This window comes from Pleurodeles waltl, chromosome 1_2 (assembly GCF_031143425.1).
Source record: "Pleurodeles waltl isolate 20211129_DDA chromosome 1_2, aPleWal1.hap1.20221129, whole genome shotgun sequence".
NCBI lineage: Eukaryota > Metazoa > Chordata > Amphibia > Caudata > Salamandridae > Pleurodeles > Pleurodeles waltl.
Genome location: NC_090437.1, coordinates 228321346 through 228393434, shown reverse-complemented (window position 1 = coordinate 228393434; position 72089 = coordinate 228321346).

Sequence of the window (72089 nt, the reverse complement as noted above, 5' to 3'; positions counted from 1 at the left end):
CTATAATGCCTCCTCAGAAAGAAGAAGTAGTGTGATGGGAGTAGGGGGAGAGTGGACTCGGCAAGGAAGATACTCAACCTGATATCTCTTGAATGGGGACGTCACTCTCCTGGGCCTGCTAGAGCAAGGAGAGTGGCGGTGAAGATGGCAGCACCAGAGGAAGATGCTGTATTGTAACCACAAGAGCCTGGCCAGGTTCATGTGAGTCATCCTCAGACTTAATGTTGGACTCTGACCTTGAGATGACTTCAATGACAGCCTCTCACCCAACTGTGCTATTGCACCTCCCACTTACTCCAGTGGCTGCTCTGATGCTTCCCCAATTGATGAAATATTTTCTTTCAAACTGAGTGCAGGATACATAAATAATAAAGAATAACATCAAATTATAACAATAGAAGTTACTGCTACATGCAAGAGAAATGTTCTGTTTAGCAATGATTTGACAAACGTGGGCTAAAAAACACATCAATCTCGGATAACATCATGTTTCTTCCAAAACCAGTATCCAACATCCAATCTATCCAACTGTTCTCCGATATTAAATATAAATTATGAACAATATAATACTTAAATAATTAATACTTAACGACTTTGTGTAAAAGCTTTTTATATACTCAATAAAATAGGGGTTAGTTAGAGGTTGGCAAACAGGGACTCATACACTATGAGAAAGTAGCCTCTTTCTAGCCTGGTTACCCCCATTTTTGCCCTGTTTGTTAGTGTGTTTCTACAGTCTCACTGGGATCCTGCTAGCCAGGACCCCAGTGCTCATAGTTTGAAACCTATTTGTAAGCATGTTTTTACTGTCTCACTGGGATCTTGCTAGCCAGGACCACAGTGTTCATAGTTTGTGGCCTATATGTGTTTCCAGTATGCTTGATGGTCACACTGGAGTTCTGCTAACCAGAACTCCAGTGCTTATGCTCTCGCTGTTACCAAATTTTTCACTATTGTTTAGTGACTCCATATGTCAATTCTATGTGGCACAATGGACCCCCTTATAAGTCCCTAGTATATGGTACTGAGGTACCCAGGGCATTGGGGTTCCAGGAGATCCTTATGGGCTGCAGCATTTCTTTTGCCACCCATAAGGAGCTCATGCAAACACTCCTTCAGGACTGCCATTGCAGCCTGAGTGAAATAGTGCACACCCTATTTCACAGCCATTTTCACTGCACCAGGTAACTTATGAGTCACCTATAGGTCTAACCTTCAGTTACTGAAGACTAGGTGCAAAGTTACTAAGTGTGAGGACACCCTTGCACTAGCAAAGGTGCCCCCACATTGTCCAGGGCCAGTTCCCTGGATTTCATGAGTGCGGGGACACTATTATAAAGGTGCACTACATATATGTCAACACAAATATGTAGCTTCACAATAGTAACTCCGAATATGGCCATGTGAGGTGTCTAAGATTGTGAAATTGAACCCCCAATCCAAATCTGGTATTGGGGGGGGGCAATTCCATGCACCCTAGGGCTCCACCATGGACACCAAGTACTGCCAAACCAGCTCTCTGAGGTTTCCACTGCAGCCCCAGCTGCTGCCACCTCACAGACAGGTTTCTGCCCTCCTGGGGATTGAGCAGCTCAATCCCAGGAAGGCAGAACAATACATTTCCTTTAGGAGAGGGGTGTTACACACTCTTCCATTGGAAATAGGTGTTACAGGCAAAGGAGGGGTATGCTCCCAGAGCATCAGGATATGCTTTGAAGGGCACAAATGGTGCCCTCCTTGCAAAATCCAGTCTACACCGGTTCAGAGACCCCCAGTCCCTGCTCTGGCACAAAACTGGACAAAGGAAAGGGGAGTGACCACTCCCCTGCACAGCCCCACCCCAGGGGTGGTGCCCAGAGCTCCTCCAGAGTGTCCCTGGCATTAGCCATCTTATATTCCAAATTGTGGGAACCCTCTGGGAACATCTGAGGGGCCAGTGCCAGCATGAGACGTCAGAGACCCCTCCTGATAGGTGCATACGTGGGTAGGTAGCCAATTCCCCTCTCAAGGCTATTTAGCGTCTCTCCTCTGGGTGTTTCCTCAGATTCAGTTTGCAGGACTCCACAAGGACTCCTCTACATCCTCTGCTTCAGCTTGTGACCATCAGATCAACCGCAGACTGCTCCAGGAACCACTGTAACTGCAACAAAGTATCCAGGAAGGCTACTGTGACCTGCAGCTTCAGCTCCAGCCAGCAACTGCAACAGTTTCCATGTTGTGCACGCTCTGAGGACTGTCTGTCTTCACTCTGCACCAGAAGAACCGGGAGTCATTTCCCTGCTTCAGCAGGCACCTCTCTGCGATGATGACCGGTACTCTTAGACTCCTCTCCTGTCCATGAGCATGATGTGGTAGACCGAAGTGACCCTGACTGTCCAAGGTCAAGCTGTCCAAATTTGGTGGTGGTAAGGGCATGCCTCCCCGTGCCAGACAGTACCCCTGTGCATTTCGTTCTCTGCAGCTCCTTGGGATTCTGTGCACGTCTTCCAAAAGTTCTTCGTGCACAGCATAGCCCAGGTCCCCAGCAATTGATCCTGCAATGCTCAGCTCCCTGAGTTGTTCTCTGGCGGCGTGGGATCCCTCTGTGTAGTGCTGCAACTACCGCACTGTGTAACTCCTCTGTCCCCATGACCTGGGACTCCCGTGGGTGCTGCCTGGTCTTCTGAGGGCTCTCTGAAGTGCTGAGAGCCTCCTCCGTCTCCTCAGTTCAAGTTGAGACCCCCAGGTCCCTCCAGGGTCCGGGCAGCTCCTCTTCGACGCAAAACACGTTCTTGCAAGGACCAAGGCTTGTTGGTGGAATCCAGCAACGCAAACAGCCTGCATCCAACGACTCGATGTGGACATCTCTTGCACCAAACAGGAACCTGCAGCTATCTTCTTTGGTGCATTTCTGTACTTTTCTTCCAACCGAAGAATCCACGTTTGCACCTTCTTTCAGGTTGGCAGGAGCTCCTGTTCTTTCTGGACTCTTCATCGACTTCTGGACTTTGTCTCCTCTCTCCACAGGTCTTCAGGTCCAGGAATCCAGCATTGGTTTCTTGCAGTCTTGCTTGGTTCTTGCATAATCCTTCACCACGACTCCTAGTGTGTTCTGAGGAAACTTGCTGTACTTTACTCCTGTTTTCATGGGATCAGGGGTTGGGTAATTTACTTACCGTAGTGCTCCTCTACACACTACACTTGCCTAGGGGGGAATCCGACTTTCGCATTCCACTATTTTAGTATATGGTTTGTGTTGCCCATAGGCCCATTGCAATCTATTATGTTTTTCACTGTTTGCACTATTCTATGACTGTTTACTTACCTGATTTTGGTTACTAGTGTGTATATTGTGTAGAATACTTACCTCCAGAAGGAGTATTGCCTCTAACATATTTTTGACCTTGTGTCACTAAAATAAAGTACCTTTTTTGGGGTAATACTGACTATTGTCTTTTATTGTGTATAAGTACTGTGTGACTTTAGTGGTAATGCAAGAGCTTTGCATGTCTCCTAGGTCAGCCTTGACTGCTCTGCTTCAGGTACCCTTAGACAGCTTTAGCTGCTAGACACTGCCTTCGTTTCACTAATAAGGGATAACTGACCTGGTATAAGGTGTAAGTACCTTAGGTACCCACTACAAACCAGGCCAGCCTCCTACACACACGCGGTGGAGATCCCATCTAGCATTTTACAAGTACTGTTAATTAAAATCCACCTGTAATATGGACATCTAGCATGTTTTTGGTTGAGTCTCCTAGTGGCCAAACTCAAAATAAGATCCTATATGTATTTTATCTGAATGGTAATTTTGAAATGAATAAAATGTTGCACAATGTGTCCAAAGTTTGCCATGATGTACAAACACATTGAACATGGGTGATTTTTTTAATAGATATGTCAGTGTCACTTGTTTGTAGCAAATAAGAAAAGTATAGGACCTGTTTTCCCTTGGAGGACGGCCCATCATCCTGCCATGGACGTGCATGTGTTGCCCTCCACCATCCTTATGAAGGACTGTCCATCATATTTATAGATCTCTGCCTTCTTGGTCGGTATCTGAGTGCTGTAGGTGGAGCCACACTTAAAGCATCTCCTTCACCACAGGAAAGATTTCTATGTGCGTGCTAGTTGAAAGTGACATCTTTTATTGAAAGAAACAAACTCCTAAAGTGGCAGAATTTTATGGAAAATGATCTACAAGCACAGGGAGCATTTCCATTGTGTTTGGGGAATATAAATAATTGTCTTTGCCACGGTCCACAATGCACTGCAAGGCAGACACAAGCAGTGAAAATGAGAGATGATCATCTTGTTCTAAATACGGTGAGTAAACTTCTGGTTTGCCAGGGTGGGAGAAGAACTGTTTGATGGCATTTCTCTTTTTCTGCCTAAAACATTTAGGGGGTTATTCCAACTTTGGAGGAAGTGGTAATCCGTCCCAAAAGTGACGGTAAAGTGACGGATATACCACCAGCCGTATTACGAGTCCATTATATCCTATGGAACTCGTAATACGGCTGGTGGTAAATCCGTCACATTTGGGACGGATTACCACCTCCTCCAAAGTTGGAATAACCCCCTTAGCTCCTATGAGTTCATCACTAATGGTAAGTAATAACTTATTAACAATATAGATTATCTATTAAAGTAAGGCAATAGGATTTAGTCAATCAAAGAATAGGAAATTCTAAAATCATTTTCTATAGACTTCAACAGAACAACACAATTTCCAAGACCAAAAGTTTTACTAAAACCACATACTGTATTACATTTTTTACCACACAATGTCAGCCAATCTTTTGCAGTAGTCAAGAGTCATATCATTTGTTATATTCATAAGTGCAGCTTCAGACACTGAAAGATGTCTCATTGCTCTCTCCGTAAGGATTATTTATGGTGAGAGTTCACTGTAATGATCAGGAGTGCTTTAGAAGCCCTTCAAAAACAGAGGAAAGGCATCAGGGCATTCCAGGGAAGTAGATGTACACATGTTGGCTAATTGAAATTATGGTGTCCCGATGACCTGCTTCACCATTTTGAACGCTTCAGGCTTGTAACTACAGTGGAATCTCTGCTCTTACTGTAGTGCTACACACAATAGATTCATAATCCCAATCTTAAAATATGTCCTACGACTTGACTCCAATGATACCTACAGGCCAAAATGAGGGATCCTTTCCTTCAGTAATGCTGTGGACACCGTGAAACTGCCACACCTTCTGACATGGACGTGATTTAGGGGGTCACCCGGGGCTGCAGCTGGATTCTCCTTTGTGAACCCTGGCACTGCCTTTTTGACCCTTGTCCACAGAGGTAGCATAATCAGTGCCAAGACCATAGTGGCGGATCTTCATTCTTTATTTTCTGCATGTTTTGTTTATTATACTAATATTCTATTATCCAGCATTGGTGCAAAAAAATAAAATGGAGCACACTTAGCGGGAATGGGACTTTTGCTGACCGTTGTGTAAGTAAAATGATTTTTAATGTATACTTGGTGCATGCTTGTAGGTGACAGTGTGTTTAAATGAGAGAGAATGTGTGTGCTTGGGCAACTGTAGCGGTATGTTTAGGCATGTGTATGTGAGTGAAAGTACGGGAGAGTCAGTGACAGGTAGTGAGTGAGACTGTGTGAGACTGAGGCCCAGGTTTACTATTCTTAGACACAAGACAACACTGCACCAAAGTTGTTGCACTGTCTTTTGTCAAAAGAAGAGAGAAAAAATCAAACCATGCTGACTAAAATATAGGGGGTCATTCTGACCCCGGCGGTCAGAGACCGCCAGGGCCAGGGTCGGCGGGAGCACCGCTGACAGACCGGCGGTGCCCCGCAGGGCATTCTGACCGCGGCGGTTCGGCCGTGGTCAGATGCGGGAAACCGGCGGTCTCCCGCCGGTTTCCCGCTGCCCTGCAGAATCCTCCATGGCGGCGGAGCGCGCTCCGCCGCCATGGGGATTCTGACACCCCCTACCGCCATCCTGTTCCTGGCGGGTCTCCCACCAGGAACAGGATGGCGGTAGGGGGTGCCACGGGGCCCCTGGGGGACCCTGCAGTGCCCATGCCAATGGCATGGGCACTGCAGGGGCCCCCGTAAGAGGGCCCCACAAAGTATTTCAGTGTCTGCTATGCAGACACTGAAATACGCGACGGGTGCCACTGCACCCGTCGCACCTTCCCACTACGCCGGCTCAATTCTGAGCCGGCATCCTCGTGGGAAGGTTGATTTGCCCTGGGCTGGCGGGCGGCCTTTTGGCGGCCGCTCGCCAGCCCAGGGCAAATCCCAAAATGCCCTCAGCGGTCTTTCGACCGCGGAGCGGTATTTTGGTGGGGGAACTTTGGCGGGCGGCCTCCGCCACCCGCCGAAGTTAGAATCACCCCCATAGTGTGTTTGTTCTCTCCCCATGCAGTGGGGCACTTATGGCAACCATGAGCCAACATACACTCCCTTATACCATATTCCAAGGGTATGTGCTTTCTCTAATGCATAGGTTGTGTACTGGAAAAGGTGCCTTTCAGTATAAAACTATGCTTTATAGGTTTTCCCCCACTTTAAATGTGTGCTAATCTATGCAGCACACATGGCAAAACAAGGAGAAGTGAAACGTTTTCTCCTCCCTATGCCTGCCTGGAGGAGAGTTAGACCTGAAAGCCTTAGGGTAGTCACCCCTAACTTTTTGCCTGCCTCCCTCCACTGAGCACTCTACCACTGCTAACCAGTGCTAAAGTGCATATGCTCTTTCCCTTTAAACATGATGACATTGGATCCAACCCAATTGGCTTATTTAATTTACTTATATGTCCCTAGTAAAGTGCACTATATATGCCCAGGGTCTGTAGATTAAATCCTTCTGTGCCTTAAAATCTACGTCTGACTATACTCAGTTGACAGCTCCCTTGTGCATTCACTCAGACAAACCACAAACACAGGATGCTCAGCCTCACTTGCATACATCTGCATATTGAATGGGTCTTCCTGGGCTGGGAGTGTGGAGGGCTTGACATTTACATGTCAAAGGACAGTAGCCTGACCTCACACAAAGGACTGCCACACCCCCTACTGGGACCCTGGCAGACAAGATGGAACTGAAAGGGGACCTTGTGCACTTCTAAGCCACTCTTTGAAGTCTCCCCCACTTCAAAGGCACATTTGGGTATTTAAACAGGGCCGCTGCCCCTACCAACTCAGACACTTCCTGGAGAAGAAAACCTGAACCAGAACCTGCAACCTGCCAAGAAGAACTGCTTGGCTGCCCAAAGGACTCACCTGACTGCTTTCTGAGAAGGACTGCTGCCTTGCTGTTGCCCTGCTGCTTTGCTGCTCTCTGGCTATGCTGAGAAGTGCTCTCCAATGGCTTGGATAGAGCTTGTATCCTGTTCCCTGAAGTCTCAGGTTTAAAAAGACTTCATTCCTGCAAGAAGAACTCCCTGTACGGTGGAAATCAATGTCCAGCCGGCAGCAAACGACACCCAGCCTGCAACGCGGTGAAAAATTCACTGCACAGCAAACTGGAATGACGCAGCCCAACTTTGCAAGGAGAAGATCGACGCAGCACCAGCGTAGCGATGGGAAATTGGACGCACGGCCCACTGGATCAACGCAAAGCCGAGCCGTAACAACGCAGCCTACTTCCTGACAGAAATAGACTCAGTGCCTGCCGTGCAGTAGAAATTTCCATGCAACGCCCACCGGATCGACGCAGCCCCTGTGACTGCATCCTGTCAGCGCCAGATTTCAACGCATTGTCCCCGGGGTGTCCGAAAAAAACTGCAACCCAAAGAGGATCCAAGACCAAGCGCCGGAAATCGACGCAAAGCCTTCCCTGTGTGAAAAATAAATGACGCATCGCCGTGTGCGGCCTGAGAAATCAATGCACACGTTCCTGTTTTCCACAGATCCCCTCCTCTTTGGTGCTTTGCGGAGATTTTGAACTCAAACCAGGTACTTTGTGCTTGCAAGAAACATTTGTTGCTTTTAAGAGACTAAAGACACTTTAAATCTTCTTTACAGTGGTATCTCAACATATACTTATTGCATCTTAATTGTTTTCACCAGCATTTATCCCAATGAATATTATATATTTTTCTAAACACTGTGTGGTGTATTTTTGTGATGTTCTACTCTTTTATTGCATGATTTATTGCACAAATACTTTACACATTGCCTTCTAAGTTAATCCTGACTGCTCAGTGGCAAGCTACCAGAGGGTGGGCACAGGATAATTTAGATTGTGTGTGACTTACCCAGACTAGAGTGAGGGTCCTTGCATGGAAAGGGGGTAACCTGATTGCCAACCAAAGACCCCATTTCTAACAAGGAGGTAGAAGATTTTAGTGCAAAGTCACGTCTGCGAATGTTTGTAGATAGGGATTTGTGTCAAAACCCAAGGGTACTTGCATGGGAACACCTCTGCCTACCCACTGAACGCCCCCTTGGTGCACAATAATGCAAAGCAGAGCATAGTGCAACTTTACATTACTTTGAGATACTATGTAATACAATTCCTGGGTTGGGTAAGATAGTAAATACCACCATAACACTTTGCTCTGACTTTGCATCACAAAAGTGATGAAAGCCTGGTACAAAGCATGAGTACACCTGGACCTGAGTGTCAGTACAAATGAAGAAGAATGAATGAAATTAAGAGTGAGAGCAAGTGAGTGAGAATGAATGAGAATGAAAGTAAGGTGGTGTAAGAGAGTGTGATTGAGAATGAATGATTGTAAGTGTGAGAGAATGAGTGTGAGTGAATGAATGTGAGTGTGAGTGAGAATGTGATATGATGGGTGTAAGTTTGTTGTAGGCTCTGGCATATTGAAGTTAATTATTGTCTGATAGCGATATCCAGGGAACTATTGATGCTGGCAGAAATGTAGCAGTTTTTAGGATGACAAACACATCGGACAAAATACTGGCACTGGCATACTGGGCGTAGTTCTTGGCATAAAGGGCACCAATTTTAAAATACTGATATTGGCTTACTAGAGATAATTCATGGCATATAGGGCACCCATGGAAAAATATTGGCACGCTTCAGAAAATGCTTGGCATATATACACCAGTGGCAGAATGCTAGTACTAGGATAATGCAGCTATTTATTGACATACACCTGGCATTTAGGTGGGTGGCAACCATGGCAAAAAGCTGACCTTGACACACTACAGCCATTTTTGACATTAAGGTCACCAAATTCAAAATTTCTGGTAGTAGCATATTTTCAGTCATTGCAATATAATTTGCACCCAGCCCTGGCAATTTTTGAGGCCATCCATGACACATTTTTCATTTTCTTAGCAACCACACTATGAAATAATTTGAATATTTTATGATTATCCTTTCAGCAACTATACAAAAATGTAAAATTTCACCCTGTTCTTTTTAAAATTTTCTTGTTAGAGAATCCACCTAAAAGAGGTCTGGCTTACCCACGTTGCTCTCTCACTGCAATTCAGAGATATTTTGCAACAATTCTAAGGTTTGTAACTTTTAAAGATCAAATCAGCATCACAATGCAGGTGGCATCTAAAATATAAATGTGTTTGTGTAATACTGTAATACTGACCATGCTGTTATTATAGAACTTTAGTGGTGTCAATTGTTGTGAAATTAGGGACATGTGACATACCTTCCTCGAAAATCATCAGAGTCCAGGGTCAAATGATGTTACTTTCTGTGATGTCATGAAAATCATGGGATTGTGATGTAACAGCAACTAACCCTGGCATTTTGTTGAATTGACACCCATACCTTCTGGTCAGGTATGATTCAACCTGACAAGAAAAATTACAGACCACACCCAAGAAATAGTGGACTCCATTGCAGATGAGCTTTTCTATAAAACCCAATTACACATGGTTAGAGGGACCAGCTGATCTTCCTATGTGACTAATGGTCATGACTGTCCTCCTGCCTGCATTTAACTGCTGACAAGTAACACACCTGTGACACAGACTCTCTGTAATGACACAGAAATTGGGGATTGTACCAGAAAGTATTACAGAGATTGATCATAGCATCTCCCCCTATGTGGGTGGGACCGTGAAAATACCTGGCCAAGTGTGAAAGCTGGCTAAATCAGGTCTCCCACCTGTCAAAATCCAAACCTCATCCTGATTCCTTACACATCCAGCACCCACCTACTTTGCTTTCTCTGTCTCTTGGGTTTCATCAGCCCTTAACTCCACCCCAGTATCAACTGTACTCAGCAACATGTTTGGAACAGCATGATTGTCAAATTCACATGGGTCTTCTTGATTGAATTTGGAAAAGTATCACTGCAGGATGCTGTTTCATGAGACAACTTGGGACAGCAATTTGATTTACCTTTCCCAGGTCCTCAACTATCCTCCACTTTTTATTTGGTTTCTGGAATCCCACCACAAGTGAGTTGCAAGGACTCCATAACGCTTATTTGAAAATGCCCTGCTCTAGCATAACTTAAATAACAGGTGTAATTCCAGCCATTACTTAATGTGTGAGGTTGTAATGGGGAATTGGTTCAGGGATACTCTGTGTTAAACTTCGCTGTGATTCTCACTGGTTTGACATTCTTAATCAGACTTTGCATATATGGGCCCAGACTTCTCTTTCATCGCACATCTTAAGTCAGGAGGTAACTTCTTCTTTTGTTAGGAATTTGAACAACTGAAATGCTGCTCCTCACGATCTTAATTTATAGTCTACATCTTTATCATGTGTTTGGAGTTCCACACCATTGTGTGTGAAGTAGATCACCCAGTTTAATTTTGCCCAACAGATTAATTGGACTTGAGTCACATATTACAAACTGGTGGTCTTCCTTGAGAGGTCCTGTTTTTAGAGGGACTTTATCTGAAACTTGAGTCCTGGTGTATCACTGGATTATGTTGACACTGCATCGTGCATGGTGTTGCAAGGGCAAAGGAATCCTTCAGTCAGGTTTACCAAGCAACACAAGGCCACCTTGCATGGCCCTGCATTGCTTGGTAAATATGTATCAAAGCAAAGCAGTGCAAGTCTCTGCCTTGCGTAACTCTGACCTAGGAAAGCATTCCATGGGTGGAGTGTGGGTGTGCCCATGAATCTACCCATGTACTTCAGTGCATTTCCAGATTTACCGAGAATGATAAACCTGTGAATGCTTCAAAATACTATGCCTTCCCAATAGAGACACAATGAGGAGAAATATCCTTACTTCTCCTTGCTCTTTCCTCTTTCTAAGTGTGCTGCATTCTGAAGCACACTTACAAATAGGAAAAAGCCTCCATGGATTGTTTTTGTGAAGGAAGGTGTCCCTTCCTGCACAAATGAAAATCTGCTTTTAAATTAGACACAATGGCACCATGCATTGGTGCTAAACTGAACTGAGTGCACTAGTGCAAGGAGAGATTCAGGATGCACTATATCTTGAGTGATTTGGTGCATTCCTTTCATCTCTATTTGATGCAGCACAGCACCTCTGCGTTGCACTGCGTCGAAGTGTGATAACACTGGCCCTGGGATGGTACTTTGCTGTTATGAAATGATTAGAACTTGGACTTGATGCTCTCAAGTGGGGTAGGCTTGGGACCTAAATTCTTTACTCTTCCTCAGTGCCCAGGGTCACTCTAGGACAGAGGTCCTCAAACTAGGAGGGGCCCTCGGGGGAGCTCAAGTGATCTCAGGGGGAGCGCCAGGCTCTGGCCAATGGAAGCACAATACTGATAGCAGTATTTTGTTTTAGTGAGCGGCAGTAAGCAGCTCTGTAACCGACCATCAGTAACCTCCTTTGTCTTTTAAAATCTGGCTGGGAAAAGGTGTCAAAATGGATGGGATTTCAAATATTCTTCAAACCCCTCACATTATTAAAGCCCACCTGACCAGAAAAATATGTTTGTCAATCATGCATTTGATTGCAATTTTAAATCGGTAATGGAACCCAACTGCAATGTTTAAATAAGTCTAGACCTATTGAAACATTGCCAGTTTAATAAAATAATTGTGAAAAATGTAGGGGGGGGGGTGATTTTTTTCCCATGGGGTGCGTTGCAATAAATAGTTTGAAGACCACTGCTCCAGAAACACACAGGCTTCCACAGAATAAGGGAATCGCCCACCTCACTGTGCTGATCAGCCGTCTTTTTACACGCGCTCTTTTAAAAAGACACAGCTTTTCAACAGAGTGTTTTCTTTTCTTTGTGCAACCTCTGAATGAGATTTTAAGGCTTCCTTTCCTTCAGGCAGTTTAGTCTCTTTCTTTTGAAAAGCATGTCTGCTGAAGGCAGTTCTTAATCTTCTGTGAGGGAGGATGCAAAACATGACCACTGACCTCTATGGTGACAAACAGGCATGCAGTCATCCAATGGTGTCACTTTAGTGATATTTTAAAATACTAACAAAAAACTGGTAATTTCAATAGTGCACATCTTGGAGATTATGGGCCATATTTATACTTTTTGACGCACAACTGCGCCAACGCAGTTGTGCGTCAAAAATGTTAACGCCATTCCAAAGTGCCATGCGGACGCCTTATTTATGGAATGACGTTAGCCGGCGCAGCTGACTGGTGTGCGTCAAAAAAAATGACTCACACCAGGCAGCGCCGGCGTAGGGGAAAATGGAGCTTGGGCGTCAAAAAATGAGGCAAGTCAGGTCTGAGGCAAAATTTTGGCCTCAACCCGATTTGCGCCATTTTTTTTTTCTCCCAACCCCCATTGAAATGACTCCTGTCTTAGCACAGACAGGAGTCATGCCCCCTTGCCCAATGGCCATGCCCAGGGGACTTATGTCCCCTGGGCATGGTCATTGGGCATAGTGGCATGTAGGGGGACACAAATCAGGCCCCCCTATGCCACAAAAAAAACAAAAAAAATACTTACCTGCACTTACCTTAGGTTCCCTGGGATGGGTCCCTCCATCCTTGGGCGTCCTCCTGGGGTGGGCAATGGTGGCAGGGGGTGTCCCTGGGGGCATGGGAGGGCACCTCTGGGCTCCTTCCGAGTCCACAGGTCCCTTAACGCCTGCCCTGACCAGGCGTTAAAAAATGATGCAAAAGCGGCTGGATGTCATTTTTTAAGGCCCGCCCACTCCCGTGCGTCATTTTTGCACAGGAGTTTAAATAAGGCGCACATGCCTTGGAGTCATTTTTTAGAAGGGAACGCCTACCTTGCATATCATTAACGCAAGGTAGGTGTCCACGCTAAAAAATGACGCAAACTCCAAGATCTTTGGCACTAGACGGGTCTAACGCCAAATTATAAATATGGAGTTAGCTTTACGTCGGATTTGCGTTAAAAAAAACGACGCAAATCCGGCGCAAACAGAGTATAAATATGCCCCTATGTATTTTAAGGTTCTCTTCAATGTGCTGAAGGAAAATGAGACACAATGAAAAAGTAATTGCCTAAGATCACATAGCTTGGTCAAGCGGGGGAGCTCTGTTGATCACAGGTTTCTTGGTTTAATTTTTTGCAATTCAGACGCTAGATAGCAATTATTTCTCTCTCCCATTTTACCTCAGAAGTAAAGCTTTGTGTTTATTTTTAACAGTTCACTTTGTTCAATTACACATATGACATGTTACATCAAGTTGCCACAAGAAAACATTTTTGGAAAATTATCAGAGGGAAGTGATCTTTTAACAGCAAACACACTGGCTATGAGCACACACACACAAGCACCAGCACCCCCACTACATTGCTTGTGCACTTTATCCATGACAGTGAAAGCAGTAGCACGAGACAGGAAAAGACTGAAGGAAACCGGGAGTGCCTTTTTGTTGCATCGTCCTAAAGAAAGGCATGTGCCACCACCTGCACTTGTGGTGTGATTTGTAAGGTTTGCTGAAGATCACAAAAACCAAAACGTTACAGGCACACACCTTCAACTAGTACCTGCTCTCTGAAGTTACCTCTGCATGCAACCTCCAGGCGAACTGTGTACATTGCCGGTGGTACACAAATGCACGTAAAACGATGCTACATGCACACTAATTACACTCGTTACGAGGAAGCAACCCTAACACGGACAGAGCACGGATATGGCCTCATGAATGTGCCCACATGCCAGAAGGTGTAAACACAAGCCACAGATTTTAAGAGAGACTCAGCACAAGAGTGAGGTCAATTACGCGTATTAGAAGAGATCAGTAGGTTCCAACCATTCAACGATTACACGTTTCCACTTCCACATAAGCAACATGCAGAGCTGGGGGTGCAGCAGCCTTTGACAAAGGGATCCCATCACAGGTCTTTTGAATATGGAGACAGCAGTACAAGTGGGCTGAGTGACAGTATCCCTAGAGCACTATGAACTTGCTTAGAGAGGGACTGTTTGAAAAGTCATTTGGATAACGTCCCTCTCCAAGCACTTTCATAGCACTTTCACAGTTGTTCACTACTGCCCCTCTGCAAAGCACAGCGAAGGTCAGCACCTCTGCTGCACTTCTGCTACATAAGAAGAGATGGAGGGGGACCTGGGAGCATGAGGCAAAAGTATGGAAGGCAGTCAGAAGTCACATGAAGCCTTGTTTCATTTTGGGCTTGAGTGTCGAAGACGACTTAGAGCTGAGCCAGAGACAGCTTCAAAAGCTCACTCACCTCTAACTGTGAATGCTAAGTTTAGACTCAGTCTGTGCCACAGTTTTAGCTACTAGTGCTCTTCCGTATCTGAAGAGCTGGAGTAGTGCTATTTTACCACATTAGTCAGCCACATCTTTGATCTTGTTAGCTCATGCACTGCATTTGCTTGCACAGTGAGGTGTTGGAAGTTTTGGCTGCAGTGCCAGTGCCAGTGCACAGAGATACTTTGATGTCTCACAAAGAGAAAAATAATTATAGGGAACACTGCTTGGCACCTCTATTGTTCTAACAGTAGAGCAATGAGCCCCAGTATATATGAAGAATGATATGAGGTGGTCTTTCACCTCTCCAGCTACAAATGGCCCATTCTGGTCCAGCTCTAGAACTGCATCAAGCAAACAATCCTCCCTTCCTCTCAGGCACAGTCATTGTGATTGATCAGGGGCCATTCCAATGGGATTGTCAAAAATTGGGGACTGTAGGATTTGGATTTGAATTGTTCCTTTTATTAGGCATGTTTTGGTACATCATTAGGGCTTGGGTCATAAGGCAATATGTGAGCTTTGAAAGTGCATGTTCTCGATTAGCATCACATTCATATTTGGCATTTGACCATCATTTTGCATTCAATTTGGGTTCAATCTACATTCTTGTTTTCACTGTCCACCTTATTACAAACAGGAAAAGCAGGAGTCTTCTTCAATATATTTATGCCCATTCCTGTATTTTGATCAACAGACATCCTTTGGTCTCTGCTTTGCAAACTAAAATTCCATACCAGGAATGTCCGACCACCTCCTTAAATGCCATTTCCCTTCATTTTTATACCAAGAGCCAAGCCAGAATGGTATCAATCTTTGCCTGTAGGGGTGCCACCTGGCCACTCCCCACCTGGTGTCCCAAGTACACCACAGAACCCTGCCTTATTTGGCGCTTACTTGCCTTAATAGTGAGGCCTGCCTTCTGCAGGGCCTCCAACACTTTAAAGATGTGTTGTAAGTCCTCCTCCCAAGTGGAGTTAAACACAACAATTTCATCCAGGTAAGCTACACTAAAGTCATCCAGCCCAGCCAACACCTGGTTGACTAACCTCTGAAAGGTGGCAGGGGCATTCTTCATCCCAAATGACATCACCCTAAACAGGTAGTGCCCATCTGTTGTGGAGAATGCCGACCTCTCCTTAGCCTCCTCAGTCAGGGCAATCTGCCAATTCCTAGAGGTCAAATCGAATGTACTTAGATATTTGGCAGCCCCTAACTGGTCAATGAGCTTATCAGCTTGGGGGATGGGGTACACGTCAGTCTTAGTGACCACATTGAGTCCCCGGTAGTCCACACAGAACCTGAGTTCTGAGGTGTCACCCTGAGCAGCAGCCTTTGGGACCAAGACCACAGGGCTGGTCCAAGGGCTACTGGAAAATTTAAATAACCCCGAAAGTTAACATCTTAGATACCTCATCTTTAATGCTAGCTCTGACCTTGTCAGTCACTCTGTAAATTGTATGTTTCACAGGAGGACTGTCCCCAGTGTCCACTTCATGTGTACACAAATGTGTGACCCCTGGAGTCAAGGAAAACAAGGAGGCAAACTGTCCCAACATCAGGCGACAGTCCTTCTGTTGCTCTGGGGTCAGTGAGGGGGAGAGGTTCACACACTCCACCAACCCATCTTTCTCCTTGGCAGACAGGAGGTCTGGAAGAGTCTAACTCTCTTATTCACCCCATCATCTGTTTCCAGGAGCATGGTAACTTCAGACTGTTCAAAGTGAGGCTTAAGGCGGTTCACATGCAGGGCCTGCAAGGGGATCCTGGGAGTCCGCAAGTTCACCTGATAGGTGACGTAGCCCTTGCGCTCCACCTCCTCAAAAGGCCCAGTCCACTTATCCTGGAGTGCCCTAAGATCCACTGGGGCCATCACCCAAACCTTTTGCCCCAGCTGGAACTCAATCAGAGTGGCATTCTGGTCATACCGGCACTTCATGTCTTCCTGGCTTGCCTCCAGGTTCTCCTGAGCAAACCCCCGGAAGTGGGCTGTCTGGTTTCTGGAAGCCAGTAGGTAATTACAAACATCCTGGGGAGGCTTACTGGGGTCTTTCTCCAAGCCCTCCTTCACCAGACTCAAAGGTCTCCTGACAAGGGGGCCATACAGTAACTCAAAGGGACTAAATCCAAGACCCTTTTGAGGCTCCTCCCTGTAGGCGAACATAAGACAGGCCCATAATCATGCCTTTCAAGGTGGGTTGAAACTTTCAACCAGACCGTTACTTTGAGGGTGGTAAGGAGTGGTGAATTTATATGTTACCCCACACTCCTTCCACAGAGACTTCATATAAGTAGATAAGTTGGAACCCCATCATATACCACTTCCTTGGGGAACCCCATGCAGGTAAAAACAGCCATCAACGCATGTCCCACCACAGGGGCAGTGATTGAGCTTAACGGAATGGCTTCTGGGTACCGGGTGGCATGGTCCACCAAGAGCAGGATAAACCTGTTGGCCAAGGCTGTCTTGGGGTCCAGAGGACCCACAATGTCAACACTCACCCTCTCAAAGGGGGTGCTGACAACTGGAAAAGGTTGGAGGGGAGCCTTACATTTCCCCCCACTCTTGCCACTGGCCTGTCAGGTTTTGCAAGACCTACAGTAAGCATCTGAGTGGGTAACAAGCCTATCAAAGGTTGTGCCCTGCCCCAAATGTCCCACCAAAGGCAAATCATGAGCCAGACACAGTAGGAAGGCTCTGAAGCACTGGGGTACCACCAGCACCTGGGCTGACCCTGGCTCAGAAACCTTAGGCTCACTATACAGGAAGCCGTTCTCCCAGTAGATCAAATGTGATCCAGGCTCCTTGCCAGACACCTGGTCTGCAGCCTGCTGCCGCAGAACCCTCTAGAGAAGGGCACGTTTTCTGTGCTTCACGGAATGCCTTCCTTGAAGGTCCCCCTTCCTACTACCAGTGAGTCAGCTCAGGGACCTCCTGCAATTCAGCCAGCTGCTTCCCTGTAGGCTGCAGGGCCTCCCCCTTAGGTTCAGCCTCCTCCTGGACTGTGAGAACTTTTAGAGTGGGTTTCCAGTGCCCCCTTGCCATTCCTCTTTCCGGCAGACACCTGGGCCATCCATTCAGGCTCCAGGGTCTCCTGATCACCCTGATGGGCTGCAATGGACTGGGTGGACACACACACCCACCCAGGCAGACTCAACATCTTCAAGTAAGACCTGCGTTCCACTTCCTTCTAAGGGGAAATCCTCCAGCTCATTGCCAAGCAGACAATCTACAGGCATGGTTGGACTCACAGCTACCCTGAAGTAACCTGAGATACCCCCACATTCAAAGGGAACCTGCGCCACTCTGCATAGGCACTCTGAATTGTCCACTGTAACTCCTTGGTGAAGTGCATAATGAACTACCTGCTCTTCAGACACATGTGACTTCTCACTGTAGACTCACTGGCTCCTGAGTCTCTTAGAGCCTCCACCCTCTGTCCATTAATGGTCACCCACTGTCTGTATTTCTTAGTGTTCTTAGGCACGAGGGTCCTTTGGACCATCTCACTGTTCCCTAGTGAGACAAGGGTCATCTCAGCTGGCTCCCACCCACCTGGAACCAACTCCTCCCCAAGAGCTACACTAGCCAACCCCTGTGACTGAGAACCAGTGGGTACCTGTGTAACCTTTGGACGTTTGGGGTCCCCCCTTATGTGACCTACCTGATCAGATGCAAAGCACTTGCGGGGACCCTTCGCTGCAGGTTTCCCTGTAGAGATCCATGGTTTCTTTTCTACTGAGCGCTGGGAACCCTTACCCTGAGAACTAGGTTGGTGCCCTTTAGAGAACTGTTTACCCTTACCTCCCCCACTTCTTCTGATAGGGACCCTACCCATCCTTGGCATGGTCTTTCCCATACCTCTTCTGGACACTGGTGCTCTCCCACCGGTCTGCTTCCTGCCCAAGCTTTCTGGGGTCAGTCAGCTCACTATCAATTAGATGCTGGGGCAGCTCTAAAAAACAAAGACTGGACAAATGCTCCCAAGCAATAAAATTGTACAGCCCCTCATACGTTGTTACCTTGCTGCCCTTCACCCAAGCATCTAGTGACCTGCAAAAAGAGTCAACGCATTCCAACCAAGTTTGTGATTTCTGTTTTTCTGTAGGACCTAAACTTATCCCTGTACTGCTCAGGAGTGAGACCATATCTTGTGAGTAGGGCATCCTTCATGATAGAGTAGGTGAGCCACTGAGGATCCTCTAAGGATGTCAGAGTGTCCCTCCGCTCTACCATAAAGTGCTTCCACAGACCCACCCCTCCAATGTACTTCAGGGACCATGTTCATGTGGAGAGCTGACTCATACAACTTAAACCACAGATATGTGTCACCCTCCCTCTTGTAATCTTTCACTAAGTCATTTGGAATGTGTACCTTCCTTTAAGGCTGCACTGAGGTACTGCTGCCCCCAACTCTACTAGACTTGCTCCACTGATCTACTTCCCTCAAACTAAGCTCATGAGCCAGGAACAGTTTCTTCTCTTCTATGGCCAGCCTCCTCTCCTCCATTTCCCTCTCCATTTTCATCCTCAACTTTTCTAACTCCAAGTGGTGAGTCCTCTTTGCCTGCCTGTCCTGCAACTCTTCAGGAGTCAGACCCTTGGATGACACACTGCTTCCTGCCCTGGAGACCCTCGCCCCAGGCATAAGAGGCACATCCACTACACCACTGCGAACACTCTGCACCTCCTCACCCTCATCCTCCTCCTCTGTGTGCCCCTCAGCCTCATTGGCTGTCACCAAGGCCCTCAGTGTTTTACGCAGCTCCTCCTTCCTGGTGGAGCTCTTAATGGGACAAGCAAGATCCTTCTGAAACTGCTTCAGTTGAGCCACTGTGTACCCCTCCAGTTTCTCCAACTCAAAAACAGCCTTTGCAAACAAAGCTGGTGCATCCTCAGATAGATACATGATGGCAAGGTTCACTCATAGATGCAAAGTTCCAAGGCAGTAAAGAGTTCCCAATGAGAAGTTAAAAAATAAACAAAAAGATCACCAAATAAATTGAGGCAGGAAAAAAAGTCCAAAAAGATAAAAAGCAAAAATCACCAAGACAAGTAGTATGTGGTCACATAATGGTCTGTGCTGAAAACAGTAGTGTACACTTAATCACTGCATGTCAAGTACGAATACAAGTCCAATCCCAAATATGCCACCAATGTTAGAAATGGGGTCTCTGGTTGGCAGTCAGTTTGCACTCTGTCCAAGCAGGGACCCTCACTCTAGTCAGAGAAAAGGAGTATCACACCTGGTTAACCCCCGATCATCCCCTTGGTAGTCACAGAATGGTTTAAGCAAGAAAATGCCCACTTTGTATAAGTGGAATTTTCAATCTGACAATTTAAAAAACAACTTTACCAAAAGATGTATTTTTAAATTGTGAGTTCAGAGACACCAAACTCCACATCTCCATCGGCTCCTAAAGTCAATTTGCACTGAAATGTTATTTAAAGGCAGCCCCCATGTTAACCTATGAGAGAGATAGGCCTTGCAACAGTGAAAGCTGAGTTTAGCAGTATTTCACATGTAAAACACACTAGTAAATGTCCCACCTTTAACATACACTAGACCCTGCCCATGGGGCTACCTAAGGCCTACCTTAGGGGTGCCTTACATGTAGAAAAAGAGAAGATTTGGGCCTGGCAAGTGGGTGCACTTACAAGGTCGAATTGGCAGTTTAAAATTACATACTCAGACACTGCAGTGGCAGGTCTGAGCCATGTTTACAAGGCTACTCATGTGGGTGTCACAACCAGTGCTGCAGGCCCAGTAGTAGCATTTGATTTGCACGCCCTGGGCACCTCTAGTGCATTTTACTAGGGACTTACAAGTAAATAAAATATACCAACCTGGGATATGGCAATTACACATATGATTTACACAGGAGCACTTGCACTTTTGCACTGGTCAGCAGGGGTCAAGTGCCCAGAGTACCAAAAACAGCAAAAACAGAATCTAGCACACAGTCAAAACATGGGAAGCAGAGGCAACAAAGACAGGGGAGACCACACCAAGGACGCCAGGTCTGACACATACCATTAATTAAGCTGAGCTCACCCTCTGGTAGCTTGGTACAGAGCATCCAGGCTTAACTTAAGAGGCAGTGTCAAACAGTAGCACAGTGAAAACACCACAAAAAGACTCCACACCAGTTCTAGAAAAATAGATTATATTTTTAAGAACAAAATTCTAATAAGTAGAACTCGAGAAATGAATTGTCAAAGAATAAATGAAACTGTAGTGCTTAAAAAAATAAAGTACTAACCGGGGATAACTGGCGGGGCTAGACTGTGTCAAATCTGAAAAGTCAGGCCAACCGCGATGGACTGCGGGTCATATACAGAGACCAGCCTTGGCCTGCTCAAAACAGTACCTTTCGGAGTTGCTTTGATGTCGAGAACAAGAGTCGAGGAGCAAAGGAGGAGATGCATTGGCGTTGTTCCTGAAGATGTAGGCAATGCTTCAGCTCTGAGCCACGTAAACTTGAAGATGTGTCGAGAATGGAGATGATGCTTTGTGCAGGTAGCAATGTAGTGCTTCTGATCCTCGCAGCAGTGGTGGTGCATCGACCTAAATGCGGTGTCCTTGCAGCAGCGTCAATGCGTCAGCGTCACCGGAAATGGGCCAGTTCTGAGTGACACATCTGCATCAATGCATGGATTTTGGATTGGAGGTGCACTTTAGAACAACTTCCAATGGCCCAGAACTGGATTGGGGTCACTTGCTGGCTAAGACTTGCAGCAACCAAAGTATATGTGATGTAGGTGATGAGTTGAAAGCCTTTCGTGTCCCTGAGACTTCAGAAGAACAAAAGGCAAGCCAGCAAGCCCTTCAAGTCACTCCGGGTTCAAGTGAAAGGGGTCTAGTCTTTCTTCAGCAGGGCAGAAAAGATTTACTAAAGCTGCAGTCCAGAGTGGCAGTCCGTGTAGGAGCACAGCAGGCTTTCGTCCTGGCAGAGTTCTTCACAGGTCCAGCAGTTTTCTGAGTTGGTTGGGTCAGAGGTCCATTTCTTATACCCAGTTGTGGCTTTGAAGTGGGGGTGACTTCAAAGAAGGGTCTTTGAAGTGTACAGAGGCCCCTTCATCCTACCCTGGCTCCAGCCTCACTAAAGGAGGTATGCAGCCCTTTGTGTTGAAGCAGGGCACTGCCTAGTCAGGTGTAAGTGTCAGCTCCGTCTTCTCATCCTGTCCAGGATGGCACATTAGGATGTTGATGGTCCATCAGTTACACCAAAGAGTCCTTTGTGGGTGACTGTCTAGAGGGAATGCAAAATCCCAGCTGTCAACCTGGCCCAGAAGTGTTTTAGAGACAGACTGCAGGCACACAGGGCTTATAAGCAGGAACATGCCAACTTTCTAAAAGTGTTATTTCCAAAGTTGTGATAAAAAATCCAACTTTACCCTTAAAGATGATTTATTATTACAATTCCACAGGTTCTAAACATGACATACTCAGTTAGGACGTACAGCTTATTAAATGTAATAAGGAATCCCAAATGTTAACCTATGAGAGGGGTAAACCTCACTGTAATAAAAAACTAATTTGGGGGAGGGGGTTTACTACCATGTCCTGTAAAACTTAAAAGTACATATCCTACCTTTTAGTTACATAGCGCCCTGCCATATGGGTTACCTAGGGCCTACCATAGGGATGAGCTATATTTAATAAAAGGGCAGTTTAAGATTTGGCAAGAGGGTTTAAATGCCAAGTCGACATGGCAGTGTAAACTGCACACTCAGGCTCTATAATGACAGTCCAAACACATGTTTAAGGGCTACTTGAGTGCATGGCACAATCAGTGCTGCAGTCCCAACAGTACCATTTAATTTACAGGGACTGGGTACATGTAGTGCATTTTACTAGGGACTTATACGTAAATTAAATATGTCAATTATGGATGTACCAATCCACCCATGTTTAGCACTGGTCATCAGTGGTAAAGTGTTCAGAGTTCTAAGGCCAACAAAAAGAAATCAGCAAAAATGTGAGACAAACAGCAAACAGGAAAAAATTGGGGGGAAGACCCCCCTAAGGCCATCAGGTCTAACACACTTGCACTAAAGTTTGTCTTTACTCACCCAGCTACCATGTCGGGCTGCTGAATCCCTGCAGCCTGAAGAACAACATTGTATGGAGGTGGTTGGGAATTTAGCAAATCATCTAAAAAATCATCATCTATATCACTGTAACTCTCATCTATCTCCTTCAATCCCCACTTCCCTGTCATGATTTATTTCCTTTCCTTCAATTCTTTTCTAACATAAGATGCCTTTACCTCAATCACATTCTCTCTCCACTCCTGCTTCTTCTCATTCCACCTTGCCTCCATTGAACCACTGCCTTGTTCGTTGTTTGGTTTTTATATTTCTCCCACTCACATGCGCTGCATTTTCCCATGCATTCACAGCTTCAAGTCAAGGAGATTTTTGGAGGAAATTAATTTTGTACAACTCTTGTATAAAGTTTTCAGTTTTCATCACATGTGTCATATGAGGGAAACTTCAAGCACCCTTCATTCACTGTGATCCTGACAAGTGCGTAAAGTTACCTTAGTAGTCACATAACCCGCAGATGTGTCCTCTGGAGGAGCCCCATCACTCTCACAAACAGGCATGCTCACATCATTTCTCAACATAGCTCTTATTTTCTTGAGGAATATTATCTTTGCTTCTTACATAAAGCAACACAGAATTTTTAAAATCCAAATTGAAATAGCTGGCAGTTCCCAACAAAGCACTATCAAATACTCAATGACACAAACATCCAATCCTACTACAATCCTACTGAACTAACCTCTCAGCATGACACCCAAGGATGTCATACCCAGTTTCAGCACATTACCCAATTATGTCATAACCAATCCCAGTGCCATATATGGGAAAGCTCTCACTTCACTCTAATCAACTTTGCATAAGCTAGAATATTAAAATGGAACAGTATCTCCTGTCTGTTTACCTTAAGAAATATAGAACTGACAATTGCTGTGAGGGAATAGGACACAGTGCCCTCCTGGAACTAGCAAACACACTAAGCAAGTCCTCGAACAGCAGGACTCACTCAGACTAGTGCGGTCAACTCTTGCACATGAAGGATCAGCCCAACACCAATCTCCATTAGTACAATTTAACAACAGAATTTGAAATTAAATAAGTGCTATCATGCCTCACGTACAACACCTCAACTTTAACAGGCAAGTCAAAATGGCACTTAATACACTTATGTATCTATCCCGGCATCTTGAACTACGATGAATCCATTGACCAAACTTCAACTCTTAGCAATAAGTGCATCATACTCCATAAGCACAAGCCCTAAGCGCAAACAATACACTTACATTCTCAAAATCAACAGAACATAACCTACTTGTACTTACTCCTGGGATACCACAACCACTTTCAGGAATATTGGAACACTCTCAATAATCTGAATCGGACCATTGGGAAATAGGGAACACAGATTGAGTTGGGGCAAAGTTTTACTTTCAGGGAAATTGTAAATCATCCTCGCCTCGATGGGATTCAACCTCTTCTATCAATTTTGTTAGAGCTTTTATGCATGTCAATCTGGCGCCCATAAAGCTCTATCTGATGAATAGTAATCCACAACCGAAGCTAGTTGTCAAATTAATACACTTAATTAACAAGAAGCAACTTGGGCTCCACAAGGAAGATAGAGAAAGATTACATTTCAAACAATAACGTTTTATCAAAAGGTTAATATGTACACTGATTTAAAATCATCAGATTAATATCTATCAATAAACAATACATGAAAGCATTACTAAATATGAAGTTCAAAGCAATCAAAGTTATAGAAGCAAGAGGATGAATAAACATAAAGTTGCCTCAAAGGGGACAAATAAGTAAAATCAGTTCTCTACTCAGTTCAGTCAGTTTTATTTATCATTCATGACTACTTAAAACCATTGCAAAAGAAATAAAAAAAAACAATAAGAAATAATATTATCTTGGTAAAAAGTGCTACTGGCTCCAATTAGATCTTAGCCGTAAAAGCTACAAAAAAAGTGCATTTGTGATCCATAAAATGTTATTACGTCTTACTTCTTACAGGGAAGCCTTTGCATGAGACAGAACAAGTCTATCCACTTCTACTTAGAAGGGCACAGGTTGCCCATTTAGCTCTCGGAAGATTTAAACAGTAGTATTGTTAGCCAGACTAGACACTGGGAAGACATTACCAGCTGCTTAGGGATTAGCAGGTGAGTAAGTACGAAGCATATAGTCTGTAATTAGTTTTTGAGTGTGGTTCAGTGGCTTGGTTACTGTGTGTCATGGGCCGTGGTGGACCATGAGTTCACTGATGTAGTTGGCACATATTGCCAAGGTTCTTATGGCTGTTTGTGCAAAGCAGGTAGCAGAAGCCTCCTTGCAGGTGCGAGCGCCTTTAAATAAAAATGTTGGATCCAATAATGACACCCCAGCGGCCTCTAAAAGGGGGCAGCAGCATAGTAGGTGGAGCCACAACTCTTTCCTAAGGTCACAGAGCCTGCAGGCCCCCCTTTTGCCCAGCTGGGGCCAGGCCAGGTAGAAGTTCTTCACAAGTATGGCTAGCAAGCATAGACACATTATGTTTTTGCATGTGTGGGGTTTGATAACCACCAAAAGGTAGAGCTGAGGTCTTCCCATCCAGAATGACACGTTCTGGTGGCGTAAGATGTCATATTCTTGCAGGGATGCCGTATCTTGCTGAAATGATGCAAGGCGCACCTGTTTGTTGTTGGCCCTTTTCCATGATGACAAATCCACTGAGTCGAGTGCCAAGGCTGCTGTATCTATTTGAAGAAAATGAATTTATTTCTGCAATTGTCTCTGCCATGGAGACCCTGGTCTTTCAAACAGGCTTTCAGGGAATTGGTTGGAGCGCTTAGTATCCAGATCTAGGGGCATATTTCTACTCTGTTTGCGCTGAATGTGCATCAAAACTTTTGACGCACAACCAGCGCAAACCCTGCCCCATATTTATACTTTGACGTCCGACCCCGCGGGCGTCAAAATTCCACCATGTGCGTCATTTTTTGAGAAGGGGGAACCAGCCTTGCGTTAATTATATGCAAGGTAGGCGTTCCCTTCCAAAAAATTACTTTAAGGCCCGTGCCCCATATTTATACTCTGACGTCATTTTGACGCACAGGAGGGGGCAGGCCTTAAAAAACGGCGCACAGCCTGATGGGCGCCGTTTTTTAACACCTGGGTCAGGGCAGGCGTTAAGGGACCTGTGGGCTCAGAAGGAGCCCAGAGGTGCCCTCCCATGCCCCCAGGGACACCCCCTGCCACCCCTTGCCCACCCCAGGAGGACACACAAGGATGGAGGGACCCATCCCAGGGAAGTTGAGGTAAGTTGGGGTAAGTAGGTTTTTTCATTTGTTTTGTGGCATAGGGGGGCCTGATTTGGGCCCCCCTACATGCCACTATGCCCAATGACCATGCCCAGGGGACATAAGTCCCGTGGGCATGGCCATTGGGCAAGGGGGCATGACTCCTGTCTTTGCTAAGACAGGAGTCATGTCAATGGAGGTTGGGCGTCAAAAAAAATGGCGCAAATCCGGTTTGAGGCCTGAATTTAGCCTCAGACCTGACTTGCCCCATTTTTTGACGCACAACCCCCATTTTCCCATACGCCGGCGCTGCCTGGTGTGAGTCATTTTTTTTTACGCACACCAGTCGGCAGCGCCGGCTAACGTCATTCCATAAATAAGGCGCCCGCATGGCACGTTGGAATGGCGTTAGCCGGCGGTAACATTTTTGACGCACAACTGCGTTGGCGCAGTTGTGCGTCAAAAAGTATAAATATGGGCCCTAGTATTTCAGAATGTCTAATGCACATACTAATTGTTGGCTAATAGAGGAATTCTGGATCTTTTCCCATATCTAGGAAGTTGGAAAACATTATTATATCCTAGTGTGGGAAGGTGATCCAAGGTGGTAGCACAGTCCTTTGGCAATGCCTGGTGCCCGTAATGGAGTGCTGGTAAGAGGCAGGCCTTAATGACTTTCAGCATTGAGGCTCCCGATGCACTTCTTCAGATTTCCACGCCTGTGCGTTATTGCTGTTGCTTTCCTTCTTAATGAGGCTTTATGTGCTGCGGGTTTCGATGTATCTGAAAACCAGACCCCCAAGTAATTATAGTTTTTTGTTGTTTCGATTATATTGTGCCCTATTCTCCATGTTAATGTTTGCTTTATCTTATGGCGCCCAAATACTATAACCTTGATCTCATCTTGGTTAAGCTTGAACAAGTTTGTCTTGTGGTATATGAGAAGGCTATTTAATGCACGCTGCAGACCCATTTTCGTGTGGTCCATTAGAACAGTGTTGTCAGGGTATTTGGGCCCATATTTATGGGAAAATGATGGAGCGTGACACTGCGCTAAAACTGTCAGCGCCGCGCTCCATCATTTTCACAACGCAGACATGGGGATGCACCGTATTTAAGTAAATATGGTGCATCCCTGTGTTGTCCCCTGTGCTGGCGCTAAATTTAGCTGCTAGCGCCAATGCAGGCATCCTTGCACCATTGTGCAAGAATGTCTGCATTGAGGAGTGTGATTGTTTATGTGCGGGAAGGTGTCCCTTCCGGTACATAAACAATCACTTATGGCGCGTTGCCACTTCTCTGTGTGATGCAAAATGCCAAAGCGTCATTTTCAAATGATTGTTTATGTGCAGGAAGGGACATCTTCCTGCACATAAACAATAATTTCTGGATTTTTGCTCTTTCAATGCGTGCTGCAGCATGCAGCACACAAAGAAAAAGAAAAAACAAGGAGGAATAAAAGTATTCCTCCTCATTGTGCCTTGCTAACGCCACCCCTGGGGGTGGCGTTAGATTTTGGTGCTGCCTCAGGTTTACGAAGTCTTGAAAAGATGAGGCAGCGTCAAAATTCAATGGGTGTTGCTATGGCACACCCACCACAACACACATTGCACGCCCTATATAAGTTGAAGAGGAGCAGAGCAAGAACGCCCTGTTTGAAGCCACCCAAGGTATAGATTCTGGAAGTGATTGTGTGGGGGCCTGTTTTGACTCGAACCCACGCCTGGGTGTAAAGATGAACTATAGCCCACAGGAGGACAAGCTTAATGTTCTCCATAGCATTGGTCAGTGGACTTCTCTGTGTGATGCAAAATGCCAAAGCGTCATTTTCAAATGATTGTTTATGTGCAGGAAGGGACATCTTCCTGCACATAAACAATAATTTCTGGATTTTTGCTCTTTCAATGCGTGCTGCAGCATGCAGCACACAAAGAAAAAGAAAAAACAAGGAGGAATAAAAGTATTCCTCCTCATTGTGCCTTGCTAACGCCACCCCTAGGGGTGGCGTTAGATTTTGGTGCTGCCTCAGGTTTACAAAATCTTGAAAAGATGAGGCAGTGTCAAAATTCAATGGGTGTTGCTATGGCACACCCACCACAACACACATTGCACGCCCTATATAAGTTGAAGAGGAGCAGAGCAAGAACGCCCTGTTTGAAGCCACCCAAGGTATAGATTCTGGAAGTGATTGTGTGGGGGCCTGTTTTGACCCGAACCCACGCCTGGGTGTAAAGAGGAACTATAGCCCACAGGAGGACAAGCTTAATGTTCTCCATTGCATTGGTCAGTGGATTTTATCAAAAGCGGAGCTATAGTCAATAAAACAAGAGAAGAGGGGGAGCCATCCCCTTTGGGCAGCTCAATGACTTTCTGCAGCAAGAGCTATGATGTTATTCATAATTGATGCCACTGCCCAGAAACCTGTTTGAACATGTTGTTGTCCTGTACCTAGACTTCTAGCTCCTTAACCAGTAGCCATGCATAGGCCTTCACATCTAGTTCTAACAAAGCTATTAATCTACAGTTAGATGTCACTGGAGGATCTCCCTTCTTGAAGATTGGGCACAGACTCAAGCTCTTCCACTCCTCCAGAATATGTGCAGTCTGGAAGGCATGGTTATAGTGGGGTGTTAGCAGTGTGGCCAAATCCACCACTGCACATTTGAAGATTGCAGCGGGGAGCCCCTTTGGTCCAGGAGATCCATTGATTTTCATTTCTTTGATGAGATAGCATACCTGAGTCGTGTTTGCAAGAGGTGGCAAGTTGTACATCAACTGGATTTCCCTTCCCAAACTTCAGTAGTGTCTCAACGCTGTATTATTGCTCAAGAATAAAACTGTTACAAGGATCACCCAGTCTTCTTCTGAAATTCCATGTTCTCTAGTTCGGTATGGAGATTTTAAATTGCTCACATAGTTCCAGAAGCGTGTTAGCCCTCTTTCCCTCATACAGTGGACTTTTACCAATTCCTTCTCTGCCTTATAGTTCTTCAGTTCCCATACTGCCTTTTTGTGTGACTTGTGGGCTTCGCTTAGTAGCCTTGTGGTTGTTGCTGTGCAGTAGGATGTATGAATGCGCCATGCTCTTTGTAACTGAATTTGTGCGTTTACAATGATGGGGTAATGCTGCGCTGCATCCTGTAGCTTCCTTGCTCTCTTTTGGGGGTAGTTTGCTAGAATCCAATGCTTGAAGAGTTCCTGTCAGTTCTCTGTTAGAAAGGCACTCCATCCAATGACTGGTTCATATAGCAGGTTTCTAGGGCCCATTATGACCTTACGGAGCTATTCAGTCACAGGTATAGTGCCTTCTGATTAGTTTGGATACTTCAATGCCCCTGGATGATCCCACTGCCAGATGTTTCTCCTATTTCTACAGTTAGTGGCAATGGATTATGGTCACCTTCTGTCCTATTATGTATCTCAAAGTTCATAAGTTGCCAGCCATATTTTCTGATAGGAACATGTAGTCGAATGTTGAGATACATCTGACTGACTGGGAGAGAAATGTTTCAGCAGATGCAAGTTTTAACACTTAAACTGCCTAAACTAATTGAATGTGTTCAGTAGACAATTCATTTCATCATGTGCCTTGCTGCTTCTGCCAGTGCATACCTTGGATACCAGGCCTCTCAGGTTAAAGTCGCCTGTCGGAAGGACCTTGTGTGAGGTGTATTCCATGAGGAGAGATTCCAAGATGTTGCAGAGTACTTCTGTTGCATGTTTTTTTGATATTTTTGTTATGTTACGATAGCAGTTGATGAGCAGAAGAGGCACTGTGACTGTTGCCACTTGGAGGGCCAGGAGATGGATTCGATAGGCACAACTTTAATCCAGCCATTTTGTCTGATGAAAATTGAGTGACCTCCCAAGGGTCATAAGTTCTCTAAATCTTCTATTCTGCTCTGCTCAGTAAGGCCCATATTTATACTTTTTGATGCTGAACTGTGCTAACGCAGTTCAGCGTCAAAATGTTTACCGCCAGCTAGCACCACACCAAGACACCAGCCGGGCATCTTATTTATGGTATGACGCTACCCTGCGGTAAGGCCCGGCTAGCATCATGGAAAAGGACGCTAGCCAGGTGGGGGAGGCGTAGGGGGAACAGGAGTCTTAGCATCAGAGGATGACGCTAGTACGGGCATTGGCAAAAACAAAATGCCTCTGCCCAGACGTGCGTCATTTTCTGATGTTAGAACCCCATGGATGACTCCTGTCTCAGCTAAGACAGGTGTCATGCCCTCCAGCCCAATGGCCTGCTCAGGGGACCTATGTCCTCGGGGGCATGGCCATTGGGCATAGTGTCATGTAGGGGGGCCCATGTTAGGCCCCCCTGTGGCACTTCAAGAAAAAAAAACTCACTGCTACCTACCTGGGATGGGGTCCCCCCTCCTTAGGTGTCTTTGTGGTGTGGGTGGGGATCGGTGAGGGTGTCCCTGGTGCCAGGGAATGGCACCTGTGGGCTCTTTCCATGGTCTCTGACCATACAAAAAGGCCTGCAGGTCCCCTAATGCGTGCCTTGACCCAGGTGTTAAATAATGGCGCTAAGCAAGCTTAGCACCATTATTAAAGGCCCCCATCCCACCATGCTAGATTTTAGCACGGGGGATAAATATGATACTAAGGACATATTGTCATTTTCTGGATGGGAATACCTACCTTGCATCTCATTGATGCAAGGTAGGTTTTCACATCCAGAAAATGATATTAACTCCATAACTAGACGTGTCTAGCGTCAAGTATAACTATGGAGTTAGGTATGTGCTGAATTAGCGTACAAAAAATTACGCTAATTCAGCGCAAACCGAGTACAAATATGGGTCTAAGTATTCTAATGTGTTCTAGAAAGGTTATGAAAGTTTGCCTATATTACACCAGCCTAAATTACACAATTCTTACAGTTGCTACATCCACAAATAGTTCCTATAAAACACTCCTACTGGGCTAAACCATAAATATACAAACTAGAGCTGATTTGTTTCTTAGGATCCTTCACAATATAGTTTTCCTAAGCATCCTTCAAACTTACAGTTATCTGCAACAAACGAGAACCATTGGACCAGCATCTACTCTGCAGGTCTACTGTTGCAATTTATTAAGACATGGTACAGGTATCACATAGAACAAACATTTTCATGTGTTAGACCTAGCATTCTTAGCGTGGGTTCCTCAGTCTTTTTTGCTTTCTGACCTCTTGTTTTTCAGACTGTTTGTGCAGTTTTAAACTGCATTTCGACCTGGCAAGTGCACCCAGTTGTCAGGCCCAAACCTTCCTTTTTATTAGAGATAACTCCCCCTAAGATAGGTCCTGGCTAGCCCCATGGCAGGGTGCAGTGTATTAAAAAAGATTGACATATACTTTTACATTTAACATGTCCTGGTGGTGAAAAACTATTACATTCATTTTTCTCTACTGCAATGCCTATTTTCCCCTTAGGTTGACATTGGGATTACCTTGAAGAAACCTTTAAGTGTAACTTCCTTCTGTAAAAAGATAGAAATGTGGAGTTTGGTGTCGCTGGACTTACAATTTAAAATCACATTATAGTGAAGTCGGATTTTAAATTGTAAGTCTGAAAATGCTACTTTTAAAATTCACTTTACCTATTCTGTGCTTCTACCTGTCTCTGAATACTTGTCTGGGGTTGATAACAGCTGGGCTGTGTGCATTTCCCCTTAGACAGTCACATACAGAGGGAGATTGAGTGTGACTTTTGCATCATAATGGCTTCTGTTAGAGATGACCCTTCTTAGGATATTTCCATGATTTTTTTGTTTTCTCCTCCTGATCTTTTGCTGACTCTCTCTGCGTGAACTTAGGAGTCTGGGCACTTTCCTACTGTACTGCAGTGGGAAAGTGCATGCACCCTTCTTACACATTCTAGGGATAGGTGCTTACATGACTGGTTCAGGTGCTGTACCCTGGAGTGCCCTGTAAAAAGGTACACCACATACTCAGGGTGGGTACAGATATGATCTCTAGTGGGACTGCACTGAGCATGTCACCCACCTGAACAGCCTGCTAAACATGCATTGGGCCTGCCAATTGGGCTTAGGTTGGCGGTACTAACTATGTAACCAATCCTAAGAGGACCCTATGCTACCCCTAGCATACCCCCTTGAAGGGTGGAGCTGGAGGTAGACAGAAGGCTAGGTTTTCCCTCCCTGGGGGGTCAGCTCTTCCCCTAGGTCTTTCCTGATTCCCTACCTGATGGCCTTAGGGCCCTGGGCACTTTCCCACTCTAAGTACATTGTGAAAGTGCACCTGTGCCTTCCCACATATGTTTGGAGGTGACACTGGCCTCTGTGAGCGCACTAGCACCATGGGTGTTTTAAACAGGTAATTCACCTGTCTTAGCAGGCCTGAGTGCACATTTGCACCTATGGTGCTTTTAAACATGTATCCAGCCTGCCAATGCAGGCTTTTGTGTGAACAAAGACATGCATGCCAAAGTAGTGAAGAATTCCCATGCATGTTTTCACTACAGATGGGAGATGCTCTGACCATAGGTTAACATGGGTAAAGTGTTACAATTACTCCTAGCTGCAATAGTGGATTGCCACGAAGCAGCCTCATAAAGTTTATTATCTTTGGATTCGCCCTGATAAACCCCTTCCCATGGTCATGGTGGTTTTGTCAATAATCATGGAGATATGCCACTTATAGAAAGTGCATGTTTCTATGCCCTAAAATGCTTTGTGTGCCTTTTTAATTTTATACTCAAGCCTTCACTGAGGGATGGAGGAGCACATCTGTGCATCCCCTAGCGACAGCTATAAAACCTGGGCACGCAACTGGAACAAAAACCTCTGCCATTTGTGGGCCTGGCTGGATAGATTGGAGGGAGAGGTTTCGACACTTGACCTCTCGGAGGCAGATCATGGCCCCACTAAAGATTAAAATCTGCATTCCGCAGCCTCATGGCAGACAGGACTAGAATTTAAGGGAGACATCTGTGTTTCCGAGTGGAACCCTCTGAACCTCCCCCAACCTCAAAGACACACTAATCTATAACTACTAATTTCACCCTGCAACAAAGTAGGAATCAGCTTTCAGGAATGTGGGAGGGAGACCCTGGCCCGCGTGGTGCACACTGCCAGAAGAATCCGTTGTGCACAAGGAGTAATTACTACCCCAGGAAGGGACCGTGCATCCTTCTTGCATCATAGCGGGCCTGGGCAAATTGTTTGCTGCTGTGTGGCACACTGAAGTGTGCTTTCCAGGCTTGTTGGCTTGCTCCCTGTTCTCTTGTGGAGGTCTCAGGAGCATCAAAGGCCTCTCATGAGGGACCTACACCTACCTGTGTCATCTGGAGAGTAGTTCTCTCTTAAGTGCCTACATTGTCTGCTGGATATCACCTGGTAGAAGGCGGTGTGAGCATGGAATTAAATATTCCCCTTGGAGACAACATTGGCCTGGTACAGAGCCTTCAAAGTACTGTCCACATTCAAGCAGTGAGGCCCTTCATCGTGGGGCCACAACTCGCATAAGCATCTTGTTGGTAGTGAGAAGATTCACCGGTTGCTGGATCCCACATGGTGCACTTTTGTCAAGGATGCCACATTTCACTTGGGCGACGCACAACTGCATGCTTATTGTGTGTGGTGTCCAACTTACTGGTTGTGACCATAGGAGGTTGGGGCGTCCCCATAGAGGTGTTGCATTCTATCTCTACTGAGCTTGCGTGTGTGTGACCGGATTTGTCTGGTGTGGCTCAAGTAATCACACACCAAATATGCCTCATTCCAGGGAGGTACCGGATTGGAACTTTTGTTTGTGTCCAGAATTGTCTGGTGAAACTCAAGTAATCGCACACCAGCCTTTCTACCTCATTCCAGGAAGGCACAGAAATTGGTAACTCTGGGGTGATTGGAATCACCTGGTGTGAGTCAAGTCATTGCACACCAGATTGTGTGCCTCCTTCTAGGGAGGTGTGGATTTGGTAACTCTTTGTTCCCAAACGGGACTGTCCGGAGAAACTCAATTGATCACGCCACAGACACTGTGCCCCCCTCTGGGAGGTGCGGAATTGGTAACTATTTGTGTATTGGAGTGCCTGGCTTTGGCTGGGCAACACTGTGAACAGTGTGTGTCCCAGGATCCCTTGCTTTGCAGACAGGGGCCTGCGCTGGAAGGCAGGGTGGAGAGACCCCTGAGTGAACTTCCAGAGTGATGGCCAAAACTCCATTGGTCGACTGTTGCCTGATCAGCTAATCCCCCCCCCCCCCTCGCCCTGGGATCCTGAATAAGTGTAACTAGGGCCACGAGTGACCTAGGATCCAGGGAAAGGGTGCGTTCATCTCCATCTCATGGGAGGCAGGATAATTGTAGGAGGCTGGCTCTCTATACAGTGAATGAAAATGGCATAGAGTCCAGGCAACCCTACCTTGGTATCCAGAGGCAAAAATAGAAAACTCGATGCTTTATTTTTGTGTAGTGTAAGCGAGCAGTTAGGCAATCCTGGAGTCATGCTAAGAATTTGTTGTACTCACAATATCAATAAATGAAGACACACTCAAAAGAATAACTCAAGTCAAATTTACAAAAATAACATGGATCTTTATATAATTTTTAAGAACAAGAACTTGATTACAAGCTAAGCAGTTTTTAAATTAAAATTACTTTTCAGTTTAAAATAAAATCAACACAGTGCAATTTTCATAATCTTCAATGTTATCCTAGGGGAAGAAAACAAGAATGCAGTTTTGCAGGTAAGTAAATGACTTACAAATCAGTTTTTTGGATTTTAAAGTCAACACCAGGCAAGGTTCAGAGGTTGAATTCAGCGTTGGGTGCCCAATGTTAACCAAAGAAGACTGGAGGTGCATGAAGATGCACTGCTCACAGGTGAGTACAAGCGACGTCAGAGATCTCCAGGGGTCGAGGTAAGCACCTGTGGGGGCCACAAGGCTGCACCAAACTTACACCCTCAGCGCCACAGGGGCGGCCAGGTGCAGAGTGCCAATACTGCATTGGGCGTCCTATGTTAACCAATGGAGACAGGGGGTAAGTGAAGATGCGCTGCTCCCAGGTGAGTAGAGCGGGGTCAGGAGTCAATCTCCTGGAGTTGAGGTAAGTACAAAGGGGGTCAGAAGACAGCACCAAACTTGCACCCTCAGCTACACAGGGGCGGCAGGGTGCAGAGTTCCAATACAGGGATCTGAAGTTCTGGTCAGGAGATGCCACTTAAATATTGTCTTTAGGAGGTGTTAGGGGGTACCTGGTAGTAGCCAATGGGCTACCTACCTTAGGGTGGCTATACCCACTATTTGACCACCTCCTTTGGGAGGAGGATGCATCCCTGACACTAAATGGCTATTTTTCCTTCCATCCATGATGGAGGAAAATGAAATGGAGGGGTCACCTCACCTGCCGCACCTGAGGGGTGGCAATGGCTGAGGGTAGACACTCCTATTCTTTCTAGTTTTCCCACCGGCTTCCCTGCCTAAAGTGGGGGCTGACTGGGGGGATTGCCTTCTGCTGGAAACAGCAGAGCCGGGGTCACATTTCAAAGGCGGTTTAGCTAAGTTTCCCACCTGAGCAGGATGTCTGCATGGGGGAGGGTGTGTGACACCTCTGCCCAGGAAAGGCTTTGTCTTCTGGCCACAGAGAACAATGACTCTAACCCCAGGGGTCCAGATTCCTGTCTGGTGGTTGTAGGCTGGCTACGATCAGTCAGCAACCATGCCAGGGCTGTTAGGTTTGCAGGGAACACCTCTAAGGTGGCCTCTGGGTACATTTCATAATAGATCCAACACTAGCACCAGTGAGGATTTATTATGCTAAGTTGTTTGATACCAAACAACCCAGGGGTTCAGAGAGGCCATTATGTAGCTTGTAAACTCAAAGTGGCCAGTGTCCAGCCCAAGCACTTATTATGGCTTCCCTGTACACGTATTATGTCTAAAAATTGACAAAGACACAGTAGGGGCATATTTGCTCATGCACAAATGCCCTCTCATGTAAAATAGTACACCCTGCCTTCGGTCTGTAAGGCCTGGGAAAGGGGTGACTTATCTATATTGAAGCGGTGTTAGGGGAAATGGTGCCATGTTGTGTTTGAAATTGTGGGAATACCTTGTCATGCAGCCTGCAATGGCAGCCTGTAAAAGGCTGGTGTGGGGCCTCTCAGAGTGGCACAATTGATGCTGCAGCTTTGGGGGGTGTTCTCCAGTACCCATGCCCTAGGTACCACAGGTACCATTTACTAGGGGCTTACAAGGGTAGCTGAAACTAACAATCACAGTATAGTTTTGGGGAAAGAGACCTGGCCCTGAGAACCTGTTTAACAGAGGCCCAGGGCACTTTAAGTTCGAAAACACATCATGTTCCAGGCAAAATGTGGGGGGCTAACCATGTCAAAAGAGGCACTTTCTCACAGTAGTAGGATCTGGTTGGAGGGTGGAGGAAGGTTTAGACCCAGAGGGGTCTGCGAGTGCAGTGACCACTACCTGCCGGGTATCAGTGGACCGCCTTAGGGTGCTGGGAGCGAGTGTATGGCAGGGCACGTTGTACTAGCTTTCCTGATATCCACAGTGAGTGGGAGTGATTGCTTGGGATTGACTACACCGAATGGTGGTGTTGAAGTGCATGTTGTTTCTTTGTCAGAAGGCTATCATGCCTGAAATTGGGTTTTACCTGTGCGGCCTGGGCCACCAAGCTATTTAAAAGTGCTACAACTCTCTGTATGTGCACATTGCTGCTATTGTTGTGAATTGGGATGCAACCTATAACTGTGTGTTATTGAATTAGCGATAAACGCTAGGGTGGGTCTCATGCTAACCACGGGTTGACACCGCATATGGGTGACCACTACCCTGCCGGATATCAGTGGGCTGTCTTAGGGTGCTGTCAGCGGGTGTGTAGCAATGCATGTTGTACTAGCTTTCCTGATATCTGCAGTGAGTGGGAGTTATTGCCTGGGATTGACTACACCGCATGGTGGTGTTGCCATGCACATTGTTTCTTTGTCAGAAGGCTATCATGGCTGACATTGGGCTTTATCTGTCCAGCCTAGGCCACCAGCTATTTAAAAGTGCTACAATTCTCTGAATGTTCACATTGCTTTTATTGTTGTGAACCAGGGTGCACCCTATAACTGTGTTATTGAATTGGGGATAATCGCTAGGGTGGGCCTCATGCTGACAACAGTTTGGCACAGCATAAGGGTGCTGGGAGGGAAAGTATTATTTTTCTTACATGTATGTGCTGTGTATGTCGTTTTAACACAGTTATTACTAGTGCTGCTAGTAATATTTTTAAATGTGATTGATGCCTAGATTTACATGATGTTTATGTTGTGTTAACTAATGTGTGCATTAAACACAAACTTTATTTACATTTGCACCAGTCCCTCGCGACCTTGTGTGAAGTCTCTTTTGTGATGCTCAATGTATTTTTTGTGTGGTAGTGCTGTGCCAGTGCTTTACACATTGCCCATGTGATAAGCCTAACTGTTCTGTGCCAAGCTAACCAAAGAGGAGCGCAGGATATACAGTGAATGTAATCACCCGTCCCTGACGTGAGTGGTAGGTTCTGCCTGGCTAGGGCCTCACCTCAGACAACCAGAAGGTCCTACCTCCAACAGCCCAACACCAGGATGTTGGGTCTTCCTGGGCTAGATGGAAGATTTCTTTGGGAACCAAGTCACTCTGCCAGGAAGAAGGACTGCTGTGCTGCCAGGAGGGACTGCCGCTCTACAACTGTATTGCTGTGTTGGCCTAGTGCTTGCTGTGTGCTGTGCTGTAGTAGGGACTGGGACTTTGATAATTGCTCTGCTGTGTTGGCCCACTGCCTGCTGGTTCTAGCCTGGAGTGAGAAAGCCTTGACCTGTTCTCTACATCCTTGAATCCAAGATTGTTCAAGAGCTTATTGGCTTGCCCCCTGTTTTCCTGCAATCTCAGGTGCATCAAAGACTGCCTACCCTTTCCTAGAGCTGCTGGACTCTGCCATCTGTGAGTCCTACCCTTGCCTGATGCCCCCCACTCCAGTCCTGGGCCTTAGAAGTGGATTCTGCAGCTGTTTTCTGCAAAAAACGAAGGATTGACTCAAATATGTGCTCAACTCTCCGCTCTTTGGACACTGACGCCGAGGCTATTCGACAACAGCGGATTCACTGACTGTGAGGCCCGACGATGGCGCTCTGTGCAGCTCGACACTGACGTATCGCATTCACTTCAACAACGTGGGATCCTATTTCGAAGCTTGACGACGATGCATCTACCCCACTGTGCAGATTGGAACCAATGCATCAACCCTCAACATCAACGCTTTGCTCGATCAAAGGTACTATTTCAGTGGACCATTCATGGGTGCTGTAGCTGGCCTACCCTCCACCACGGTCGGACTGAACTTTGGCTTTGTACGGGTCCCTCGCAACCTCAAGTACCTTTTGACCACTAGTGACTTCTAAGCACTGTTTTCACTTGTAATCTTTAAAAACTAATATCTTGACTTCTACTTATTGGCCTTTTGTCTTTTTGTGTCTTGTTTTACTCAGATAAATATTCTTTATTTGTCTAAACTGATGTGGAGTCTTTTTGTGTTATTTTTTCGCTGTTTAGTGTAATTAAGTGTTGCACAAATACTTTACATATTGTCTCAAGTTAAGCCCTACTGGTCTGTGCCAAGCTACCAAAGGGTGAGCACAGGTTAGTTTAGGGTGCGTATTTACCTCACCCTGACTAGGATTGTGGTCCCTATTTGGACAGAATGTCTACTTCTGCCTGCTAGAGACCCAGGGGCATATTTATACTCCATTTGGGCCGAACTTGCGTAATTTTTTTGAATGCAATTCCTGAGCAAAACAAACTCCATATTTATATTTTGATGTTAAACCCATCTAAAGTCAAAATATTGGAGTTTACACCATTTGTTCAATGTGTGATCATACCATGCATCAATGAGATGCAAGGTAGGCGTTCCCATCTAAAAAATGGTGCTAACCCCATAGCCCCATATTTATCCCCCATGCTAAAATGATGTGCGGGTGGGAGGAGGGGCTAAATAATGGTTAACCAAGCATTAGGGGCCTGTGGACCCATTTCCATGGTTGAACACCATGAAATGGGTCCACAAGTGCCCTCCTCAAGCCCCAGAAACACCCCCACCCACACCAGAGGGCCTAACTTGGGGCCCCCTGCATGGCACAGGGTGCAATGGTCATGCCGAAGGGACATTGGTCCCTGTGCTGGCCATTGGGGTGGTGGGCATGAATCCTGTCTTTTCTAAGACAGGAGTCATGTGGCATGGATGGTTTTACATCGGAAAATGACACTAGGCTGGTTAGAGGCATTTCTTGCCTCCAACCACCCTAACATCATTTTTTGGTCCCTTCTCCCAGGCTGCCACCCCCACCCAGCTAACGTCATTTTTTGTTTTACACTAGCCCACCCTTTGTGCCATTCCATAAATTTGACAACCAGCTGGCACTCTCGAATGATGCAAGCCGGCGCTATACTTTTTTACGCAAAACTGCGTTTGTGTCAAAAAGTACAAATATGGGTTCCAATTTCAAACATTATGGGAAAAAAACAAAGACACATAGCATTTGTTAATTGGGATTTCAGCTTTTCCTAGAAATAAAAAATGCACAGATGACAAGAAACAAGATGGCTCCCAAAATGCCAGCCATACCAAACACCGGCTTACATTAGCTATAGTCAATCTAAATGTGAATAATACAAACATATACATGAATAAATCATCCGATCATCTGTCTACCATCAACTTTATTTTCCTTTTAGCTTTTCAGGAATTTAACTGTTTTACTGGTCTAAGGAACTCATAATGGTTCAGGAGCAGAGACACTCTCCCAGCACCCTTTTCTTTATTGTGAACAATGTAAAGGGCAGCTGTTAGTGGTTTGGTCCTCCTTTAGCAATAATCTTTTTGAGGATAAAAAGAAGCTTGAAACTGTTGACACTCTGGCCCATAGTTATACTTTTTTTGCGCAGCATTTGCATCATTTTTTGATGCAAAAATTGTGCCAACTTACAAAACACAGGGCCATATTTATACTTTTTGATGCAAACCAGCATCGGCGCTGGTTTGCGTCAACATTTTTTACACCGGCTAACACCATTCCTACTCGCCACGCGGGCGCCTTATTTAAGGAATAACGTTAGACAGCCCTGCGGACTGGTCTGAGTCAAAACAAATGACTCAAACCAGGCAGCGCCGACGTAGGGGAAACTGGGGGTTGTGCGTCAGAAAATGGTGCAAGTCAGGTTTGAGGCAAAAATCATGCCTCAAACCGGACTTGCGCCATTCTTTGACGCACAACCCCCATTGAAATGACTCCTGTCTTAGCAAAGACAGGAGTCATGCCCCCTTGCCCAATGGCAATGTCCCCTGGGCCTGGTCATTGGACACAGTAACATGTAGGGGGGCCCAAATTAGGCCCCCCTATGTCACTTTAAAATAATTTTAAAAAAATACTTACCTCAACTTACCTGTACTTACCTGGGATGGGTCCCCTGCCAAAGTAAATGTGACTGATTCAATATGGACTGGCATGCTGAGCCACATGCCAACTTGTACTAACTGCCATCAGAATTTGCATTGAATTGTAAATCCCACAACACTTATAGCCGGATTTGAGTTAGAAAAAAGTCCCACCTTCAGGTGCATTCTCCTACATTTGTGTGCAGAAATGCCTCTTTTTGCAAGCTCACCTCCACATTTTTGAACCCCACATTTTTGGACTGATGCTGCTGGTTTGCCAACTGTGAGAGGGCACAGAGGCCTGCAAACCACACCTCAGTGCCAATGTATGTCAAATTGGCTACCCCCAATTGTCGGAGACAGGCATACTTATAAGTCTCCTATAAGTCCCCAGTATACGGTACCCATGGTACACATGGCATGTAAGGTAGAGTGCAAACACATACACACATTCCCTTTGGATGTGAATTTGAATCCTAAGACTCAATTAATATTATGTTGCTGGCATGCAGTTTTCTACCTATATGGGATTAAAAGTTATATATAAAGTTATATATACATACACACACACATATATATATATATATACATACACACACACATATATATATATATATATATATATATATATATATATATATATATATATATATATATATATATATAGTGAAAAAAATAATGGGCTTTGACTGTTTTCCAATGTCCCTATACTCCAAATATTATTATTTGAAGACCATACTCTACACATTTTTTTTCTTATTATTTCTTATCTTTTTATTTTTATATTATTCAAAATATTTAAATAAATACACCAAACGTATCTTCAATGTATGATACTTCTCAACATTTTAACATTAACATTTTTTTCTCTCTTATCCTTTAAAATACAGCTTAACCACAATAAAAATATATTCCTCATATAACTATAAAAACTGTCAACACAGCATTTCTGTGGTCTTTCAGTTGGTTCACACCACCTTCTTCAGGACAAGTTCATCAATTTATACATACATTTTCCATTCACTTTCACAAAGAAATACAAGAAAAAGTGTTCTTAACAATTTCATAATATTTCAAGCTCAAGATTAAAAAATGGTCATATACTTGTTACCCAACGTTCATCCCTGGCTTTTGTGTAGAGTTTTTTCAATTACTACTACTCTTTCATCTCCCACTATCTCAGGTGGGTAGTCCTTATTTTAGGCAATTCTGTTAATAGTCAACTAATTCCTTTCATAAGGTAAATTGTATATTGACAATGACTTAATAAGCACCACATTCTATTTGCATATAGAAGAAATAGAACAATAAGAAATTCCTGAGTACATACATATAAGGAATCTAAAGAAGCCCAGCAGAGAGACATTCGAGATGTAAAGTGAAAGAAAATTTCCCATGGGCGTCGTGTAGTAACTGCAATACTGTTAAAAAAGGTAATATATTGGAATTAAATGGAACAAGACATCATCTCATAAACATGGTAAAATGTAAAACTAAAAACGTGATATATTTGATAGTATTTCCATGTAACAAGGACCAAAGAAGTGACTCCAAGGGTCAGATGCCTGAGGCCGTGAAACCAGCACCAGGGCCATCAAAGCTGAAGTAGCCCACTCTGGCTAGTCAGTAGCCTCTCCAGAAGAATCATATCTGACTGTCCCTGGGTGCCCCAAGAGACCAATCCTCAATGGCCAAAAGTTACACCTGAGGCAGCTGGATCCAGGAAAGTAGGCTGAGTACTGATAGGTTACCAAAGAGAGACAACAAGCCTACACCAAGAGATATTGCTGGGACAACTGTGGAAGGAGACCAGTAGCCCAGACGCAGCTGGCCTTCTACTGTTCCTTCCTCTGTGGCCCTAACTTCTGTGGCCAAGGTCACCCCACCTGACCCATGGACTGAGAAAAAAAACACAAAGGCACCCCTATCAACTGCATAACACCTAGAGCATCCTTGAGCATCTTTTCATCACCTGCATCTGCAGCATCAGGACTACTCCATTGAAGTTGCTGGTGGTAGTGCTTGGACTAAAATGTATTTTAGTTGTTAGGTAACTGTCCACATACTCCTTATTGGCCCCCAGACCTCCATCATGATGGATTTGGTCTCCCAAAATGCACTGGAGTAGTCAAACACAACTCTTACAAACATTTCTTAGGTTTACAGGTACAATGCTTGTTTGTGGCTAAACTCTGATTTTAGGGTTTCATAAAAAATCTGTGCGTCTGATTCCCTCTGGTGGATTTTACTTATTTCGGTCTCTAAAAATTCATAAAAATAAAATCTATTGTTGGATTTCTTTTGAGTTGTGTGGCTTTCTTATTTCATTGTTTGTTACTATTAAATGCTTTACACTAGTTCCATTGTTGTTTAAGCCTTGCTGCTTGAAGCCATAGCTACCCAGGATTGAGTTGAAGGTTTTGCAAAGGAGGCTGACTGGACCAAAGACAGTTCTGTGAGTGTATTACACAGTAAGGTCTCACAGTCACACCATTTAAATCCTCGCACATTGTATTTACTCAATTATTTGTTTTGAGCAGCACTTCAACTTTTAAGATGTTGAACATGTTTGTTTACAGGGTCTTGTTTATGTCTCATAATGTATGACTTACTCAGCCCTTGTGAGTATACCTCAGATGATAACATCTGCGCTACCTGTTTGTGATCTGTCACTAAATAACCATCCAGTGACATTTGTGCCTTATGAACAATTTGAGTTTCTGTGTTAATAAGATTTTCCTCCTGAGGTAATAATTGTGCTGTTGTCTTAAACAGTCATGTAGGTGTCAGTTCAAGAGTGGGGCAAAGCTTTGAGTCTATCACCACCTGGACAATCATGGAGTGGCTGGAGACCATGGGGAGGGAGCTGTTTAGAGCCCACGTCTGCCATAGTAAGACCCTACCCCTCTCCCCTAAAAACAAAGAACGGATTCTGAGGCTTCCACGTATATCACTGAGACGTTGTAAAACTTCTGATGGTCTTCGATTGCATAGAGCCTCCCCATAATGAACTCAAACACTTCTCTCTGCAGGGCTTCCAGCTCACTGTGTGCACAGTGTGTGATATCAGCTCTTCACAGGGAGAACGTGTGAAGAGAGCCAATACACAGTGGTGCCTTGTGAGTTGACAGGTCTAGGTAGGCCTCCTTTCTATTATGACCAGAAGGTGCAACTCCACCTAATGACCATAGATTGAATAATCTAATAAATGAGCTAAACAAGTTTGAGTCCCATCAAGAAAGATTCAGCCTTTCATCCTCCCAAAGGTCGGTAAATTTAGTAAGCATTAAATGAGGTAATAATGATAACACCTTGTTTTGTCGGACACCAGCAGAGGTGTGCTATTAAGTGCTAATTAAGAAACTTATGAAAAAATTAATTATTCCAAGACACAGCTTTATTAGCCACTGCCCCACCATCTTCCTGACAACGATACGTGAGCGATGTCAGATTTGTTTAAATTATTTTACTTACCTGGTATGAGAAATTGTGTCTCTGTTTGGCAGAGCCATGCACCCTGCCCAAGTAGGGACTGCAATGCTAGTTAGGTTAAGCCAGATACACACCTTAAATTAACCCGTGCTCACCCCCTGGTAGCTTGGCACGGAGCAGTAAGGCCTAACTTAAAAGACAATGTGGAAAGTTTTAATAATAAATTAGTGGCATAGACATTAGCATATTGTGACTAATTAACCTACATTTAAAAGCCTAACAGAGAAAATAACACAAGTTGTCAAATGTGCATGTTTGAATTATGGTGGACCCTGTGGCCACCATTCATATTAAACACTACGTTTTAACATGAAATATGTTGCACTCAAATTAAATGAAGTACTAAAATGAATTAACAATAAAAGTGTTCTTATTAAGATTCAGATTAAGAATTGAAACATTAAAGGAATATGAGTTAATCATACTTATATTGAATTAAATTAATTTTATTAATGCGAGTTACATGCGTGCAGAAAAATAAATGCATGTTTAAATCAGTTCTAATATCTCATAAATAATGTTTGCATTAAATAATCTGCTTTGCATGTTTGATTTGAATTGTAAGGTGAACAATAGGTTTAATAATGTATTGAATGTATTAACATGTATTATGGCTTTCTTAGCTTGACTAGGTCTTGAAAAATTGATTTTGCAGCAGTAATGGAAACTCACTTTTTTATTCTGTTCCCTCTGACCTGAACTCTTTTCCCAAGCTGTTAATATGATGTTGAAAGTCCTATTGTATTGAAGGCAAAAAACAAGTTTTAGAATTAACAATGTTGCGTTATTTGTTTAAGCTGTTGAATAGGACAGGAAATTCATAAGACTCATGTGAAACAGGCTTAGGCCCTCATTACGACCTCAGCAGTCTTGTTCGAAGACCGCCGAGGAACCGCCGTGCTGAAGACTGCCAGTGCAGGCGGATTTCCGCACGGCGTATTATAACTGCTGGCGGTCAGCGGGGAATTGGAGGTTGCTCCAACTCGGGGTGGGGATGGGGGTGGGGGAGGACACCCCTATCAGTGCCAGGGAAGGAATTCCCTGGCACTGATAGTGCCTACCGCCATGGATTTCATGGCGGTTCCAAACCACCCGAAATCCATGGCGGTATGCAGGGTCGTGATACCGCCGGCGGTCTGGTGATGGCCGCCAGCCCAGCGGTTGTCACCGCCCTGGCGGTCAGAGTGGAGAAGTGGCGGATGACCATGGCGGTAACCGCCATGGTCATAATTAAAAAAAGATTTCCGCCGGCCTTCTGGCGGTATTACCACCACTTCTCCCCCGTCCGCCAGGGTCATAATGAGAGCCTTAGTCTTGTGAATGTAATATTTTGTCAGAATTGTGTGAGGTGATTCATATTACAATGCACTTTTGCTGAGAAGATTTGGAATAGTTGCAAATTCAATGGTGCCATCAAACACCATTGGACACTGAATCTGAATGCCTGGACTCCGCCCACCTGAAGGCCCAATGATTGGATTGTGCATACTTCTAATTAGTGAGGAACTTTGAAAATTGGGAGTTAGTTCTTGGGAGAATCAGTCCTTGTTAGTCTTTTCCTGCATTGAAACTGTCCAGAACCATGTAGAGTCTGCTGTTACATTCTGTTTCTTTAAGTCCCAAGATGAGTTTTCTCATCTTAGTGTTTATTGCCCTATTCTGTTATGATGTTCAGTACTAATAAACCCATCTAATTCTGAACTGTCGATCTGTCCTATGTGCAGTTCGTGTTCTGCACTGTCCTGATGCTGCTGTCAAATGACGCCGGAAGAAGGTGACCATCCTGTCTGATGAAACACTACTGTCTGCTGTCCCATGAGAAGAGGTACAACTAAATGTGGTTTCTCGTTTCCTTTTCAGTTAGGTATTCACACCAGGCAATTTTCATAGTGAGTTATTCTAGTTAGATGATTTTCCAAATTATTTTTGACTTTCTTTATTTTTGCTTTTGCTCGCATGTGCTAGCCTGTTCCCACACACGCAAGTCCAAATTCCTGTTAGTGATAGGAATGGCCCAGCTCTCAAATCTGAAAGCTGAAATTAAATGTTAAACTGTGTTTTGATGATTTACTGATGTCACCATCATCCTTTTTGATTTTTTAACAATAGTGTGCATACTGTGTTGTTGCTAATTTACATTATTCTTTTGGAGTTTTTAATGTAGTGATGTTTAGTGGGTTGAATCTTTTCAGACGTTTTGGTCAGCATATGATTTTCATCTATGTTTATAATTTAGTTTTGCGCACCATATATGTGACGTTGATTTTGGGATTGTAATAAAGCTTTGAAACTTTATTCATTTTGTAGTTTGATTTAGTGTTGAATTGTTTATGCTGTTTAGAATTGTTTATCACATAATGTAATTGATTTGTGATTGAATAAGTTTGATTATTACACTCTTCGTCAAGTCCAAAGATCTAGTCGACCTCAATAAGTGAGACTAGTGATGTGACTCACCTGCGTGTTGGTGGTTTCCGAACCTGAGATGGGGAGAAATATCTTCCCAGCCCCTGCGCACCAACACAGGCGCAGTGCAAAACACCACAAAAAGACTCTAAACCAGGCTAGAAAAATAGGGAATATTTATCTAAGTACAACAAGGAAAAAACTACAAAAAATCCAATAAGTAGAACTTCAGAAAGGAATTTTTAAATAATAAACTGCAATGTGTTGCTTTAAAGTCAATAGTGCTAAAAGATTACTTGAGGTCATGCTAGACCGGGGTACATCCAAAGTTCTGGCTTACCACGATGGAGGGCAGGCTGGCTACAGGACCCACACAGGGCCTGCTGAAAAAGTACCTTGGATTGAGCAAGCATCGGCGTAGAAGAGTCGATGTGTCAAATCTGATCCACACAGTTGAGTAGATGCATTGAACCTCACAGTGAGGTCCCACGTCATCATCAAATTGCCACTGAGTCTGTGTAAAAGGGCACTGTGTCAGTTCCGAATGGAATAACAGCATTGATGCATTGATTTTTTAAGAGAAACAAATGCAGAGTCCATTCTCAAGGCCCAGGACTGGATTGGTCCTCACAGTGGCAGAGTCCAGCAGCTGAAGCAGGGATGAGGTAAGTGTTTGATGACCCTGAGTCTTCCAGGACAGGAGGCATGCCAGCAAGTCCTTGGAGTTACTTGGGTCTTGTGAGGATATAGAGAGTTACGTCGAGTCCCTCTCACTTCCAGGCAGGCAGCAAGCCATCACAGCAATGCAGTTGAACAGAGTTGTAGTTTCTTCTGGCAACATAGCAGTCCTTATTCCTGGTAGAATGTCCTCAGATCCAGACATGTGCTGATTTGGTGGGGTTTGGGGCCAGTACTTATACCCAGTTGAGCCTTTGAAGATGATAAGACTTCAAAGAGAGGCCTTTGAAGTACACAAGGTCCTTCCTCTTCCTTCCCTGGTTCCAGATACTCCACTGGGGGTTATGCAACTCTTTGTGTGGGGACAGGCACAACCCTATTCAGGTGTGTCAGTTCCTCCCTCCCATCTAGCCCAAGAAGGTCCATCAATCTTGTGATGGCCCATCTGGATGTAAATGTCACACCCCAGCTCTCTTTGTGTGTGACTGTTTGGAAGGAATGCACAAAGCCCAGCTGTCAATCACCCCAGAAGTGTATTTAGAGACAGGCAGAGGCACAGAATAGTTAAGGTAAAAAAATACCAACTTTCTAAAAGTGGCATTTTCAGACTTACAATTTAAAATCCAACTTCACCATAAGTTGTGGTTTTAAATTGTGAGTCAAGAGGCACCGAACTCAGAATTTCTATATTTTCCTAATTGGAAATTACACTTAAAGGCTGCTTTAGGGTAACCCCAGAGTTAACCTATGGGAGAGATAGGCCTTGTAGTAGTGAAAACAAATTAATAGTTTTTCACTACCAGGACAGATTAAACTTAAAAGTACATGTCCAACTTTTTAAATGTACTGTACACTGCCATTGGGGCCAACCGGGACCTACCTTAGGGGTAACTTATATGTAATAAAAAAGGAAGGTTTGGGCCTGGCAAGTGGGTGTACTTGTCAGGTCAAAATGGCACTTTAAAACTGCATACGCAGGCTTTGCAGTGTCAGACCTGAGACACTTTTAAGGTGCTCCTGCAGTGAGTGGCACAATCAGTACTGTAGGTCCACTAGTATCATTTAACTTACAGGCCCTGGCACATATAGTACACTTTTTAAGGGACTTACAAGTAAATTAAATACTCCAATTGTGGATAAGCCAATATCAACATCTGTTAGAGTTCAGGACACCTGTGCCTTAGCACTGGTTAGAGGTGGTAAAGTGCACAGAATACTAAAGCCAGCAAAACAATAAAATCAGAAAAACAGGAGGTCAGAAGGCAAACAGTCAGGGGAAACCACACTAAGAATGCCATACCTAACAACTGGCATTTCTTTCATTCTAGTTACTATTCTAGATACTCTTTTCAACAGTGTGCATTCATTATTTTAATGATTAAATGAACAAAAAGAAGGTTAAAAAAATGAAAACATAGTTACAATTTCAATTAATTAGTACTTAATTCGAGAAATTTGTCATCAAATGGAAAAGGCACAATCTACAACAAACAAAAACGGCGCTGAAAAGGACTCTTCTGTACAAGACAGGATTGCTGGGCCTGGCTACTCCTAATGCACTATCATTCCAATTCATATATCTTTTCATAATAATTTTAAACTCATTTGTTACGCTCTGCAGATTAGAAATATGTAGACATCACACAAGATGTGTGAAACTGTAAAGTAATGCATTCAATTGATCTCAAGTCGACGTGATAGCAGTTACAGATTATTTAATTTCACCATGTATCATGTGCATGAAAAGCAGGCATTTACCTGGTTTATTACTGTTCGGTAAAAGGAAAATTTAACTGTGCTTCAAATCATATAGGACAATTCAAGCCCTCATTGGGATATTTGCCATGCACTATGAGGCATATTTACAAGCCTCTAGCACCACCGAAGCATCACTTTTTGTTGTGCTCTGCTGGCGCTGCACACCGTGCCGTATCTACAAGGAGGCGTTTGTGGCTTTACGCTGCATTGTAAATATGGCCCCTTCACACGCAGCACTTTGCATGGAAGGGGGGTGCAATGAGTGTTGCTGTCGGCATTCCACAGCAACACCCATTGCATTTTGACGCTGCCCCAGATTTATGAGATTTCATAAACCTGAGGCAGCGACAAAATCTAACGCTACCTTAGGGGTGGTGTTAGAATGCCACAACGTGGAGAAATGCTTTCATTTCTCCTATTTTTTGCTCTTTCTACATGTGCTGCATTCTGCAGCACACTGAGAAAGGGAAAAATGACATTGAAGGTGTCTCTGCCTCCACAAAAACAAACTCCCCCAAAATGCAGCCATCCTTGCACATGGCGCAAGGGCGGCTGCGTTGGTGCTTGGCAGCTAATTTAGCGACAGTACAGGGGGAAACCCTGGGATGCGCCATATTCTTTTAAATGCAGAGCATCCCTGCATTTTAGAAGTGATACAGCGCGGTGCTGCCAATTTTGGCGCAGCAGCTGCGCCACTTCTAATAAATATGCCCCTATATTTCTAAGGATTGGCATGTTTTTCTTTCGATTTTTTTTTATTGTGGTCTATTTTCATTGGATTTATACTATGTGTGGCATGGGCAAGCACATAAACAATAACAACAACAAAGATTACTTTTTTCCGTGACTATAAAATTAGTTAAACTGAGGGCCATATTTATACTTTTTGACGCACAACTGCGCCAACGCAGTTGTGCGTCAAAAAAGTTAACGCCGGCTAACGCCATTCCAAAGCGCCATGCGGGCGCCTTATTTATGGAATGACGTTAGCCGGTGCTGCGGACTGGTGTGCGTAAAAAAAAATGACCCACACCAGGCAGCGCCGGCGTAGGGGAAAAAGGAGCTTTGGCGTAAAAAAATGGGGCAAGTCAGGTCTGAGGCAAAATATTGTCCTCAACCCGATTTGCGCCATTTTTTTTTACTCCCAACTCCCATTGAAATTACTCCTGTCTTAGCAAAGACAGGAGTCATGCCCCCTTGCCCAATGGCCATACCCAGGGGACTTATGTCCCCTGGGCATGGTCATTGGGCATAGTGGCATGTAGGGGGGCACAAATCAGGCCCCCCTATGCCACAAAAAAAAAAAAAGAAATACTTACCTGAACTTATTTTAAGTTCCCTGGGATGGGTCCCTCCATCCTTGGGCGTCCTCCTGGGGTGGGCAAGGGTGGCAGGGGGAGTCCCTGGGGGCATGGGAGGGCACCTCTGGACTCCTTCGAAGCCCACAGGTCCCGTAACGCCTGCCCTGACCAGGTGTTAAAAAATGACGCAAAAGCGGCTGGATGTCATTTTTTCTGACCCGCCCACTCCCGTGCGTCATTTTTGCACGGGAGTTTAAATAAGGCGCACATGCCTTGGAGTCATTTTTTAGAAGGGAACGCCTACCTTGCATATCATTAACGCAAGGTAGGTGGCCACGCTAAAAAATGACGCAAAACTCCAAGATTTTTTGCGCTAGACGGGTCTAACGCCAAAGTATAAATATGCAGTTAGCTTTGCGTCGGATTTGCGTAAAAAAAAACGACGCAATTCCGTCTCAAACAGAGTATAAATATGCCCCTGAATCTTTGTCTCACTTCAGAGGGCATAAATACTGACGATTCTGCAGTCAAGCAGAGCTGTGGCGAAATACCACAGTTTCATACTTAGGGCCAGATGTAGGAAAGAACCAAATTGCGACTTGCAATTTGCGAGTCCGTGCGACTCGCAAATTGCAACTCTCAATTTGGTATGCAGAAAGGTGTCTCAGACACCTTCTGCAACTCGCAATGGGGTCGCAAAGACACACCTCATTAATAATAATGAGGTGGGTCGCATTTTGCGACCCCATTGAGAGTATGGGCACTCACATGGATGGTGGCCTGCTGGAGTCAGCAGACCACCATGTCACTGACTGCTTTTTAATAAAGCAGCTTTTTTTTTTCTGTCTGCAGCCCGTTTTCCTTAAAGGAACTAGGGCCCTCTTAACAACCTCTAGCCATACCGACAACTGGAATGTAACTGCGACAACAGTTGCCACTACCACCGCCGCTCTGTGTGCAGCTCAAGTAGCCAATGGCAGTAACCTCCCCATGGATCAACACACCTAAATTAGGGGGTGAGGATGACAACTTCAACAATCCCCAGAAACAAGACAAAGGCCCCAGTACTGTCATATGTCAATGCCCATAGTTGTCGCAAACATCAGCCAATGTAAACAACAATAGGAGCTACACAGCACTAAGGACACACCCATGCTGCATATGTCAGGGTCCATCATGTGCCTGGGTAACAATGCAACATCACAAATGTCATACTGCTCAGACAACAGCATTGAGGGGGGGACACATGTAACTGGTCACTGAAATACACCTGCACAGTCAGAGGAGGAAATAGGACACTGCTACGATTATCAGGGCAATCCAATGTAACACACATTCCCCAACATCAGCAGTACACATTACCAATGTCAACATCCATATCAGATCATAACATTGCCATGCATAGGATATGCCACATGTCAAATACATTTAAGTGGATGTGAAAGATCAGAGATTGGGGCAGGTACAGATTGTTAAGTGTTCTGCCAGGGCCTTCAGAACACCCACAGCCAGTGAAAGGTCTCACCATGAGAATGGATGTAGACGGAGGATTGAGTAGGACAAGAAGGTGGCAATTCTCTATTTGGCCTAAACCAACACCTAGAGGCGATGATGCTGGCAAGTCTAATAACTCAATAACATACATGTGACATGCAGGTGGGCCATAGGCTTGGAAGAATGCCCATCTGAAGGACTGGAGCAATTAACACAAAACAAGATCACAAAGTGAATTAATCAAAAGGCAGGCACGTCACATCAAAATTGCCACAACACAGACACACTAATTGTACCCTGTTTCATTGCCAAGGAAGATGGATCCCCGAGGATATGCCTGTCCCAGATTTCCCTGATGACATGGATGACGATCCGATAAACATTTCCCAGGAGACTATCCAAAAGGTCCTTGAAACCCTCCAGACCCCACCTTCAGTCACAAGGAGGAGTACAGAACAAGCAGCCATCACAGAGGATTCACCCACCACCCCAATTGTAAGACCTGCCAGCTCCAATACAGCTGAGGACTCAGACGACACTGGCACCAGCTTTGCGAGAACTGTAGTTGGAGTACAGCGGGAGGTGGCCAAAGAGGTGCGGGTGGGGATGCAAAACACGGCAGCCAGCCTTGAGGGGATACGTTCGTGTATGATGTCATCTGCAGATCAGGCAGCAGCTATGCAAGTCCTAACATCTAACTTTCAGGAACTGCAGAAAACCCAGAAGGAAATCAGCACAGCTGTAATACAGTTGACCCAACACCTACAACAGCAATCCTGTCAATGCGTGCACGAATGCAACATTGTACCCCTCAGGGCCGACCTGGCTGCCTACCATTGTGATGTGGCAGCTATTCTCAAGAACCAGCAGATCCTCCTTGCTGCAGTACTGCTCTTAAGACCTTCACAGGGAGCAGCGACCGGGATGTCTGACTCCACGTCTTCTAACACTGAGGTGTGTGTTGCCCCTTAACAACCAACAACAACAAGGACAGAGGAGGAAACACACACATCAGCAACCCCAGCAGGTCAAAAGCATTTTGGTAACCCCTTGTGTTGGATCACAATGTAAGATGTCACTATAATGGACTCACAATCATGGACAATGTACAGATGGCACTACAGCACTTTTCAATATATAGAACTTACACAACAAATCTGTCTCTGGGTAATGTGACATATCAACTGTGCAGTAGATAACTGAAATGTGCCTACTGTCAAATTACGTAGCTTGTCAATACAACTGTCCTGATAATATGTAGTCAGAGAAATCTGCACAGTGCCCATGATTGCATCATACTCTGCCCATCCTGAGGGACAAATCGGATAAAGTGAGAAACCATACACCATCATGCTGTGTTGGACAGAAGAATGCTTCCTCAGGGGATAACTAAGTCATCAAGTAGTGGCCGCAAAATGTTTTCAACATGCAAATATAACACAAATAACATGGCACACTAATCTAAGCAAACACTACAAAAACTGCATAAATGAAGGTGTCTGAGGTTACATACAAATAGGTAATCATGCTGAACTGTGTCACAATTGATGTATGAGAGTCATGAAGACAAGAATACAAGAGTGCTAATGAGAACTCATCTTATAAAGGTGTCCTTGATCATCACACCTCAGTCAGACCTAAAACTGTTTCCCCAATACCAAGTCTGGAAGCACTGTTTGTGACTTTCAAAACACACTTATCAACAGAAACACATTGCCATCCATATTAACTGTGATTGGTGGTTACAACGAATGGTTGACACTTTGCAAGGTAGCTCTGGGCTAGCTGCCAATCGTACAGCTCAGTTGGGATTTGTTTGTAGCATAGGACACATATGTAATTGTACAAAATGTATGTACACTGAATCCAAACCCACAATCAAGTACCATTCAACACATACTATTAATGGTTAACCAAATATTTATTAGATGCTAATCACAATAGAGGAAACTGAGGGAAAAATCTTACCTACACTAATCTACCCTGACTACTCATTACCCACAACTGTCCCTAACTAACCTAAGCTACACTTACTTATCACATGCAACAAAACTTTCTAAACATCTACCCCACCCCCCTTATGAGATGGGACACATGGAGGACAACACATACTAACCTAAACACATACTATACTATCCTAAACAAATATATATATATAGGGAGTGCAGAATTATTAGGCAAGTTGTATTTTTGAGGATTAATTTTATTATTGAACAACAACCATGTTCTCAATGAACCCAAAAAACTCATTAATATCAAAGCTGAATATTTTTGGAAGTAGTTTTTAGTTTGTTTTTAGTTTTAGCTATGTTAGGGGGATATCTGTGTGTGCAGGTGACTATCACTGTGCATAATTATTAGGCAACTTAACAAAAAAAATATATACCCATTTCAATTATTTATTATTACCAGTGAAACCAATATAACATCTCAACATTCACAAATATACATTTCTGACATTCAAAAACAAAACAAAAACAAATCAGTGACCAATATAGCCACCTTTCTTTGCAAGGACACTCAAAAGCCTGCCATCCATGGATTCTGTCAGTGTTTTGATCTGTTCACCATCAACATTGCGTGCAGCAGCAACCACAGCCTCCCAGACACTGTTCAGAGAGGTGTACTGTTTTCCCTCCTTGTAAATCTCACATTTGATGATGGACCACAGGTTCTCAATGGGGTTCAGATCAGGTGAACAAGGAGGCCATGTCATTAGATTTCCTTCTTTTATACCCTTTCTTGCCAGCCACGCTGTGGAGTACTTGGACGCGTGTGATGGAGCATTGTCCTGCATGAAAATCATGTTTTTCTTGAAGGATGCAGACTTCTTCCTGTACCACTGCTTGAAGAAGGTGTCTTCCAGGAACTGGCAGTAGGACTGGGAGTTGAGCTTGACTCCATCCTCAACCCGAAAAGGCCCCACAAGCTCATCTTTGATGATACCAGCCCAAACCAGTACTCCACCTCCACCTTGCTGGCGTCTGAGTCGGACTGGAGCTCTCTGCCCTTTACCAATTCAGCCACGGGCCTATCCATCTGGCCCATCAAGACTCACTCTCATTTCATCAGTCCATAAAACCTTAGAAAAATCAGTCTTGAGATATTTCTTGGCCCAGTCTTGACGTTTCAGCTTGTGTGTCTTGTTCAGTGGTGGTCGTCTTTCAGCCTTTCTTACCTTGGCCATGTCTCTGAGTATTGCACACCTTGTGCTTTTGGGCACAACAGTGATGTTGCAGCTCTGAAATATGGCCAAACTGGTGGCAAGTGGCATCGTGGCAGCTGCACGCTTGACTTTTCTCAGTTCATGGGCAGTTATTTTGCGCCTTGGTTTTTCCACACGCTTCTTGCGACCCTGTTGACTATTTTGAATGAAACGCTTGATTGTTCGATGATCACGCTTCAGAAGCTTTGCAATTTTAAGAGTGCTGCATCCCTCTGCAAGATATCTCACTATTTTTGACTTTTCTGAGCCTGTCAAGTCCTTCTTTTGACCCATTTTGCCAAAGGAAAGGAAGTTGCCTAATAATTATGCACACCTGATATAGGGTGTTGATGTCATTAGACCACACCCCTTCTCATTACAGAGATGCACATCACCTAATATGCTTAATTGGTAGTAGGCTTTCGAGCCTATACAGCTTGGAGTAAGACAACATGCATAACGAGGATGATGTGGTCAAAATACTCATTTGCCTAATAATTCTGCACTCCCTATATATATATATATTTTTTTTCTTAATTTATTTTATTTAAACACACAAGAACCCCAACATAGTCCCCAAACACACACCCACCCACACACTTAATAGGTAAAAATAGAAAGAATCAGGACCCCCCACCCACTAACACTAACTAAACTAACAGCCTATACTAACCTAACACTAAGCCCCCTAAGCCCACTAATTATAAGAACAAGGAAAGAGGAGGGAGGGGAGGGAATCATGTCCATCAAAAAATGTCTAGATGTTGGCCCTCCGGAGGGACCTCTTAATAGACTTAACACGCCGGTTAATGTGGCGCACATCCCGGTTCAGGTGGCTCAACTTGCGCAGCACACGGTCCATCTTACGTTCCATGTTGTGGAAGGCTGCAGGGTCAACAGATAGAGCTGTGGCACTCTGGGTACCGGTGGAGGAGGTCTGTGTGTGTGTGGTGCCAGGCCTAGTGGGCTGTCCTGCACCGGTGGCAATGCTGGGGCCTGGAAGTCCAGCAGATGTAGGACCAACAGTCCCAGCTGTGGGTGGGGCCACCTGGCTTGGATTGGTGGTTGTGCAGGTGGTGGCTGTGGTGTGCAAAGTATGGCCACCCTTCGGGAAGGCTTTCCATGCCCCGGAGGCCTGTTCATGGCGATATCGCCAGGCTATCCTCCTGAACCCCGACTCCACCAGCAGGATGTGCTGGTATCTCATGGCCCGGCGCTGGAATTCACGGACCTGGTCTGAAGTCATGTTTGCAGCTGTAAAGACAAATGCAGATATTCTACATTAGTAACTGCATTGTGTGAAATGGCACAAGAAGTTAATCAGACAATACATCTACTGTACTTTTAACAGCTCATATCACAATACAGATCATTGAATGTCCCTGAGGAAGTACATGGCAGGCCAGCCTACAAAGGTCACATCACACATAGGACATCCATAACCTACAAGATGGGTAACAGCTGGCTTTGACTTGCAATCTGAATTCTGGCAGTTATCAGCTAAGAATCATGCTGCATATCCTCCGCCAAGACCTGGGCTACAAATGTCAGTGTACAGAAAGCAAAACTAAAGCCACATGGTCTGCAAGTTGTAACTGAACTTGCCAGTATAGTACCAAGTGCCAAACCTGAGTGTGTATACTAGGTTGCAACCAAACCGTCACTTATTCACATGTATGTGTAACATACTGGTAGCATCAGTACTAGGTACCCCATTCACAAACCCATGCCCGTGTTTGAGGGTGGGGGGGTGGATAAACAACTATCAATTTCCAACAACATGTACACAGAGGAGTGTATAGAAAACTCCACACATGTTTGGCTCTACACACACACCACCGGTAAGGTCTATCAACAATTAGGAGTCAGCAAACCCTAGAGCAATCATAGGGCCACACATGTCAGGAAATGCAGAACTTGGTACACAACATATACTTCCAGAAAGGCCTGACTTACATCAGACACAGAATTGCAAGAACACCCATGATCATGAATTGCATGCACACCTAGGCCATTGCACTCAAGTTCCACATACTTGTAGCACTACATGTGGAAGTACATGCTGCTAGGAGGTTCTACCTACTGTTTCATAATTACGTAGGTAAATAGGGAAGCAGATGTCTATTGGAAAGCAATTTGCTGTACCAATCTTGGAGAATGTGGGTCTGACAGGCTGACTAAATCGGAGCTGACTTCCAGTGCGACTCTTGTTGATACAAGTGTCATCCACATGACTAACCCCTGTACTCACAGTGGGGCCTACAGGAATGGCCTACAATCCCTACATAATACCATTGGATACGCATTGGCCAACTCAAAACATGTGAGAAGCTGAATTCCCACTCATGGAACAATAGAAAAGCTTGTCCAACGCATCACACCTTGCTATGTGTTCAACACACACGAGTCCATAACCAGCAAACACAACACATAAGAGACATATCAACACTTACTGGAGTGGTCGGGTTCCTCAAATGTCACCACTTCTCCCACAGTGTAGGGTGCCGGTCCACCTGTAAGGTATGGAAGGAAGAAATGTGCTCAAAATCTGTGCACAGCGCAATCATTTCATAAACATATACAATGTGTAGGCTGAATAAGGAAATGGCATCCATTCAGACATGATGGTACTGCATCTGATATATCACGGCCAACTTGTACATAGCATGGGTCTCCTGTGACAGTTACACACATATCTGCACACATACATAGGCCCTAACTATCATGTGGTTGCAAACATGCCCCGTAATTGTGAGCAGAAAAAACTATGGAGTGTAATCGTGTCATCATGTGCATCCAAGAGAGACATCCAAATCCTGGTTACTTGAGGACTGCATTACCATTCAAACATGCCTTGTGGCCATGACACATTAATGATACATAGGTACAATGTACAGAGGGAGGGGCAGGGACTTTTGTAAGTCCCCCTGTTGTTACTTTTGATTCAATTGATGTGGCACAGCTATGGTGATTTGCACAAACCATGGAGATTTGAAGCCATGTGCATACACTTGGACTGCCATCCATATTTGGAATGTGGCACAACTAACTCCAAAAAACATTCTAAGATGTTAGCTGAGTGCACCTTACACCTTTTCACGATGTTTTCAAATCCAGATCTGACATGTATCAAAAAAGATCAAGGAACACAATAATCCCAAACATTCATAGTACTTCCGTGAACGCTTTCTTTCCACACTCACCAGACTCACATGAGACATATGTCTGAACCACTTTGCTATTATCAATAGACGTGAAGGCAGCACTCATTTTCAGCCTCATGTAGTGATTTTAAAGTCAGTCTAGCTATTGCGTCAACACAATTAGCCAATATGTTGGTACATCTTTACTTCTCTGTCAATAGTACCCTATTTAGACATGATTGGCTCCTATTTTGTTTGGTTTTCTGACAAAAAGGCCGCACCAATTTACTTCATGGAAAAGTATCCTGTAAGTTTGCTGAGCAAGTGCTACCTGACAGCTAGCAATTGTGATCCTTGCCATAGTGCATCAATTATCCCTTTATGTTTCCCCAGCATTACACACATTCAGCAAGTTAGCTGGCAGACATTGTATAAATCCTCTTATGTCACTACAAAGCATTTAATCGTGCACATTTACATGATTAGTACTCACCAACAGTGCCACCAATCATGATTCCCAGGTGGTCCAGGAGATCCTGCTCCCTGGTGATGAGGTCAGCCCACTGGTGCTTCAGCTGGTGGTCACTCCTCTGGCTGGCATACACACGCTGCAGGTGATGCAGCACCTTTCCCCACCGGATTCTGCGTGCCTCTGTAGGATACCTCTGTATCACCCTGCCTGGATCATGAGTGGCAAGAAGTGGCACACAAGCCAGATGAAGCCCCCCAACTCCTCTTCACCCATCCTGCCAAGATGTGGCCTACCAGACATACTTGAAAAGTGAAAGGGAATAGGGGTAAAAGAAATAGAAAGGGGAAAAGGGGGAACGTAGGGGTACAAATACAGATGAAAAGTAAACTTAACCACTAAAAGAGCACAACTATCCCCAAACTAACACTACCCACAACAGACTCCCACAAACAACAAAAACATAAGATAAATGGACAAATGTAGACAAAACACAGTAGTACAGTATACAGCAACAATATTTATTTCACAAATGGACTTTACAGATAGCACACAGGACAAAGCACAAAATCTCAGGACACCACTCTCTACACAGCCACACAGTCTAGAAGGATCATAGACTGCAAAGTGAAAGTGAAAGTACACCCATTGTACATGATCTGTAAACAGGATATCCTATTACATCACTTCCTGTATGAAACGTCCCACCTTTTTCGCGTTATGCGTCATTTTTTGTCTACCAAAACTGTATTTGCGTCATTTTGTTTGACGCACAGGAGTGAAAATTAGCCCGCATCCACATTATAGTACATGGCCTGTACAAATATCTGGATGCGGGCTCATTTTCACTCCTGTGCGTCAAAAAAAATGACGCAAATACAGTTTTGGTAGACAAAAAATGACGCATAATGCTAGGAACGTCAAAATTTCAGTGCATTAACTGGTTTTGGGCAATTTATCTTTTTTTTGTTACGTTACATTTGAGGCACATCAGAGATAGGCTGATTGAAGACACTATGGTGTTGATGGTGTATGTTCACATGTGTGACATCATACTGCAGCGGACCATGATCCGCTACTCCCTTCACAGTATTTTTACGGTTGGCTGACGCAATAGTTGGTCATAAGTGTGGCCTACATATATGTGTTGCACAAATTGTGCCTTTGGCTCAAAGTGTGTTCTTTGGCAACTAATGTATTTGTTGACCGAGTGTGTGTGTATCACATGAAGCATATTTGTACATATGCTTGTATGAATGTGACGTCCATGTGTCCAATCCTTAGATACAAGTCATTGTGGAAATGAGAGAGGGCATGTGTTAGTCATACATGTAGCAACATCCGTAAAGTGGACTTCCAAGATTTAGGGTCACGTAGACACTACATGTAACATAGCATGCACCAGATAGATGGCAGACGCTTGTTCATGTCAATGGTCAACATTTTCTACATCCTATGTCCTAGACTATTGGTAACAGCTTCCTAGGCACTAGTTGGTGAATCCCACAGTGAGTCATACACATGCATTGAAGAAGTGGGTACCATGTTGTTTGCACAGACAGACAAGGGTGAATCTCAAATGTATGATGACACCACAGTTGAGGCCATAGAAGTGAGCCCCAACTATCAAGTGGCTGTGGTGGACCAGCATACAAGACAGCACGTGTCCACATATTTCCAGTGATCAATTGCACATAGGTGTCTTGTTCATGTGTTTGGTCCAATGATGATCCTGTATATATTTTGGGGTGTAACTTGTCACAGTTCGGTCCAGGACTCATCATGAGTCAGTGGCAGCTATTCCTGTATCTACTGAGTATCCTTGGTTGATCAATGTGAGTAAAGTGGATGTGGACATGTGAACCTACACGGAGATGGTCCCACCCTGTCACTAAAGACGTGCAATGAGACAGTCAACAGGGCAACCTTGGTGTGCTGAGTGAGATAATGTCTCAGGTGTCATGTTCCGGCAGGTGTCATTACAACATTTGTACACAGGTTAGCCTCTGCAATTCCCACTGCATCTGGGAACATCATAGCCCCTGTGCTGATTATTCTTGCAGCTATTCACCACACACGGCCCATCACTATGTTGTGAGCACTGTGATTCTGTGTGTGAACTGTCATGGTCCTGACATGAGTGCATTTTTAATGGACATTATCAGAGGTTGCTGGTTATGCTGAAAGCCCCATACCCAGTCCCTGCCTACGGCCCTGGGACACTGTCACACTTTGTCATTCATACATAAATGCGACCCAGACAAGGGATGGGCCATGAATTTTGCTTTTCCCGGAGGATTTAACTCAAATGGTACAGTTGAAAGGCAGATGATGCTATCCAATGTATTTGTGTATGCATTGAAGAAGCCCATGCCCAATACCCCCTGATGAATGAGAGGTTTGCTAACGCAAGTGTGGTAATATGTAGACACAGGGATACTTTAGTGTGACGCACAGACAGATGCCAGTCAGGCTGACAGAATGCAGGGTGATTCAGGATCCAGAAATGTGACAAGTTACATAATCAGTGGTCTGACTCAGACTGTTTGGAGGGCAAACTAGAGAGTTGACATGTCAAACTGTGTATGTCCTGTGTTTTTGAAGGTGACAAATGAACCCAAGGGCTGTGTTACACAGCTTAATTAGTATCAATGCTTAACGGTGTAATTGACTAAATGGAAACTCCTATGCTGTTCCAGGCATCAGCAGGGGCAGTACTTTTTGAAATGGGTGGTGTGCATGGAGGTGATCATAGGTGTGGGCTGCATCTGTTTCTCACCAGTCCTGTAGGTGAGACTTGCATTCTAAGGGCCAACAGACATTTTCACACGGGAAGCAATCTGCAGGTGCTAACAGGGCTTTGAAACTAGAAGACAGTGTATAAATTAACCTGACGTCCATGCAGTCAGATGTTCTATGACAATGGCTAACCAGAGGAAAGGGTGTAGCACACTGGATTGCTAATGTTGGTCTGTGTGTGTAGAGGAGGGAATATCAGGGTACGCATCTTAGTATTCCAGGGCCCTCTTCTGACAGGTGGGTTGTGACCAGGTGCATGGGTGTGTCAGGAGTTACGAAATGGGCTGACATGTACATGGAATGTCATGTGTGCAATGCTGCTCATATGTGTGGCACTTACGCTGTCTATGTTCTGCTTCTATGGAACTCTGGTCACAGATAGTCTTTGCAAATATTGGATGCAGTTGGACTTACTGCTGTCAAGGGTCTGGTCAGACATTCCTGTTACTGATGCAAAAGCACATTGACTGCCTCATGTATGAGGCTTGTTTTCCCCTTATTGATTGATGGTGTCTTAGTTGTGTGCCATATGCTGCGTTGGACCTTGATTTCAACATGTATGTGTGAAATAATTGTGGTCCTCTGCTATTGGCCTTCAAAGGAGAAATGTACATGATTTATGTCATTAACAGTGTGTGTGTATGTGACCATTGTATGTTAGGCATTACATTAGCTCTGGGATGTTCAGTGTCCTAATCAGTATCTCAGCAATGCTCCATGAGGCAACAGTCTTATTCTGATAAGTAGAGATGAAGGTGTGCAAAAATGAATAGGCAGACCATGATATGGTGATTATTATAGGTGTTTATTTAAATTAGTTATCTAAAGTGGCGAAGGTGATTATATTCAAAAGAAATTGTTGACGATCTGTTGCCGCCTGCGTATACCAGCGGCCGTGTTCTGTAGTTCCCCCTCATGTTGCAGGCCAGCATCCTCCTCTTCCTCCTCTTCAGGCATATGTGGCTCTGGTTCCAGGAGGGGAATGTTCCTTTTGATGCAAATGTTGTGCAATATTGCACATGTTAGGATGATCCTACAGACCATCTCCAGTGAATATAGGAGGCTACCACCAGTGATGTCGAGGCACCGGAACCTTGACTTGAGGATGCCAAAGGTCCTCTCGACAATTCTGTGTGTCCTCCTATGTGCGTAGTTGTAGGCACCCTCTGCAGCAGTACTCGGGTTGCCAAATGGTATCATAATCCATGGCTGGATGCCATACCCCTGATCAGCTGCAAGAGAAAATGATTGGGATCATGTTGATGTAGCTGGCCCTATTGAAATGACCTTTCATGGCAGTAGTTGTCTTGTGTTGTCTGTGACTCTTTTGTGTTATAATGTATCATCCTAGGCTTGTAGGATGTACCATCTGCATTGTGTTGTTTCCTTGGCTGAACGAGTGTTTGTCTGCTAACCGGTTGTGAGCAGTATGTTTTGGGATTTGCAGTACAGTGTGCCCTCCCTAGCATTGTGACTTGTGATACAGGTGTCCGTGTGTCTTCACTGGGGGTGAGATGATAGTTCCATACACAGGTTAAAATTGACAGTGTTGTTAACACGTTCATATCAATGTACCCTGGACATCCTATACCTTTATACTTATGCAATGGACTAATGTAAAGGTCATTGGGACACTTACATTTTGCAAGGTGACATTTGTGCAACTCACTCCACACGTTGTGATCTTTGACGTCTTAACATTAGGCTGTACAGTAATTTCCGATGTGTGACAGGTTCAATGGTGACCTCAGAAACATGGCTAGCGATGTCACGACCTCAGAGTGTTCCTGTTCACATGTTGCTGTTGTGGTGTATGTGTTGTGTGTCCTAGAGGGTTGCTGTGCAGTGTGTATGTAAGTAGGTTTTTGTACTTACCAACAAGTAGTCCATTGCCATACCGTCCATCCTGGAAGTGTTCATTGATGGTGCAGTGACGGATGATGAAGGAGTCATGTACACTCCCAGGATATTTAGCCACGATGTTGGCGATGAATCCTTGGTGATCGACTATGGCCTGCACGTTGATGCAATGTGTGTGCTTCCAGTTGCTTTAGAGGTGTTCAGTTGCAGCAGGTGGCCCAAGGCGTACATGTGTGCAGTCGATTGCACCAAGGACGTGTGGGAAGCCACTGATGAGGTAGAACCCCTGTTTTGTTTCCTGCTGCTTCTGCAGTGTGTTAGGGAAGCAGATGTGGCGGTGTGTCAGTCCAATGATGGCATCCAGTACTTTGGGCAAAAAGGCAAAGAATGATGGTTGTGATATTCCAGCAACCAGGGCACCAGTCGTTTGAAAAGAGCCACTTGCCAGCATATGAAGTACGGCAAGCAGCTTGGTTTCTGTTGGGATGATGCGGGTGTCAGCAAAGTGGGGGCCAACTGCGGTTCAATGTTGCGCAGCAGCTGCTGAATGGCCTGCCAGTTCAACCGGTACCTCTGGATCATGTTGTGTTCCCTGAGGCCCTGAAGGGTGGTTCTAGGGCGGAATATCCTCTCCTGCCTTCTGCGCTGCCTTTGGGGTCCCTGCTGGTGTTGTTGTAGCTGCTGTTGTTGCTGCTGGGCTCTGCGTCTGCGTGCACGCTGGATTAGAATCACCTCCATGGCTCCCTGTTGCTGCTCTGCTGCTCTGCTGCTCTGCTGTTTGTTCTGTGTGTTCTGATTAAATCCAGGTGTGTTTGCCCCATTTTAATGCCTGCCCTGACCCAGGCGTTAAATTTTGATGCAAATCGGGCTGTGCGTCATTTTCCGGCTCTGCCTCCCGGCCGTGCGTCATTTTTGCCCAAAAGCATAAATACGACGCACGGGCGTTTAAGTCATTTTTTGGACGGGAACGCCTACCTTGCATATCATTAACGTAAGGCGGGTTGCCGCATCCAAAAAATGACGCACACGGCGGAATTTTGTCATCCGCGGACTCGGGCGTCAAAGTTTAAATACAGGGCAACGTTTGCACTGAATGTGCATCAAAATTTTTGACGCACATTCGGCGCAGACGGAGTATAAATATGCCCCTAAATGTTCTTTTGCAACAAGATCACTACCGTAAGAGAGAACAATATTTTTCTTCAAATGCCCACTGGATCATTCAATTCATTAAAGAAGAGTTCATTTAGTGATTGCTATATTTCAGTAGCGCCTAGGTCAGTTTGTGGAATCTTGAGGACAAAGACTTCACACTGGCAACATTATGGCCCATATTTATGGATGGTTAGCGTCGCCTTAGTGCCATTTATTTTGGCGCTAAAGCTGTGCTAACCTAACTCCATATTTATATTTTGACACTAGACCCGTCTAGAATCAAACTATTAGGGTTAGTGCTATTTCTAGGAAGCGTGAAACCACCTTGCGTCAATGTGATGCAAGGTAGGTGTTCCCATCCCAAATACAACGCTAACCCCGTAGTGCCATATTTATCTCCAGTCCAGAAATGACACACAAGGAGGAGGCGGACCTTAATATTGATGCTAAGCCTGCTTAGCGCCATTTTTTAACGCCTGGGTTAGACCAGGCATTAGGGTGCCGGTAGGCCCATTTCCATGGTGGAACACTATGGAATGGGCACCAAGATGCCCACCCCAACCCCAGGAACACCACCACCCACACTACAGGAGGAGGACCCCATCCCAGGTAAGTTGAGGTAAGTATAATTTTTTTGTTTAAATACCATTGGTGGCCCCTTACATGGGGACCCCTTCCTGGCACATGGTATGTTGGGCTTCATCAGGGGACACTAGTCCTCTGTAGTGGGCATTTGGGTGGTGGTAATACACTACACTTAGACAGGAGTCATCTTTTGGCTGCTTGGGTGTCATAAAATGACACTAGGCTGGTTAGCTGAATATTTATTTGCCGCTAACCAGCCTAATGTCATTTCAGACCCACTAGTGCCATTTTCCCTAACACCATCCCTGACCGACTAGTGTCTTTTTTTTAGATGCTAGCCGTTCGTTAGCGCCATCTTTCGTCATTTAATAAAGTGGTGCTAAGATGGCTCTAAGGAATGGCGTTAGCCGAGTTAAGAGAAATGGGGAAAAACTGCGTTTGCGCAGTTTTACATCATTTTTTCATAAATATGCCCCATGTCTCTAATGGTTGGCTGGCCTAATGAGTTCAAGGTACAGTCCCAGGGCCTCATTTATGAAGATTTGCTGTAGGGCAGCTCTGCAAGTCTTTTTACTGCCCTGCCCCATGCCAAATCAAAAGGGCAAGAATGCACTGTTTTACGATATCTGGTGCATTCCTCTCCTTCCAGCCAGCGCTGACACACAATTTGGTGCCCAGCACCAATGCAGGCACCCTTGCACCATGGTGCAAGAGTATCTGTGTAGTTGGGAGCCTTGTTTTTGCACAGGATGGGACAACTCCTTGTACAAAAACAATCCATGGAGGTGTTTTCCTCATTCGCTGTGTGCTGAAGAATGCAGCACACATGGAGAGAGGAAAATTAGGGCATTGCAATATGTTTTGCTGCATTAGGCCAGACATCCATCATCCACCGACAGAGAACTCACCCTTTCCTATTTATCATACAGTAGGAATAGATCAGCGCATGATGGGATTCAGCACCTTGTCTTTAGTGATGTTAAGTGTAAGTGCTAATTGCATTAGGTATATTGTATTGAGAGGCCTGGTCATGTTGACTTTCCCCACTTTGACACCCCAGGACAGAGTTGTAGGTTTCTGGCCCCTTTAAAAGTGGAACTACTGTATTGTTTTCCCCAGCAAAGTTGATCCAAAAGACGTGCAGGGCTTCAGTTCCCTTGAAAGGTTGATCCAAATAACCGAAACAAGTGCAAAGGGAGAAATATGTGCTCATAGCGTCCTGATTTGTGGAATACAAGAACAATTTCTCTAAACATTAAATTCTATGAGTATTCATGCCTAGAATATGGCACACATACTTGGTGCTTATTGTGTTTCTGATTTGTTTAGATTGATTAGTGCAATGGATCTAGAATGTTTAGCCCCAATCTGGACATGTTTGGATTTTATAGACAGTTATCTACTGTAGCATGCTTCATGTTTGTGGTTGTGTTTTTCTGGGGATCTGGCTCTGTCATATGACGTTAATTCAGACATCAAAACAATCCCCAGTCAGGGCCTCTTTTTTTCATACCCCTAACATTAATACCAAATACAATTGATTTTTGAATAGTGAATGTTAAAAAATGTTTAGGTAATGCATGCCTATGATTTAGTTCCTGTTTCCAATTCCTGTTTTTCTTAATTTTGCATTCCTTAAGAGTGTTAGCCATTTGCATCATGTTGTGTTTCTGTGTGTTTTCACACATCTTATTACTCTTGAATAATGCATACTTTGAGTCATGACAGGCGTTTATGATGGGCCACGACTGAGAGTTCTGGCACGTAAGAGGCTAAAGGCAGTGGGAGTTTTTCACAACACCTGTCAGTGGGTTGGCCTCCCTACAGAGCATGCAGAGCAACTGTCACATATTCCAGTTGAAATTTAAATTCTGTGTAAATGTTTGTGAAGGTGGAACATAGTTGTCAAAATATTGACAAAGTGAAAATAAAAGAAAATAAGGCGCTTACGTGTGAGTGATGCAGTGTATATTTGTGGGGAGTGAAGTGAAGATGTAAGGGAGTGTATTCAAGGGAAAGTGAAAAGAGGATGCTGAGGAGTAGGGTTGAGGTTTAAATTATGCAAATTGATAGGATACATGTCCACAATAACATGAACATAACAGAAGGCAAACACTCCTTCCACAAGCCTTTATAATCTTTAACTCACAGTCTCACAATTTCACATTTGAAACATTTTAATATGTAACTTATTAATTATTTATGACTGTAGGAAAGTACCATCTTGCCTGGCATGTTACCCCCATATTTCACTGTATATATGTTGTTTTAGTCTATGTGTCACTGGGACACTGCCAGTCAGGGCCCCATTGCTCATAAGTATGTGCCCTGTATGTGTTCCCTGTGTGATGCCTAACTGTCTCGCTGAGGCTCTGCTAACCAGAACCTCAGTGGTTATGCTCTCTCTGCTTTCCAAATTTGTCACTAACAGGCTAGTGACTAAATTTACCAATTCACATTGGCATACTGGTACACCCATATAATTCCCTAGTATATGGTACTGAGGTGGCCAGGGTATTGGGGTTCCAGGAGATCCCTATGGGCTGCAGCATTTCTTTTGCCACCCATAGGGAGCTCTGACAATTCTTACACAGGCCTGCCACTGCAGCCTGCGTGAAATACCGTCCACGTTATTTCACAGCCATTTACCACTGCACTTAAGTAACTTATAAGTCACCTATGTGTCTAACCTCCACCTGGTGAAGGTTGGGTGCAAAGTTCCTTAGTGTGTGGGCACCCTGACACTAGCCAAGGTGCCCCCACATCGTTCAGAGCAAATTCCCCGGACTTTGTGATGCGGGGACACCATTTCACGCGTGCACTATACATAGGTCACTACCTATGTATGGCGTCACAATGGTAACTCCGAACATGGAAATGTAACATGTCTAAGATCATGGAATTGTCACCCCAACGCCATTCTGGCATTGGGGTGACAATTCCATGATCCCCCGGGTCTCTAGCATAGTACCCGGGTACTGCCAAACTGCCTTTCCCGGGGTCCCCACTGCAGCTGCTGCTGCTGCCAACCCCTCAGACAGGTTTCTGCCCTCCTGGGGTCCAGGCAGCCCTGGCCCAGGAAGGCAGAACAAAGGATTTCCTCTGAGAGAGGGTGTTACACCCTATCCCTTTGGAAATAGGTGTCAAGGCTGGGGAGGAGTAGCCTCCCCCAGCCTCTGGAAATGCTTAGATGGGCACAGATGGTGCCCATCTCTGCATAAGCCAGTCTACACCAGTTTGGGGATCCCCCAGCCCTGCTCTGGCATGAAAATGGACAAAGGAAAGGGGAGTGACCACTCCCCTGACCTGCACCTCCCAGGGGAGGTGCCCAGAGCTCCTCCAGTGTGTCCCAGACCTCTGCCATCTTGGATTTAGAGGTGCTGGGGGCCAGGTGACGTCAGAGACTCCTTCTGATAGGCTCTTACCTGTCTTTGTAGCCAATCCTCCTTTGTTGGTAGCCAAACCTCCTTTTGTGGCTATTTAGGGTCCCTGCTTTGGGGAATTCTTTAGATAACGAATGCAAGAGCTCACCAGAGTTCCTCTGCACCTTCTGCCAAAGGATCAACTGCTGACTGCTCAGGACGCCTGCAAAACTGCAACAAAGTAGCAAGATGACTACTAACAACCTTGTATCGCCTCATACTGCTGGCTTTCTCGACTGTTTCCAGGTGGTGCATGCTCTGGGGGTAGCATGCCTCCTCTCTGCACCAGGAGCTCTGAAGAAATCTCCCGTGGGTCGATGGAATCTTCCCCCTGCTAAGGCAGGCACCAAAAGACTGCAACACTGGTCCGCTGGGTCCCCTCTCATCCTGATGAGCATGGTCCCTGGAACACAGCAACTCTGTCCAAGTGACTCCCACAGTCCAGTGACTCTTCTGTCCAAGTTTGGTGGAGGTAAGTCCTTTCCTCCCCATGCTAGACTGCAAAGCTGTGTACCAAGTGATTTGCAGCTGCTCCGGCTCCTGTGCACTCTTCCAGGATTTCCTTTGTGCACAGCCAAGCCTGGGTCCCTGGCACTCTATCCTCCAGTGCACAACCTTCTGAGTTGTCCTCCGGGGTCGTGGGACTCCTTTTTGTGACTTCACGTGGACTCCGGTTCACTTTCCTTCCAAGTGCCTGTTCAGGTACTTTTGCGGGTGCTGCCTGATTTTCTGAGGGCTCCCTGAGCTGCAGGGTGACCCCTCTGTCTCCTCCTCCAAGTGGTGACATCCTGGTCCCTCCTGGGCCACAGCAGCACCCAAAAACCTCTACTGCGACCCTTGCAGCTAGCAAGGCTTGTTTGTGGTTTTTCTGTGTGGGAACACCTCTGAAAGCTTCACCGCGACGTGTTACAACCGTCTTTCAAAGGAGAAGTCCCTAGCTCTCTTCTTTCTTGCAGAACTCCAAGCTTCTTCCATCCAGTGGCAGCTTCCTTGCACCCTCAGCTGGCATTTCCTGGGCTCCCGCCCACTCTCAACACTGTCGCAACTATTGGACTTGGTCCCCTTGTCTTACAGGTACTCAGGTCCAGAAATCCACTGTTGTTGCATTGCTGGTGGTTGTTCTTCCTGCAGAATCCCCCTATCACGACTTCTGTGCTCTCCGGGGGTAGTAGGTGCACTTTACACCTACCTTTCAGGGTCTTGGGGTGAGCTATTTTTCTAACCCTCACTGTTTTCTTACAGTCCCAGCGACCCTCTACAAGCTCACATAGGTTTGGGGTCCATTTGTGGTTCGCATTCCACTTTTGGAGTTTATGGTTTGTGTTGCCCCTATACCTATGTGCTCCTATTGCAATCTATTGTAATTCTACACTGTTTGCATTACTTTTCTCGCTATTACTTACCTAAGTTTGGTTTGTGTACATATATCTTGTGTATATAACTTATCCTCATACTGAGGGTACTCACTGAGATACTTTTGGCATATTGTCATAAAAATAAAGGCCCATATTTATACTTTTTGACGCTAAACTGCGCTAACGCAGTTTAGCGTCAAAAAGTTTTGCGCCGTCTAACGCCATTCTGAAGCGCCATGCGGGCGCCGTATTTATGGAATGGCGTTAGACGGCGCAATCAGACCGGCGCTGCCTGGTTTGCGTGGGAAAAAACCACGTAGACCAGACAGCGCCGGCGTAGGGGGAAAATGGCGTATGGGCGTCTTAAAATGGGGCAAGTCAGGTTACGTCGAAAAAATCGTCTTAACCCGACTTGCGCCATTTTTTAACGACGCCCATCCCCCATCAACATGACTCCTATCATTGTAAAGATAGGAGTCATGCCCCCTTGCCCAATGGCCATGCCCAGGGGACTTCTGTCCCCTGGGCATGGTCATTGGGCATAGTGGCATGTAGGGGGGCACAAATCAGGCCCCCCTATGCCAAAAAAAATTATTAAAAAAAAATAAAAAAATACTTACCTGAACTTACCTGAATGTCCCTGGGGTGGGTCCCTCCAGCCTTGGGTGTCCTCCTGGGGTGGGCAAGGGTGGCAGGGGGGGTCCCTGGGGGCAGGGGAGGGCACTCTGGGCTCATTTTGAGCCCACTTGTCCCTTAACGCCATGCCTGACCCAGGCGTTAAAAAGCGGCGCAAATGCGCCGTTTTTAGCCACGCCCACTCCCGGGCGTCTCTTTTGCCCGGGAGTATAAATACCACGTAAAGGCCTGGGAGTCATTTTTTAGACGGGAACGCCTCCCTTGCATATCATTAACGCAAGGAAGGGGTTCACGCTAAAAAATGACGCACATTCCGGGAACTTTGGCGCTATTCGCCTCTAACGCCATAGTATAAATATGGCGTTAGTTGGCGTTAGTTTAGCGTCGAATTTGCGTCGAAAAAAACGACGCAAATTCGGCGCAAACGGAGTATAAATACGGCCCAAAGTACCTTTATTTTTAGTACTTCTGTGTATTGTGTTTTCTTATGATATTGTGCATATGACACCAGTGGTATAGTAGGAACTGTACATGCCTCCTAGTTCAGCCTAAGCTGCTTTGCCATAGCTACCTTCTATTAGCCTAAGCTGCTAGAAACACCTCTTATACACTAATAAGGGATAACTGGACCTGGCACAAGGTGTAGGTAACTCTGGTACCCACTACAAGCCAGGCCAGCCTCCTACAATGACAAACTCATTATCGTTACTAATATATCCTAAACAGTTAAGAAGTTTTGGCAAAGTCAATAGTGGAGGTAGGTTTTAAGTGTATGTCAGGTGTTGTGTTCTGTATATGGATGCAATAATCAAAAGTTCAGATATAAACCAAAATATTGGTTGGGTGGCACACTATGGGAATCCCAAAAATGTATTTTACATGTTTGTATGTCCCTGTCAGTGACCAACATGTTTTCCATCCTAATTAAAGTCCTGGGTGCACATGTATTGCAGCCAGCAGCTGTGGGTGTTTTCCTAAACCTGGTTAGAGCATTTTGTTTCATAGTCAATGCTGCATGCATTGCAAAACAATGGGCCAGAATGCACTTTAAGGGTCTGAAGTTCTCATGCTGTACACTTTGCACTGTACAGTAACTGTTGAACATATCTGTGCAGTAAGATTTAGGACAGTTTTTGATGTGTTTAAATATGTCAAGACTGCACATTCGCAATTGCTTTAAAAACCTTCTTGCTTCTTCACTAAATTATTTAATAAAATTTGCTTTAAAATGCACAATTTGCCAATCTTTAAAAAAGTATTTGCAGGTTGAGCACCCCCACCACCCAACCCTCATGCTTTGGCATTGAGCTCACTTGTCATGGGATTCCTACTTTGGTATTAAGACTGTGTATTTTAGGGCAGCGACACCACCGAGTGTGGGTGACCAGGTCGGTCCTACACGTCTAGAAGCTGTTGGCTTTACTCCTCCCTAGTATGCAGTTCTTCGCCCAACCGTAAAAATGAAAGGTAGTTTGTGGCAACCTAAACCTAACACTCTGGCTCCTCGGGGAAGTCGTGGTGAACAGATCGTACCCCTTTAGCTGAGTTACTCAGAGACGGACACATGCCAAGGCAGAACAGGAGATGAAAAAATAATTTCAGTGCATTTATTGCAGCAATTGCATCCCACCATAAAAATTATGGGCTGCGATAGTTAAGCAGATAAAACATAAAACAGTGATCATAATTACAATTAGTGTGAAGAGGATAAACAACCCCTCTATCTTTGTATGATCCTAAAAGCCTAGATATTCCTAACTACACCCTATGTCTAAAATCAGAGAGCAGAGCGGTGGTAACCCTTCTGCCTGTCCCAATTTAAGAGAGGGACCACAATCCCATACCTGAAGAGGCTAGCAAGGGTTTGTCTGTTGTCTGGATCCTCTCTGGTAGCTGAAGAGTCAGCGCCAGAATCAGCAAAGCTGTCGATGGAATGATGTGTGCCCCAGGACGGCCATGACTAGAATGCCCTCTGTCCATTTAGGCCTATTTGGT